Raw genomic sequence first — 70,972 nt, 5'->3', positions numbered from 1 at the left:
TGTTCTCTCAGTCCCCTGAAACTCTTCTTTCAGCTTGTCCCAAGCCTCCTTTGGTGTTTCACAGGCTATGATCCTCATGAAGATCACATATGTCACATAATTTTGTATGTATGACATGGCCTTGTGCCTTTTTGTTCTTTCATCAGCATGTTGCCTTATTTGAGCAACAGTTGGATTTGCTTTGAGAGGTACTGGTTCAACATCTGAGTTAACTACTTCCCATAGGTCGAATGCCTACAAGTAAGTCCTCATCTTAACTGCCCAAATGTTGAAGCCCTCTCCATTGAAGACAGGTGGTGAAGCTGGTGAAAAACCTGATGAAGCCATGGTGCCTCTTGTTGAGTTATAACAGGTCCTCTAAGAATGTAGCTCTGATACCAATTGTTGGAGTGAAAGCAACTAACAATAAGGTTCAACAAGAAACTTGTTAAACAAGGATCGAGACTTACGGTAGAAACAAAAGCAGAAAATCAAAACAAATTTTAGAGTAAAGCTAAAATATAGAGCATGTGGATGAAATCTTGATTGAATTCATTCAAAAAACTTAAAATGGCATAAAGTCAATACATAAACAAGTTTACAACTTGACAAAACAGTAGGTTAACCTAATCTCAACCTACTACACTAAGTAACTTAGTAACTTGAGCTAATTAACTTGTACAAATGAACAAAGCTGATTAATCAGCTCAATCACCATCAATTTTACATCAAAGATAAACCTAACATGGTTAAAATTGAACTAAGTTACATTACATAAACTTAGAATACAAAATGAAACAAAAACATGCTTGCTGGCTTGATGAGCTAGCAGCTTCTGCATTTGATGGCCTCGACTGTCTTGGTTGCTGCATGCTGACCATGCTTCAACATAATCCAACTTTTATTTCTTAGAATCCATAACCAAAGGATGACTTATGTGAAGCTTTTCCATGACCTATATGAATCTTTTCCTTCTCATGTTGTTGGAAAACCTAGCAGGAACCTTTTTGGCATTGCTTATTAATTTATTTGCTGTCGGGATCTTGGCAGGAGAAATTTCGCAAGAGTATCTGATGCGACAAGTTAGAAATCTAACGATCTATAGACATCTAGTAGTCTTATGAGTGATGCACTTCAAAACAATTGTCTCTCTAGGTTTTTCCTAAATGGTGAGATATTGTATTTACTTACTTTTCCACCAATACAGAGTGAAGATGCCCCAGTTGATGATCTAATGGAGCTTACGAAACAAATTGTTGCTTTTCACATGAAAGTTTAGCTATCTTATCATATCAACAAGCAATTGATGTATCGCAGAAGAAAATTTTTTTCCAGTATTTGCCATGCTTTCCAATTTCTAATATATTTGTACGTTTACAAAACAATACTGAATCTGAAGCTGTTGATCTCTTGATGGAGGTATCCATCAACTTTTTTTTCCTTAAGTTTTTTATTTGAGGACCCTCCTACTTTTATAGAGCTTGAAACATATGATTTACATCCAATTGCAGGTTGACTATCTTGACCCTTTAACTGAGCATGTTGATATTACAAATTTCAGGAGAACTTGTCTATACCTCACCAGTGTTGCGAGGTAACTGGAAATTAAAGCTTGTGAATAACTCGTTTATTAGACAATTTATAGGAAGTGTTATTTGTTCTCCTATTGTTTGCTTCTTCTCTTCAAGTGATGGTTCACCTAAAAATTAGCTTTTCAAAAACAAAGAACATGCGAAGATCAGTGTTGTAGCAAGTTTATTGAAATACAAAATTTGCCTCCATATGGGCATGCATAAACTGTTACTCAGTTTCCTGTTAGGAATTCAGTTAAAATAATAAGATTTCTAAATAACAGGGCATGATTCTATTGTGGGATGTCGACTCTAGGCTTGCTCAAATTGACAAGTATTTACATAGCGATGATAACTACGTGATTGCTGGAGCATTATTAGAAGTTGGGCTCGTCAACTGTAGTGTTACTAATGATTGTGATCCTGTGAGTTTCTTTCTACTCTTCATCTCTTGGTTTGTGCAGAGAGTATAATGTCTGCTATATGTGTCCTATTTTATTTTCAGGCTTTGGCACTTCTGAGTGAATATATAAATAAAGAAGATTCTTCAATCCAAATTGGTGCAATTATGGGTTTGGGGATTGCATACGCAGGTGCTCAAGATGAGCAGGTTTCTCTCTTTCTCCTGCTATTTTTTATTAGATGTACATCATTTAACAATTCTATCCATCTTTTGTTTTGTGGATGAGATTGTGGACTGTACATAAGTAATTCTAAAGAAAGCTTACCAATGTTATTGATAGATACTTAACAGCCTGACTGCGATACTTAAACATGAAAATGTCCCACTCGATGTGATTGCCTTTACTGCAATTTCATTGGGTTTGGTTTACTTGGGTTCCTGCAATGAGGAGGTTTTGCAGGCAATTGCAGATGCTTTAACTGGCAAAACTGTGTCAGAACTAGGGTAGCCCCTAAGTTGGCTTCTAGTTCTTACTCTTGGTCTTATATACCTTGGGAAGCAGGTGATTAACTTATTCGAGGCTTCCTGATATATATTTTTTCTCTTGAATGATTACTGTGATATGCTAATTTGAAATGATATATCTGGACTGTTCACCTTACTTAACAGGAAGGTGTGGAGGCCACTTCGGAGGTTTCAAAATCTTTTTCTGAAAATATGAGAAATTACGTTGATATCACACTGCTTTCTTGTGCCCATGCCGAAACTGGGAATGTTCTGACGGTATTCTCTGAAATCCATTAAAATGTTGTTCAATACTAAAATTAGAGCATAATTTTGGCTAAACTATATTATATGCAGGTCCAGAAGCTTCTTGGTCATTGTTAACATCTCGAAAACGCTGAAACCTCCCAAGATTTTGCTGTGCTTGGAATTGCCATGGTAGCAATGGCTAAAGAGGTAGGTCTTGAGATGTCAATTTGTTCACTGAAGCATCTTTTGCAATATGGTGAGCAGAAAATTCGACGGGCAGTTCTTTTGGCTCTTGGTCTTCTGTGTATATCACCCAAAGGTAATTTGATTACTTCTTGCTAAACTACTTATTTCACTATTTGTTGTACCTTCCTCTAAAATCCTAGATTTAAGTTCAAAATGTTGGGAAAGTTGTAGAGAGATTATTGATCTTTTGTTGTTGTCATTTTTGTTATGATACGCCTCCTTCTCACCATTTTATCTGTTGCATATGTATTCTGCAGGTCAATATGATGGACACTTTAAGCAGGCTTAATCATGATACAGATTTAGAAGTTGCAATGGTAATATGGTTGAACTTTATATTTTTTATTGTCTCCAATCAGCTTCCATTTAAGTGTTTATATTGGTGCTACAAGCTACTTGTTGGTGCTGTAACAGAAATAACAGACTAGGCAAGTGTCTTGTGCCTCAAGCCTCGATGCTTGCTGAGCAAACAAGTGAATTCGAGCTTCAGAAAAAGAAGAAAAGCTAAGGAAAATGGAGAGTATTTTTATGAACAAAAAACGATTTTTCATTCATTGAACAAATAATGGCATAATGCCAATACATAAATCAAGCACTAAGCTTGTTAACAATGACAATTAATCACCTAAACATTACCTACCTCCACTAATTACATAGAAACTTGAAACTTAAACTTGTAAGCTTGTACAAAGTCGTGTTTACAACTCACATAACGCCTAATTACATCAATCATAAGCCTAACTTAGTTAGAAATGAACTAAGACACATTTCATTAACTAAATACAACAAAATGAATGTAGTAGCTTGCATCGCAGACCTTGCATCTGTTTCACATGACTTGGTCTTCATGGCACGCTTGTCGTCGAGTGTCTACCGCATCTCGACCAACTTCAACACTCCTCCTTGGTTAGCATGGTGCAAACACCCAATTTACTTCTTAAGCACTCGAATCTTGAGACATTTAGAGGCTTGGTCAGAATGTCAGCAAGTTGATCCTCTGAGTTGCAGTGAATCAATTTCACTTCTGATGCTTGCTCCATTTCTCGAACAACATGTAGTTTAATGCTAAAATGCTTTGTTCTACCATGGAACACTGGATTTTTGGCAATTGCAACAGCAGATTGGTTGTCACAGAAGATCTCTGTTGCTTCTTTCTGTTGAACATTCAAGTCAATCAAGATTTTTCTTAGCCAAATGCCTTGATTGACAGCATTTGCTGCTGCCACATACTCTGCTTCAGCAGCAGATTGAGCCACCAGGCTTTGCTTCTTCGAGCTCCAGCAAAACATGGCTGAACCAAGGTTGAAGGCATACCCTGTGGTGCTTTTCATATCATCTATCGAACCAGCCCAGTCACTATCAGTATAGCCAACCAGCTTCGGATTTCTTTCTTTACTATACCTCAAACCATGGCTTAAAGTGCCTTTGACATATCTGAGCACTCTTTTAGCAGCTTGAAAATGCTTCTCATTGCAGCAATGTAAGAATCTTGAGAGCAATCCTACAGCATACATAATATCTAGTCTAGTGACAGTTAAATATAACAAGCAACCAACTAGACTTCTGTAGGTTGTTTCAAAAACCTTCTCAAAATCACCTTGGCTCAATAGTTTTTCTCCAACAGCAATAGAAGTCTTAGTTGCCTTGCTGTTTTGCATGCAAAACTTAGTCAGAATATTTGTGGCAAAGCTTCTCTGACTTAGAAATATCCCATTCTGAGTTTGTAACACTTCCATTCCAAGAAAATAGGACATCTCCCCTAGATCTGACATTTCAAACACCTCCTGTATCTTGGTCTTGAAATCGACTAGCACTGTTTGATCTTCTCCTGTCACCAGCAGGTCATCAACATACAGGGACACAATGAGCTGTATCTGTGCCCCTTCCTTCTTAACATATAATGTTGGCTCACTCTTGCTTTGATCGAATCCCAAGCCAATCAAGTAGCTATCGATTCTGCTATACTAGGCCTTTGGGGCCTGTTCCAAGCCATATAGGGCCTTCTTCAGTTTGTAGACCATATGCTCTCTGCCAGCTATCTCAAACCCTTGTGGTTGTTCAACATAGATGTCTTCATCTAAGAAGCCATTCAGAAAGGCTAACTTCACATCGAGTTGATGGATCTTCCATTCGAGCTGTGCTGCTAAGACAATCAGCAATCTGATGGTGTCGAGCCTGGCCACTGGTGCAAAGGTCTCCAGGTAGTCCAGGCCATATTTCTGACTGAACCCCTTGACAACTAACATTGCTTTCAGTTTGTTCAAGGTTCCATCAGCATTTTGCTTGGCATTGTACACCCATTTTACTCCAATAACCTTTCTTCTAACTGGCCTTTCAACCAATTCCCAGGTCTGGTTCTTCTCAATCATGCTGATCTCCTCAGCCATTGCCTGCTTCCACCCTTGTTGAGCTTCAGCCTCTTCAAAGTTGCATGGTTCAGCTATGGCTACATGAGCCCTTTCATAAATCTCAGTCAATGGTCTTGTTCCCCTAACTGGTTCATCATCAATGTCCATTTCAGGACCATTTTGGTCTGGCTCAGCTTGATCTGCTGCAAGTTCTTCTGAAACTTCCTCAGGTTCATGTCTTTCCCAGTTCCAACATGACCTTTCATCAAATACTACATCCCTGCTGACTGTCACTTTGTTTGTTGAAGGATTCAAGATCCTATAGCCCTTCTTGACAGTGCTGTAGCCCATCAGAACACCAAGTTGAGCCCTTTCAGACAACTTGTCCCTTTTAACAGCAGGCACATGTGCATAACAGATGCATCCAAAGACCCTCAGATGAGCCAGTGATGGCTTGAATCCAAACCAAGCCTCGAATGGAGTCTTCTGGTTCAAAGCCTTGGTTGGAAGCCTATTTTGAATGTAGGTTGCAGTGTTAACTACTTCTGCCCATAGAGTTTTAGGCAGATTCTTCTGAATCATCAAGCATCTGGCCATATCCATCAAGCTCCTGTTCTTTCTTTCACTTACACCATTTTGCTGAGGTGTATAAGTGTTGGTAAGTTGATGTTTGATGCCTGCCATGTCACAGAAGGCTTGGAACTGAGCTGAGGTGTACCCAGTCCCATTATCAGACCTTATGGTCTTCAGCTTGCAACCTGTTTCAGTCTCAGCAGTAGTTTTAAACTTCCAAAACACAGAGGTCACCTCTGATTTCTGTTTTAATAAGTAAAGCCAACAATATCTCGAGAAATCATCAATAAACAGTATGAAATACCTGTTTCCACTTAATGACTCAGTCTTCATGGGGCCACACACATCAGTGTGCACCAATTGCAGTTTTTCAGAGGCTCCCCAGGCTTGACTCGAGGGAAATGAAAGTCTGGCCTGCTTTCCTAGTTGACATATTTCACATACATCATCATGCCCTACTGAGTTGATGAAGTTCTCAGCCAAGCCCTCTCTGACCATTCGAGCCATCAATCTGAAGTTGGCATGTCCAAGCCTTTGATGCCAAAGCTTGGATTCATCTGATCCACTGTGTAGGCAGTGTCTGACTCCTTTGTCCAGTCAACTACAAAGCTTTTATCAGCCATAGGGACTGCCATCAGCTTGGATCCACTTGGATCACTGATTTGGCACTGGTTATCTTTGAACATCACAGAATAACCTTTCTCCAGCAATTGAGCTATGCTGAGTAGGTTTCTGTCAATTTCAGGCACCAAGAGCACATTTGAGATCACTTTGGTACCTGTGGAAGTGCTTATCAGCACATCACATTTGCCTTCAGCTTGAATAAAATGGCCATTTCCTATTCTGACTTTAGTTCTGCAGCTTCTGTCTAAAGACTTAAAGATTGCAGCATCAGGTGTCATGTGATTGGTGCATCCACTATCTAGGAGCCAACCAGATGGAACTCTTTGTTGAGCAGCTGAGCATGACACAGCAAAGACTTGCTCCTCTTGGTCACTGTCTTCCTTGGCCACTCGAGCTTTTGCCTTCACTTGTTGGGTATGACTCTGCCTTGGCTTACCCTTGCTTTTGCAGACTCTCTCAACATGACATTTCTTCTTGCAGTGTTGACACACAGCATCTGGATTGAACCAGCATTTTTCTTCTGGATGTCCAGGCCTCTTGCAATGCCTGCAAGGTTGATCATTGCTCCTTGCAGCATCAAGCTTATGCCTATTTTTCCAGGTCTTCTTGCCTTTGTAGGCAGTATTGGTCTTTGCTGAAAGGCACCTTCTTGGTGTTCCTCCACCTACTAGCTCTTCTCTGCTCTTGTGCATAGAGAGCATTTATGAGCTCTGTCAAAGGAATGCTGGTCAAATCCCTTGAGTCCTTGAGAGATGAGATTTTTGCCTCATACCTCTAAGGCAGAGTTGCAATAACCTTCTCCACTATCCTAGCTTCATTGAAATGCTCTCCTAGGAGCCTAATGTTGTTAACCACAGCCATAATCCTGGCAGAGTATTGCTTGACAGTTTCTTCTTCCTTCATCTTCAAATTCTCGAAATCTCTCCTCAAATTCAACAACTGTTGCTGCCTTGTCCTTTCTGTCCCTTGAAACTCCTCTTGCAACTTGTCCCAAGCCTGCTTTGGTGTTTCACAAGCCATAATCCTTGTGAAAATCACATCTGAAACTGAGTTTTGGATGCAAGACATGGCCTTGTGCCTCTTGGTCCTCTCATCAGCATGCTGCCTGATCTGAGCCACTGTTGGATTGGCTCTAAGTGGTTCTGGTTCAACATCAGAGTTGACCACCTCCCACAGATCGAAAGCCTGCAGGTAGGTCTTCATTTTTGACCACCCATATGTGATAGCCTTCCCCATTGAAGACTTGTGGTGCAGCTGGTGAAAAGCTTGATGAAGCCATTCTTTGAATACCAGGTCCCTTAAGAAATGGGCTCTAGATACCGATTGTTGGTGCTGTAACAGAAATAACAGACTAGGCAAGTGTCTTGTGCCTCAAGCCTCGATGCTTGCTGAGCAAACAAGTGAATTCGAGCTTCAGAAAAAGAAGAAAAGCTAAGGAAAATGGAGAGTATTTTTTATGAACAAAAAAACTGATTTTTCATTCATTGAACAAATAATGGCATAATGCCAATACATAAATCAAGCACTAAGCTTGTTAACAGCAGCAATTAATCACCTAAACATTACCTACCTCCACTAATTACATAGAAACTTGAAACTTAAACTTGTAAGCTTATACAAAGTTGTGTTTACAGCTCACATACTGCCTAATTACATCAATCATAAGCCTAACTTAGTTAGAAATGAACTAAGACACATTTCATTAACTAAATACAACAAAATGAACAGAAGTAGCTTGCATCAGCAGCCCTTGCATCTGTTTCAGCATGACTTGGTCTTCATGGCCTGCTTGCTGTCGAGTGTTGGCTGCATGCTGACCAACTTCAACACTACTGTTATCTCCTTGGGTTTGATAGGTGCTAGAACTGATAATGCTAGCATAGCTGGCATGCTTCGTAATCTTTCAAGTTTTTACTACAAAGTTCTTGGCCTTTTATTCTGTGTAAGTCTTTTTTGTATTTATCTTTGTAGTTTCATGCACGATACATGTGCATTTGCTATAGAAACTAAGTCTGAATTGTTTTTGCAGGTGCGAATTGCTCAAGATTTAGTACATATGGGGAAGGGTCTGTTGACACTTAATCCCTATCATTCTGATCGCCTTTTGTGTCCACCGTAAGTAGTTCTTCCACATAAACAAACATTCATAAAATTATAGACACTGTTGACTTGGGGGAGAGGCTTTCTTTCCGTAAAATGCTACTGCGTGCTTCATTTTAGTTGGACCTTGTGAAAAGTTTGTTGTCTTTTGTTATCACCAGGACTGCACTTGTTGGTTTGGTTACAATGCTGCATCCATGTCTTGATTTGAAATCTATTATTCTGGGGAAATACCATTTCGTTCTTTACTACCTTGTTTTGGCAATGAAGGTTTGTTTCAGTATACCAGTATGCCACTTGCTTTCCAGTGTTGGTATGTGTTTGTTAATGCAGCAGGTTTTTTTGGTCTCATATAATGTTGTTTTCTTGTACAGCCAAGGATGTTAATGACTTTGGACTTCTGGCTGCCGGTGAGAAAGCAGAGCTGGCTACTGAAAAGTAAGTTAGCTTCTGAGTGACTCGCGAGATGTTGCATGGGTTTAAGATTTCTCTAACACTATTCCATTTTGTACAGGTATGTCCCCCTCTCGCCCATCCTAGAGGGATACGTTATTTTGATAGAAAATACCGAGTACATGGAAGATAATTAGGATAATAGCTGGAATTTTAGAGGCATGGCAGGCTACGTTAGCTTCTAGTTTTTGGTCACTTTATGATTTGTTGTGTTTAGTAAAATTCCCATTTTTTATTTACATTTACCCCCGGTGCTTATAATCGCAAATTGCTATAGCTTTCTTAAGTTCTTTCTAGTGAACAGCTTGTTTCTATACCCTGTAGTAGAATTGTTGAATGGGGGTGGACGGGAATCATTGAACTTCTTAAAACAACCTAATTTTGATTGAAGTAGAATGGTAACCCATACTATTTGTCTTTGGTTGGCTTCAGTTAATGAGGATACTAATTTGGTTGTTATCTTCAGAATGATACAAGTAAAAAAAAAAAAAAATAGACCTGTAACATTAGTTCTTCTAATTCCATTCAAGACCAAAAAAAATATTCCATGTTTAAGTATTAGAAACGAGTTTTTTTTTTTAAAATCCGAGCAATCAAAGAGTACAGAATTGTATAGATAAGTAGTTTTAAGTTTTGACCGAATTAAGGCAAACCTCGATTATTATTATTTTTTTAATGTTTTACAAGTAGCTAGAGAAAAACTAAAAATTATATATGTATAAAATCATAAAAGCTTGAACTTTTTCACATGAGATTGTTGCATGCAGCTGTAATTTCAGATAGAGAGAATAGAAAAGCAAGCATGCCTCACGCACATTCTCCTAGTTTATGTAATATGACTTGAGCACCATAACGAGGTTGAAGTGTGACAGCAGCATGTGGGGCGTGAGTATAAGTTGGAGATAGTTGGAATGAAAAGTTCTGCAAGATTTTGGCGATGGCCAATTTGGATTCAAGCATCGCAAAGTTTTGTCCAACGCATATTCTAGGGCCCCATCCGAAAGGGAAGTAGGATACCTTATCCTTCGTTGCCTTAAACATCCCTTCTGAAAATCTCTCTGGCTTGAACTCCATCACGTCTTCTCCCCATTGTTCTTTATCTCTATGCACAATGTGCAATGGCATGAACAGTTGCACCCCTGCTGGAAGACTCATATCTCCCAGCTTCGTCTCTTTCTTCGTGCATCGAATCAGGGACGTTGACGGATATAGTCTCATTACTTCTAGCAGTATCATGTTTACCTAGCAACGTTTAAACAAATATCAATCTTAAATCATCAAAATTAAGCAAGAAAGACTATACATGCTCAAAGAATAGATATATATTAATCAAACTTACTATCTTCAAGCGATTCAAGTCATCATAATCGGGTTTATTGTTCCCAAAAACTTGAAGCACCTCTTCCCTGGCTCTCTCCTGCCACTCATTATGCATGCTCAACACAATCATGGTCCAAGTCAACAAATTGGTTGTAGTTTCCTGACCAGCGAAGTAAAACAACTTGCACTCTTCAATCACATCTGCCATGCTCATCCCTCCATCCGAATTCTTGTTTACTTCCACTTCATTGAGATTAGACTTGAGGAGCAAGCCCAGCAAATCGTCCTTGTGATCTCCTGCTCTTATAAATTTCTCTCTTTTTTCTATTATTCTTGTCAATAAGGATCCCACTTCTCTGTTTATGTGCTTCATTCTCTTGTTTACTTTGGTTGGAAGAAACCTGACGGAGAAGCAATGAAAATTGATACCCATTTTAACGATGTTTAAAAATAATGAATGAGTTAGCAAATTGCATATGTGGGGTAAAAGGTGCACCTTAACAATGGGAAATTGATGTTCATCTGGGACTGTAAAAACAGCCGCCCTTGTTCTTTTTGCAGAAGGAATATCAACCTCCCTTCTTCAAAATTGCTGCCAAAAGCTGCTCTGGATATAACATCCCCGGTTAAGTTTTGAAATTCAACCGACATATCCACTTCGCTTGACCCCATGAAGTTCACCAACTTTCTCCATTTGGAAATCATTTCGTCCGTACAGACAACAAATGCAGGCAACATATGCTAGGCACCCAAATAGCCTCAAATAAGTCTCCAATATATATTACTGGAATTAAAACATGCTAAACAAAGAAAGCAAGTATAAAATAATATAAAGCTATAAAAGCAAATAATAACCTTCAACTTCTCTACATGGAAGGCAGGATTAACGATTTTCCTATGTTTGGCCCATTTATCTCCATTATAGCTGGCAAGTCCAGTCACGAACAGCTGAGTGAATGAATTTATTTCTGGCTTTGGGAAATCACCAGTTTTGTTGTTCAGAACCTCTTTTATCAAATTTGGCTCCATGATTGCCACTCGAGGAGTTGTTCCATACCAAACAACGAACGATTTCTCTGCATGCATGGTTAAAACATTTAAAGTAATATGATGTGAAGTTTTTACTTTTAAGGGATTCCAACGTCAGACCCGCATGCAATGCATTTAAAATGTTCTAAGAAATATTGAACGCTGATGCAAGCACACAGTGGACTGGACAGTCTCAACTGAGATCATAGAATTTGTGTTGTGTTCGTCTTAAAGTACAAGCAAGAGCCCAATACCCTTACTTGGTGGTTAACTCCACATGTTTTATTTTTATTTGTTTAACAAATCCAGAACGTTAGATACCTAAACGTCAAACCAGAATATTAAACAAAGGGTGATGTAATGAACTTGTCTTTTAGTATGAGAAGAACTTCATTTCTATGCTGATTCAGCCTAGAATATATCGATATGAAACTGCTATTATCTCTGTTTGTCACTTTCGGCTGTCCACATACGACTGAATATCCCATATAATATATATGGCAAAAGTCACAACCATGATAGATTTCTAGGTTTTTCTGGATTCGATTGCAATGATCTATATGATTTTTTTTTTCAAAGTGGTTGTCAACATAAAAAAGAAAAAAACGACTGATATCAGTAAACGACATGACATACTGTGAGTAGTGGCGAGATCATGAAGCAAAGGATTGATACGAGGTACGATGTCGTGCGGCTGCTCCACGGGTTCCGACCCTTTTTCCTTAGCTAACTCCATCATCTCCGTGGTGTTCCCGTAAATCAACTTGTAGGGGTAGCCATGGATGCCCTGTTTCCTTAGCTTCTTCTCTATCGCTTTAGGTTTCCACCAAATGGCATACAATAGTTTGAGAGTCCAGGCGATTGCCACACCATAAACCACTGACATCAAAACCGCCATCTTCAACTACGATACGGAGGATTTCTCAAAGCTTTGTTTGGGGAAAATAGCAAGGAATATGGAGGATTTTAAAAGCTTTTGATGAAGCAAGGTGGATAATAAAATATTTCTTTTTTGTGTCCCACAACTTCGTGAAAGCTACGTTCATCATTTTACAATAGCAAGAAGTTCTCGTCTTGTCGGTTTATTAATCAATCATTGCATTAAACTTCCAAATTTGAAGTAAATGAAATGACAATATTCTCTTCTTTAACTTAATTCAAGATTCTTACATTACACGTTATGGAGTTTTACTCAAACATCATTTCCTTAGGGTTCTTCTTCCTTAATTTTTAGCATCCTATTCCAAAATAAAGAATACTTTTATGTTTGTCTAATCTTTTTAAACCTGTCTAAATACCATATTTTTTAAAGAATGGGGTAATTTTATATTTGGCCCTCTTAAATTTTACTCATATATATTAACACGATCTACTTTCCTTAACCATGCATAATCTTTTGTTTTCTTTTGTAACATTAAATAATTTTAGGTGTATTTTAGTTATTTTAATTAGAATTTTTTGGACGTGGAGACTATAAGTCTTTACATTTGCAACAACAATAATAATATTTAAAAGTTAGGAAAATTTTTAAAGGTGTTTATGCATTAGAGTGTGAAGTTCATATAGTAAAAGAAATTTATCCAAACTTGTTTAACCTTTAAGATTTTTTTTATATCAAATTTGATTTCATATATGAAATAAATTAAATAAAATATATTCGAAAAGCTTGAATCAAACTCATGAAGTTATACGAATATCTCAATTAATAAATTGACCTATTTCATAATAATTTTCTTTTAATATCTCAGCCCCTTCTCAATTATATTCCTCGCTTTGACCTGCTTATATTGCCGATGACGCCACAATTGGAGTCGCAAAATTCTTGTTCATTGGCATTAAAACCTAGGTTCTAGTATGCGTTACAATTCGCACACAATAGGCACCATAATTGTAAAATCAGCATAATTAGTTAGAATTTAGAATTTAAGGCCTATGAAATAAATTGTAAGATTAGTAAAATTAGTGGGGTTAATGTGTGAAAACCAAGAACTATGATCAGATGGATGTGAGATCCTTAGGTTGTAAATATCTTAAGCCAATAATACCATATTTATCTATTTTGAAATTTGGTTTGTTGGGAAGGGTTTTTCCCACGCATTTGCACGGTTGCACTTTTTCAAGACTTCATATTGGTAATCTAATTTTTCATTAGCTTATTTTATAAAAACAAGATTTCTTAATCAAGAATCTCAACATTTTTTCTCTTGATCTTCCTACCTAACGTTAGTTTTGAAAAGAAGTGAGGGTTTCTTTTGGGTTTCTTGATGGTTCTTTGTTTTTTTTAGCAAGGTACATAATTTATGATTTCTAAACCTTGAAATCTGATTTTTTTTTTCTTGCATTTTCTTTCATTATTGAGTGTTTTTCAAGATAGAGGATTTCTTGATATTTTCAAGCTAGATTCATAGATTTAAGTTTAGAATCATATGGAAAGGTTAGATTTCAAGTTAGATTGGAGTTTGGAGCTTGTGCTTGAGAGGTGCCATTGTTGAGTTTAAAGAGTTCTAGAGAAAGTGTAAGAGCTTGAATTACTAGTGATTTTTAAGTGTTTAGGAGTTCTTAAACTTATTTGTGAGGTTAAATTTTGATTTTTAATGGATTATATTAGAGTTCTCTTGAGTTGCCAAGAAAGTGAAATAATTTTGCTATATTGAATTGCATCTCACTAAAACTGAATTTGAGATTTGATAATATTGTTCTTACTTTTTTGTTATTGATTTGTAACAAAGTTTGTGTTATCTTAAATTCAATTTTATAAATATAGATTCATTTAAGTAATCTAGCTTAGAACTTATTAATGATGATATGTTGATAATTTGTCGGTTAATGTGCTTGGATTATGATATATTGAATGTATGAGTTATGTATGTACTTGAGATAAATTATGTGGATGCATGAGAACATTTTGAATTGGTATTGGTACAATGGCAATGGCTTAATAATTGAAGTTAATTATATATGTTAACAACCTATAATGCTTGGTATTTCTATGGTATGTTTTAATAATAAACGCCTTATTAAACAATGTTGGAAATGATTTAAGTATAGTTAGCATATTATAAGGTTTGTGTGTGATAGAGGAAGATTGGCACTTGTGTACATTCTATTGGCGCTTGTGGCATTTATATTTGGCACTTGTGTGCATCATGGAGTGTTAGGGAAAGTCGTTTTCTTACATGCATTGGTGCATTTATGCTCATTTGACACTTGTGCGCATCTCTGTGAAGTTTTAGGAGATTAATCCGTGTATTCATCCTTAATTCATAATTGGTTAATAGGGGCATATTTTAACCAAGATGGATATGGAAATGATGAAAATGAAATGAAATTGTTGTAATTCATAGTATATGAAAATGAGATATGAAATGTTGAAACAATGCAAAATATGATTTGAATATGCTAAGTGATTTGAATTATGCTATTGGGATTGTGTAAAAGAGACTAGTTGATGTGATGACTATATGAATCGTGTTTAACTGATGACTATCGATATGTTAGCATGCTTTACTGCTTAATTTTATGTCATGCATTTAGCTTTTGTTAGCACCATTCACTACAGCAAAATAAGTTTTTAGCAACCGCTAAAATAATTTGCGGCGCTAACTTCTTTGCCGTCTGAAGTGGGATATCCGCCACTATCCAGCTGTTTCTTTGCTTTTATTGTTCTTTCATGTTTCACATTTGATGTTCCTCATAATTTGTAGTTCCAGTGACTTTTATTCATCGTTTACCTTAAATCTTTTGTTCGTATAGTAATATCAACTATAGCGCTCCCCATGAAATTAGTTTTATTTATAAGAATTATAAATAATGTGTTGAAATTCAATTTATTACGACAGTTTAAATAAAATTCTGTTGAAAAATTTTCTACCAATCAAAAACAGCAAACAGTAAATACCAACTTTCTTCCTTCCACTGAAAAATGATGCTCAAAATTTTTACACTGAACTGCAAAATACAAATCTTATATATCACCGGGAACTTAAGGATTTTTCAATAATTAATCAACAACGAAAATAAGCATTCTACTCTAACAGGTTCATCGTTGCTACAATGGAAATTTGATACCTTATTCGGTTTCCCTTCAACATCTGCTTTAGTAGCCGTATCCTGACATAATCAACCAACCCGACATATTAGCATGCAAAATATAAAGAACAAGTGTTCCATTACTACTCATGTTAGATTCAGAAGTGCAAACCTGAATTATCCATGGGGTTCCCAGCAGGCATGGGCTCGGGTTCCTTTATTTCCACAACCACACAATCGGACATCAAGAATGTCTTGGCCACTGATGCTGCATGCTCCAAGCAACATCTGACCACCTATATCAAGAAAAATATAATCATCAAAAACTGGGATTTGAATACAAATCCTTTCCCTGAATTCCCCCTAGGCTTCCTTTCTACCGAATATTCTTGCAATTCATGGATATACAAATTTTATTTGAGTCCCACTAACTTTAAAAACACTTGGGGTTAAAATTGTAAACATGATTTAGTACTAAATCTAAATTAGATGGAGCTTACATCAATTCCATTAAACAAATTTGCCAGTTTAAACCAAACTCTGAGAATGAATCTTAAGAATTAAAACTATAGTGATAAATTCCATGCATTCTTGATAGATAGACATGTGCATAACGCTCAAACAACAAAAACAACACCATGATGCCCAAATAGACGGCAATGCTACAAGATTAGAGCCTAACAATTTAGAAAATAAAACTGAAATTTGATCTAGAAAAATAATTTAAAACTATTGCTGACTGTTTCACAAGCAAGTATGAACCGCTCAGCTCTACCAACATCATTTTTTTTCAATTCAAATATTGATCACATAGACTTTACTGATTCCAGTACTTACCATAAATCAAGGAATTGATCAACAACTTCAAGAGAACTGTCCTTGAAGAGCTCCACTGTTATAGAGCCTTTCGCAGTATCTAAAATCTAGTCATAAGAAGGGGTAAAACAGAGTTAATTCAGTGGATAAAACTCATTCTGAATAAGATTTCGATATAAAAGCCTAAAAGTAAAACAAAGTAATAAATGAACAACTCAGCTAAATTTCATTCATCACAAAAAGCCAACCTGTCAAGATTGTAGGATACAATTGAAAAACCTCAAAGGAATACCAAAAAAAGATGCTTTATTGAGAGACATGCTAATGAAATGTTTTCTTAATAGGTGATGCTACCGAGAACATGATAAAAGAATTTCTTTTGTAATGTCTTTAGATGAATTCATGTACTCACAAGACACGTGCCTGCAAGATGAAGGAAAAATTTACTTGCAGAAAGCTGGTTAAATAGATAAAAGAAATGCCTTATTGAGAGACATACTAAGGAAATATATGTTTCCTTAATAGGTGATGCAACCAAGAACATGATAAAAGAATTTCTTCTGTAATGTCTTTTGATGAATTCAAGTGCTCACAAGACACATGTGCAAGCTGAAAAAAATATCAGTCGCAGAAAGCTCCTTAAATAGATAAATATATATATATATATATATATATATATGCATTGGATAAAAAAACACATTGTAAGTTAATCACGTAGGTCAATATTGTTTCTCAGAACTAGGCACAGGACGTTGCAGGCCAGTATTACAAGAAAGTAGACATTATTCACACAGGCACCAAATATTAATTAGGAAAGAGCTTAGCAAGTAAGGATCCTACAGCATATCCTGGAAGATCAGATTTCTTTGAATCCATGAAAGAGTTGTCACCCTACCAAATACAGGCCACAATCATTAGAGAGGATATAAAGTTAGACACAAAAATAACAAACAGGCAAAATGCCTCATCATAGAAAGCCTCATAAACTAGGATACATTCACAAAAGAACAGAGAAAAATTGCCTTCAAAAATCCTGAAAGGATGATACGTTGATACAGGGCACTGAGTAAAGAGTTCTACTGTAATTGATGAAACAAAGACTTAAAACAAATATGAGACCATGAGGATCAAGAAAACCATTTAGAATAAATAAGGTTCTTAAAGAGTGTACCTCAATAACTGATTCCCTGTTTTCAATATGAATTCTTGACCTAAAGACAAGAAAATTGAGTCAAATTCCACTGACTACTAAATATAAACCATAATTTATTCTCCACAAGCAGTTTTATTTTTAAATGCACTGCTCTGCAATTTGCAAGTCATACAGTAAATTACATGAATAAACAAAGCATGCACATAATCAAGTTTAAAAGCATTGCAGCACTAAATCCCATGGCCAACAGCCGAATTGCAACAAACCTTTGAGTCCAGTGTCTGTAGGTGGCATACACAAAAAACAGAATCAAAACGACAATCAAAATCAACATTGTAATTGTTGTAAGACTTATTCGAGCTGTCCCTTTCTTCCTTTTGCTCTGTTGTAGCAGAGCTTGTGGTTTGATCCTCGCCATCACCTTAAAACTTCAGTTGCAACAATAAAATCCTGAAGTTAGAGACAAAAATTCGTGTCAAATCCTGGAGGTAATAAATACATTACTAGCTATGAAGCAGTAAATAAACCACGAACTCTTTTAGTTCAAATATGTACCGGAAAAAAAGGATTTATTGAGCGTAGGAAAAATAAACTCATAATTGGCCAGTGTGCCATATAATTCGTAGATAAGTGCAGGTCATGATCTTCCAAATATATAAAAAGGCTTAGGAAAATTATAGTATTCTCGTGAAACTCATCATCCAGTCCGTGTAACATAGATTAAAACTAAATTTTTCAAAGCTACAATAATTTTTCAAAGTTTACAGTATCAAGAATCAAGGGTGAAGTTGAACATCCTAAGATCTAAGAGTTGAAAATTGAAATATATGGAAACTTAGGAAAGGAAAAAATATAAAATAATAACTCCTGACTTGAATTTTCCATCCAGTTGGAAATAAAAACCCTAGAAAAGAGAATCTTCTGAGACGAAAAAGCAGAAATTGGAGGAAAAATAAGACATCAAAGTTCAAATCGGTCAACTTCAAATCAATGGAGAGAGAGAAAGTACCTGTAATTTAGCGTTAGTCCCGTCGAAATGAAAAAGGAAAAGAGTGAGAGCATTTGTTACTTTTTTCTGGTGTCTGGAGTTGTTGATCCCTTCGTATAGGCACCGCAACGAGAAGATCCAGCCAAAGCGTTTTGCCATTTTTCTAATATTTTCATTTTCTAAAACTCAAAAATAATAATTAAAATATAAAGCTAAAATATAACCATAAAAAATTTAAACAATTAGAGATTTTTTTTTTTAAGAAAACTAGTTTCGGAAACATAGGAATAAATACTTTGCTCAAGTTCGAAGCAAACTTCTGAAAAAAGAAAGTAAATTAGTACCGAAAACGAATAAAAGATAAACAAAGATAAAATAAAACGAGAGAGAGTCATGTGAAGGGAGTAAAAAGCAGCAAAGACGGAAGAACGAGCAACGAAGATGACGGAAGGAAGAGGGAAAGAGAGAAGTAAACAAAATGTAGAACAGAGAACGACGTTAAAGTGGAGGTAGATAGTGGCCGGGGGTACGGACGAGCCAACGTAAGTGAGTGAGGTTTTGCAATGACGAGCAAGGGGAGGCGGTAGGAGGTTTACAGATGAAGGAGCGGACCACCGTGAGGATGGAAAGCTTGCGGCGGCTGATGGGAAAGAAAGGATAAAGGAAACAGAGCACTTTACCTCTTAGGTTTTTGTGGAGGTTTGCTGATACCGGTTCTGAGAAAAAAGAACCAAAGTTGAATGCTATCAAAACGGCGCGTAAAAGAAAAAATTTGCGGCGTTATGAAAAAACGTCGCTATTGCTTTACTTTTTGCGGCGTTTATGAGAAATTGCCGCTATTGCTTTATCTTTTGTGGCATTTATGCAAAAATACCGCTAATACTTTACCTTTTGCGGCGTTTTTAATCCAAACGCCGCTAAAAACTTGTTTTGTTGTAGTGATTAAACTTTAATAGCTCAACATGCAGATTGTTTGCTCCATGCACAAATTTTAGAAGCATGTTCGAGTAGTGATTCAATCATTTATTGCATTGAAGCTCTTGAGTTATAGCTACACTTGCTATCTCTTGTAATTCATTTCTTTTGAACATTGTATTGGGCATGTACCGAATGTACGTAGGTCTCTAGGTGAACTCTTACATCTTGAGTATGTTTTTGCATGGATTTGGTATATTAAGCATATTTGGGATATTCTAATATATTTTGGTACTATTGGTTATCTTTAATTTGGATTTTTTGGATGCAAATTTACTTGTTAAATGTACGGTTTATGGCTTACATTATACTTGACTAATGAATCTTTGATATATTGTGTTATTAAAAATTATGTCATTGTATATTTAAGACTTGTTTTAGTACATAAAATATGTTTGAATTAGTTTGGTTGCATGTTGAACATATTTAGGTGCTTTTAGAAACGCATTTTCATGACTTGCATTGCTTAATCTCTCCATTTTTGGGCATGTGTGTCGAGACATCAAGAACATGTTTCGAGACTTCAAGAACAAATTTAAGTGATTCATGCATTTATGGGTCAAAGTCTTAAGACATAGCATGCCTGTTTCAAGATCCGAGCCACTAAGTCTCGAGACGTCATGATATTTTCTCTAGACATAAAACATCGAATCTAAAATCAATCAAATTCGATCCAAGGTCTTGAGACACGATTCGTTGTATTGAGACAAGGATCAAGGTCTTGAGACACGATTCGTTGTATTTAGACAAGGATCAAGGTCTCCAGACATAGTTTCATTGTCTCAAGACTTCAAATTTCAACTCTAAAATTAGAAAACATGGAAGGATGTCTCAAGACATGTTATTAAAAACTGTGTGAGTATATGTTATTAAATTTTTATTTAAATTGTACATATATAAATGGTAAGATTGAATGATTTTATGTTTTGGAAAATGAATTAAAAGTTTAAAGATATTAGTGAAAAAAAAACTGTGTGAATAAATGCTATTAAAATTTTATTTAAATTGTACATACATATGGTAAGATTGAATTCAGTTGAGTACTTACTGTGTTTGCTATTCACGTAGCTTAATGTGTTTGCTTTAAATGCATAGGTGATAGATAAGTCTTGAAAAGACTTGAGGATTGTTACTTCAGTTCGGATCACATCACTCCTCAAGCTTCAAGTTCAAGCCTTTGGTATATATATATATATATATACACACACACATTAGATTTTAGTTTGGCATGTACTTAAAAAAATTGTGAATTATGTGTAAATGATAATGTTTTGTACTATAAATTACCTTGATTATAATGAAACAAGAATATGTTTAAGTGATGAATTTAGTGTTTAAATGTAGCATCTCTTACTCGGATCGAGTGAGGGGTATTACAAAATAGATGGACAAGCTCAAAAGAAAGCTTGTTTTGTGCAAAACAATCGTGGGTAATTGTGTGCTAGCTGTGACATATAAGTATAAGATTGATTCCTCTAAGCCGAAAGAGTTGTAGGAGACCAAGTCTACCAAAGATGTAGACAACTTTTTCGTAGAATGGAGCAATACTTTTATGTTGTGGGCATCGAGGATGATACTGCTAAGGTAAAAATTGTCCCTATGTATTTTATCGATGCTGCTCTTTTATGGTGGTGTCGTAGGCGCATAGATGAGAAACATGGAGACACTAGCATTGGGACTTAGGTGGAGTTCCAAAATAAATTCAAGTTGTAGTTTTACCTCAACTATGCTGAAGATGAGGCTCGCATCAAGTTGCGACAACTTAGGCAACAACCTTAAATTGTGCTCCATTGACTCATCTTCTGTTTGCTAATTATTCTTATATTTTTTAAGCGCTTTAGTCAGATCGAGTAGTTGTCTCGAGGGGGTAAGTTAAAACTAATTAAATCTATGCTATCAATTATTTTCATATTTATCTTTTCCTATGTAAAAGCCCTAAATTGATAACATGACAAATTGATAAAATACTTCACCAATCCTAGTTTAGACGTGAGAGTGAAAATAATAAACTACATATGTATAGTTGGAATCGATATGTATGCCTAAAGAAGTAGGTGGAGTTGGAATTAAAATAACATAATACATGAATGATGCTATTCTTCACAAACAAGCATTGAGGGTACTGACAGAACCACAATCAATGGCACAAGTTATGCTTCTAGCTAAGTATTTTACGAATTAAAACTTTTTTATTGTCCAAGTAAGGAATTTGGACTCATGGATATAGAAAAGCATCCCGAAGGGATGTGACATATGCATGCAAGGGATTGGCATTCAAATATAGGATGGCAAGCGTGTGTCTATTTTTTATTCTTGTTACTAGCAACATCAATCTCAAAATATGTTTAGCAATTTAGTTAGGGAGTTTTAGGTTTTGAACGCTCAGAGGTGGAAGGTAGACACAATGAGAGATCAAGTTGGTACAACTTGGATGTAAGATTTAAATTTTAAGAGTTTTTCAATGTTAAAAAAGAAGGAAAAGTATATCTAGAAGCACAAGTTATGGAGTCAATTCTTAATTCGGGAAGCATGTAAAGTTATTACTACAAGAGATGAAAAAATTGGAGGCTACACTTACTACAGATTTAATTGGGGTGCACTTTTAAAGATTCAACTTTCTTTTAAAATAATAGTCTTTTTGTAAAAGGTGTGTTATAATATCCTACACATCTGATCAAAGTAAGAGCAATATAAACATAAACCCTCATTATGTGCTTTGTTCAAGGGAGAATGAAACAATTGATCATCCTTTTCACACCTGATATTTTGCAAGGGTGGTAGTTTGGAAATAATAGTGAAGTTCGGATTGATAATCTTTTGGTCACTGATATTATTAAAAAGTGGATCAACTAATTGCATTATGATATTAAGGCAGCTTTGGAAACCTAAGAATGTAGCCTATTTTTTTGGAGTGACACCTAGCCCTACGCAGTCATAAGACCAAATAATAAGTCTAATGTTGAATGTTGAACGCATTCAACTTCGAATAGATAATGAGGCAGTAATACAACACTTTCGAGCCTAACCAGAGACTAAAAGAGGGTTTGTAGTGGTCTACATACAATAATTTCATTTTGTGATCTCATTTGTACTCAAGACAAAACCACTTGCATCGGAGCACCTAAGAAATTTTTTTTTAGTTATATGTATAATACATTTAAATAATTATAATTAATATTATAAGTATGATTAGAGTGGTAATCAAAATATATCTAGATATAAATCAAAATAAATTTAAATATGACATACATATAATAGGGCTTAAGTCAGAATAAATTTGTATTTAGAACTCACGTGACTCAACCTCAATTTACTTTAAGTCAGCGCCTCGTTGTAAGTTTCTAAGAACTAAAATTTAATTTTAATAAAATTTAAATCTCAAAATTACATATGAATTTTGGTTTGAGGTAAAATATGATATATGAAATCGATATTGAAAATTTATAATTATGAAATTTTCATTTAATCAAATTGTTATAAACTAATAATATCATTATTGAGTAATACCATTTTAGCTTTATATATTACATATAAAAACACTTATATTTATTTAACATGAAATTAAATGAATATATTTATTTTAAAATGTTCAAAACTAGATAAAAGTAAAAAAATAATTTATTTAATTGAACTAAAATTAAGGGTGGATGAAATAAAACTTCATATACTATTTTTGAAAACTACCCACAATAAAAAGTATAGGTAGATATAGATTTTTTTATAAATAATAGGTATAGATTATAATTTGATAGATAATTAAGTTACCATCATTATATTTTTATAAAAATAAAAATATTATTTTCAATTATGTGTTTATTCATATTATTTAAGCATAAAATTACTATATAGTTAAATAGTAAATACTATAAGGATTTATATATATGTAAGTCAAAATATTAGGCCCAGTAGAGCGGTAGATCAAAGGTTGATTTCTTCCTTTCCTTTTTAAAAACAACTGAAAGCGGTGATTGCGATCTCAGTTAAATCACGTTAAATTTCAACTTGGATCAAGATTTCGTGTAAGACGGTGACACATGTAGTACAAAATGACCCAAAAGGGAAGTTTACAATTATCGAACGGATAATAGTGGATCCACAGAAGTCAAACAGTGGAACCGCGTACACGCAACAACTGCCCTTTTTTTTTTTGTACCTTTCAAGCAAAAATGAGAACAAAGACCGAGCCCGGGGAAGGAGATGAAGGAAGGAGGAGCGGAAGAACGAAAAAACATCGATAGTAATAGAAAAAGAGGTACGATCTCTCATATTTTCCTTTAAAATTTCAAAATAATCTTGGATGCCAAACAATTATTTTCTGCAAAAAGGTGATACACTTACGATTTCAATCAATATTTCTTTGAAATTGTGTAGTCGCAATTTAATCACGTTTTAAATCAATCTATCTAACGGTTCCATTCATCGGATTAATTGAAGCTTTTATCTAGAATTTTATATATCATGATCTTGTCTCATATTTTCTTTTCTTTTAAATGATAAATTTTAACTTGAAAAATCTTAGTTTGAACTAATTGAATGGAGATTCTACGATGTGATATGTAATTAATTGAGCTGGTTCTCTTATTTTGTTTGTTTTCTCCGTTACATTTCCTGTAAAATTTTTGAAAGGGACAATCTATCGTGAATTGCTTCTAATGTTAATTTGTGTACTTCTCTATTTCAGGTTAAGTGACAGGCTCCTTACCGCTGTTGAACTCTGTAATGAGCTTGGGGGGAAACTGTAGAGTTGCCATTGATTGCTTTTGAGGCAAAAATGAAGCGATATGTTTACATTAATGACAATGAATCATCACATGAACTTTACTGTGACAATCGAATTTCTAACAGAAAATATACTGTATTGAACTTTCTCCCAAAAAATTTATGGGAGCAGTTCAGGTATATCTTAAGAAGTTTTCTTTTCAATTGGATATTAGTTTCCGAGTTTGGTTAATATTATGCTTTCCTTTGCTTCACAAGCTAAATAAACAAAGCTTGTCATTGTAATGTTATCAACTGTTTGCTATGCTCATTTATTTTGTGCATATACATACATATGATTTTGCTTGTACCGTGATTAATTTATACCTTCTGCCTGACTAATCATTGAGGTTTGATTTTATTTTATGAAGAATTGCCTCATGAGATGACTGAAAGGTCCTGTTTAGAGACTCTTACATGGCTTTTGATGCATTTGATGATTCATTTATCAATTGTGCATGATAATGTATTTAGGCTGGAGATCATTCTTCTTTTTCTGCTTGAAAGTTGTCTATTTTGCATTTCTTATGCAGCCACTATTTCTAATATGTTATTGCTTCTTATTTCAGCCGGTTCATGAACCAGTATTTCTTATTGATTGCTTGCCTTCAGTTATGGTCACTGATTACTCCAGTAAATCCTGCCAGTACTTGGGGTCCACTAATTTTCATTTTTGCTGTCTCTGCATCAAAAGAAGCATGGGATGATTACAATAGATATTTATCAGACAAGAAAGCAAATGAGAAACTAGTCTGGGTTGTTAGGCAGGGTATCAGGAAACATGTAAGGGAGTTTTCTGATATTCTTTGTCATTTGGTTATTTGATTTTAATTGCATATCCTCTGGTTCTCTTTTTCCTTTAAAGTTGAATGACCTCTTGCTTTAGGATTACTTGCTATCGTGTACCTTTTAAACTTTGTAAAACTAACTCTTTGCTTTCTCTTTTTATGTCATTTGTGGTTGTGGCCATCATTTGCAGATCCAAGCACAGGATATTCATGTTGGTAATATAGTGTGGCTTCGTGAGAATGATGAAGTGCCATGTGATCTTGTTTTAATTGGGACCTCTGATCCGCAAGGCCTTTGCTATGTTGAGGTGAATATGCACCTTGTTAAAAGTTGTAAATTCTGAAATGTTAGTTTTTGGTTGAACTATCAGTGTGGACAGAGATGGACTCCAAAATTTTAGATAACAACAGAATTATGTGAACTTGAGAAATAGAGCTTCTGTTGGAAAACTCTATTTTATCGAGTGAATAGATTTGGCTACCTTTTGTACTCTGAATTGTTAGCATTTCAGAGAGAAGAGAATTTAAATCAGCACATGATTTTGTTAAAAGCCTAAGTGGAATGAATTCATTCGGGAAGATTATTGGATTAAAATGTAATTTAAACTTTCACCTAATTGAGACTTGGAGGAGGTCAAGCTCTTAATGTCAAAAACAGAAGAGCCATAGCATACAAAATTCTTTAAAATTGACCGAGCACAAATTGTCTTGCAGACTGCTGCCCTTGATGGTGAAACTGATTTGAAGACCAGGGTAATACCCTCTGCTTGCATGGGAATAGATTTTGAATTGCTGCATAAAATCAAGGCAAGATTTAAGTACCACACACACACGCACGCACGCACGCACACACATATATATTAATATTAGACGCAGACACATTTGTGTATTTTTTATCCTTACATGGTCTATCTTCTTTTTCAGGGTGTTATTGAGTGTCCAAATCCAGATAAGGATATTACAAGATTTGATGCCAATCTGCGTTTGTTCCCTCCATTTATTGATAATGATGTGTGTCCGTTGACCATAAAAAACACAATTCTTCAGTCATGCTACTTGAGGAACACAGAATGGGCTTGTGGAGTTGCTGTCTACACAGGCAAGCTCCTATATATGAAATTTCAAGGCCACTGATATATCTTATCATTAATTTATCATTGTTATCTATTATTTACCCCTTTTCCCCTTAATATCTAAGTGCTACTGAGCTAAGCTAAAAGATGATGAGAAAGAGCTGAGATATAGAGGACTATGTCATAAAAATAATGTGAACATGGTTACATAAAAAAATAGAAAGCAAAATGTGTTTGTTTAATGGGCGATTCATGTTAACATTAATTTTGAGGAAAGTTTATACATTGTATCGAGACTCATGTCATTTTAGTTGTCCGAAACTGCTTAGCATATTTGACCACCTAAAGTAAAGGTGGTAATATTTTAATATTTTTGGCTATTGCCAGAAGAGATTGGGTTCTGAAACATATCATGATATTTTAGTCATTTTTCTGTAGCCTCTGAAGGGCACTGATAAATAAGCTTCATCTAGTATTCAATCTTGAAGAATTTGTAACTTGACATTGTTAGCATAAACATCCTGGGATGCAGTACAATTTTACTTTGTGTTCTCTCCCTTTATGGGTTTGTATTTTTGTTATATGTTCTCATCTTGCTTCAGAAATAATTATTTGCAGCCTAGTAGTCTATTTTAACTTGACTTTAACACCACATAGATGGCCTGGTTGAGTTATTGATGCTTTGATAATGTGATAGCTTTTCTTTTATTTTATTTTCTCTAAATGCTATCTGAACATGTATGGTATATTATTTTGTGAATATTTATGCTTTTCTTTTTCTTCCCTCGACTGGCTTCCTGAGTTTTCTACTCTGTTTGTTTTTTTTATCCTTAGTCCATTTGAGGGTTTCATTTTTCATTCTGATGGTATTAACATCTGTACTGCAGTTTTTGAATTATTTATTCCATCTTTCAGGAAACGAAACTAAGTTGGGTATGAGTAGGGGCATACCAGAGCCAAAGCTAACAGCCATGGATGCCATGATTGACAAGTTAACTGGTGCTATATTTGTTTTCCAGATAGTGGTTGTTATGGTTCTTGGTATAGCTGGGAATGTGTGGAAGGATACAGAAGCAAGAAAGGTTGTCAGAAATTGCACTTGCTAGCTTCAGTTTCTCATCTATTTATTATCATCAATTATCATATTATATAATCTTTAGGCTTGGTTGATGACACATTTTGTTTCCTTTAATTCCAAACTCAATGCAAATTTGCATGGAGTCTATACTTTTCAACTGAACAGGAATCTATATTAGCCTTTTCTTTTAGTTGTAGGGAACCTTTCTTTGTACAAAACTGATCATTTGGCTTAGTTTTACATCTGTATTTATCTACTGCAATACTGTCTTAAGTTTTGACATCTTGAGAGGACCCCTTTTTACTGCTATCCTTGAAGTTGAATTTTAGTTCTTATTAAGAGAATATCCTAAAATCTGTATTATGGCATAAGATCAGTAGATCACATAGTTCAGGGGTGAAAATTGTGGATTTTGCTACAAACAAATTTTGCATATGCACCAGGCAAGGTTGTACTCTTTTTCCTCTGCAGTGTGATTTTATCTGAGCCTTTATTTTGGAGTGTGTAACTTCGAGGGGTGTCCAGATGTTTAAAGCCAAGATCAAGCTTCCCCACCTGCCCATTTACATAGTAATTTATAATTAAAATATTAGCTGGACTTGGCTGGGGCCTAAATACCTAAGACCAAGCCTCTGACCTTAACCTGACTGGATCTTTGGACATGGGCAGGTTTCTAGCCCCAGGACACCTGTGAAATTCTTCCACCTTTATTTCTTTCACATTTGCTTGCTGCTCAGTTGTCTTTACTCCATGTATGCCTGTGGTTTTCCATATCATTTTCTTGCTTGTTCTTGGCTCTTAATTTTGTGATGAAGCTTTGCCCCCCCCCCCCTCTTAAATTTTATGTGTCACAATGTTTTAACTTTGTAGAAATGCCCACTTTCTTGTTGCAGCAATGGTATGTGCAATATCCAATTGAAGGTCCATGGTATGAGCTATTGGTCATTCCTCTTCGTTTTGAGCTTCTGTGTTCCATCATGATACCCATATCTATTAAGGTAATTTATCTAAAAATGCTAATGCTTTTGGATTGTTGCCCTTAACTTTTTAGTGGTGTGAACCTGGATTTTACTGAACAGGGCAGCTTGCTGCTAATAGCCACAGAAGGTTCTTAGCTAGAATTCTCGTCCTCTAGAATAGAAGAGATTGTTAAGCAAGATCAAAATAATGGTGCAACAGTGATGTGAGTTTTGGGTTTAAATTATTAATAGTCCATGGCATAATTATAATATGAGTAGAGGTGCATCACTTAACCAACTTGTAGACTTTAATTTATACAGTTTATGCTTGCTGGTTGAATTAAAACCCTACCAAGGTAGAAATGTTTGAGTTCATGGATATTGCACATAAATGCAAAATCTAGTAGGACGGTTGTAGATATGTTTTTGTTCAATCATGTTATTGTTAATAGAAATCCAAGTGGGTGACAGAAACCAGTTGTAGTTTAAATTATTATAGACATGTCATTGTACTGATGGTCCTAGTTAATAGCTCTTGGATTAATGGTTTATTTCCTATTACTACTGGGCTGGGTGGTCGGGAGATGGACAGTTTCTTTACTTGTAGCTTAAGGTTCCAAATAGTTAGGAATGAAGTTTCATCTTAAACATCCTTATCGTTGTTACTGCTAATCTTGAATTATCTGCTTCAGTTTTGATTCATTTCCATATATGAGTTTTTTCTCAGGTATCTAACCTTGTTAACCATCGAGCCTTTTCTTTTGCAGGTCTCTCTAGATCTTGTGAAAAGTTTATATGCAAAGTTCATTGATTGGGACACTGAGATGATAGATTATGAAACTGGTATTCCTTCCCATGCAACAAAGTAAGTATTTTTTTCCCCAAGAAATCCATCAGCTGGAGTGTCCTTTCCAGTGTATGAGGCTGCTAGCTAAGTTGATATCACTCAAACTAAATATTATCTATTCAAATGTTTAAGTGATGTTGGAGTCTTATATGACTTGGCCGCACTTTTCTTTCTTTTGTTCTTTCTTTCTGTTCCTCTTTCGCTGTTTTGGTTTTACTTTTTTTAAAACTCTTTATCTCTTCCTTTTTCTTCTTACTATATTATTAAGTTATTTTTACAGTAAGAAACATTTTGAAAAGAAATTTATGCAATTATTTAGCTATGTAGTTGGATTCTGCCATAGATTTTTAGTGAACATATATATTTAATAAGATCATTTTTTTTCATGCGGCAGCACAGCAATAAGTGAGGACCTTGGACAAGTTGAGTACATAATGACTGATAAAACTGGAACACTAACAGAAAATAGAATGATCTTTAGAAGATGTTGCATTAGTGGTGTTTTCTATGGAAATGAGAGTGGTGATGCACTGAAAGGTTTGCTATCTACTTTTCTCCTCCTTGCTTGTTGCCTCATCTTTTCTCATTACTTATTTTATTCCTCCAATCCATTTTTAGTTTTCAATTCTGTTGAATGAATATTTCCTTTATGTCATCGGTATATCTTTCTACCATAAGGCAGCTGTCTACATTTGTAGCCAAGAGCAACTTATCAAACTAAGTTAATCAATTACCTTTTCTCTTCTCCCTGAAAACCTTGCTGAAAATGATGAAAAGTATCTTCTTTAAATATGTTTTCTTGCTTCTTGATTGAAATAAAGGAAAATTTGTCTTTTATAATTGAGGTGGTCCAAAAATGGGAATGAAATTTAATATTGCTTAAGTTTTATAAAACGGGAATGGAGCTTCCACGCTTGTTCTAGTAAGTGTACTCTTGGCGTCTTGTTATTTTGTACATTTTCTGATACTTCATTGTGCTCTGGCACAATGCTTCTGGCTGCTGATGTGATGTATTTTTTCTGGCTTTCAGCAATTCTGCACATCTATTTTGCCCAGCCCATAAGTTATGGAAGGAAAAATGTTTCACCATTTTAAGCAGTGTGTGACACTTTATTAATTATATCAGTAAAATATGTTCACTGAATATTATTTTACCCTCTTTATAATATAAAAATCTCATTTATCTTTCAAAATGTGGCTTTAGTAAGTTATTCTTTATGGTTGTGGTATTTATACTTGGAAATAACATGATTGACTTGAAGCAATTTGCATGCTTTTGGATAAATGAGTTCAATACTTTTGATATCTTATGCTTCTTATTGTGCTTGAAATAGTTTGAAATTCATGTGGAGGATCTTTAAATCAATTAGTGTTACTTTTGGTTTTCAAATATTGAGGACAATTTTCATGTAAGAATTGTTAACTTTGATTATGACTAATTTTGCCACTGGTGCACAGATACGAAACTGCTTAATGCTGTTGCTGGTAGCTCTCCTGATGTTGTTCAGTTTCTCACAGTTATGGCTATATGTAATACTGTTGTTCCTATAAAGAGGTGATTCTATCTTCTATCTTGGTAGAGTTTTAGCTGCAATTTAGAGATAGATCCACATAACAGTATCATAACTTGTTCTCGGTTTTGAAATTCTAATACATATCATCCCAACCTTGTTTAATCATCTGTAGCAAAACCGGAGCCATCTCATACAAGGCACAATCTCAGGATGAAGATGCTCTTGTTAATGCTGCTGCTCAATTGCATATGGTTTATGCCAATAAAACTGCAAATATTCTTGGTAAAAAAACTCCTTTTCTTTTTGGTGTACAGAAGTTGATTGCTGGTATGATTATTTATGGTTTTCCCTATTAAATACTATAGAGATCAGGTTCAACGGTTCTGTGATTAAGTATGAAGTGTTGGAGATTTTGGAGTTCACATCTGATCGGAAAAGAATGTCGGTGGTTGTTAAAGATTGCCAGAATGGAAAAATTGTACTTTTGTCAAAGGGTGCAGATGAAGCAATTCTTCCTTATGCTTATGTTGGTAATGTTTTTATTCTATCTTTTGCTCATCTTAGGACTTTCAGAGAACGTTTTAAATGCATCAACTAGGTTATTCTTTCTAATTCAATCAATTTATTTGATGGTCATTGGCAGTGTAGCTGCATGATTTTCTTTTAATTATTTGATGATTGTTGCCTCGATCTGCAAGGACATCCTTTTCCTCTTTGATGAATATCTTTGGTTCACTAGTATAAATAATCATCGCTATCCTGCATGGCACAATGATCATGTCATCAGTTTGAGGATGGGGTGTTGGAGGCTTAGATCTTGTAATAAGTCCATGTTGCCTGATATATTTGTTTCAACTTCAAGTCTCATCCTTTTCATTTCATTGCCATGAACATATATTTTATAAAAGAAATTGGAATTTATTATCTTTAATCTATGTTCAGAGTTTGCCATCCTCATATTAGTATTTCTTGTAGTTCTTTAACATCCTTGTTGGGACTTCATTGTAATCATAGAAAAGGGCTTACTAAATTTGTAGGAACTAGAATTCAAAAAGTTGCATGTGGTGGCTTCTTTTTTGTTACAGGCTGTTTTCATTATAGGTTATGCATATAACTTCAGGATCATGCATCAATAATCATATACGTGATTTACCCCCTCATCTTACTGGCTTACTAATATATTTGATTTGTTTTAATGGCGGGAAGATTTTTGTGGCTTGTAATGTACCTTTGTGACTTACTAATAGAATATCTTGATTATGGCATGTTAGAAAATATAATCATTCATTAAAAGGAAACAGATACTTGATACTGCATCAGTTGGCTTTCTATATGGTAAAATCATTTCTTTTTCAGGGCAACAAACAAGAACATTTATTGAAGCTGTAGAACAGTATGCTCAATTGGGGCTTCGTACTTTATGCTTAGCTTGCCGTGAATTGAGAGAGGATGAGTATCAAGAGTGGTCTTTGTTGTTCAAAGAGGCTAGTAGCACATTAGTTGATAGGGAGGTGAAGTACAATCCAATGATCTTTTTGTGTTCTGTTTGTTTCTTTATTTTTATTTTTTTCTGCAAGCTTTTGGTCAAGTTTGGTGATAAGTGACTTAGTTCCTCTAGTGTCCGCATTCTGCAGTGGAGGATTGCTGAGGTTTGCCAAAGATTAGAACATGATTTTGAGGTTCTAGGTGTTACTGCAATAGAGGATCGTCTACAGGTGAAATTGAGCTATTAAATCCAACTTTCATGTTTAAAACTTTTTTCATCTATTTTTAAGTCAAATATACATCATTTCCATGGAATACTTTTGATGTTAACATGTCGCCCTTTTAATCTTTTTAATCATTTTAGGATGGTGTACCTGAAACAATTGAGACACTCAGGAAAGCTGGAATTAATTTTTGGATGCTGACCGGAGACAAGCAGAATACTGCCATACAGATTGCTCTTTCTTGCAATTTTATTTCCCCAGGTGGATTAAATCATTTACATAAATCCCAACTCTTTGTGTTAATCACATGTCCTGCTGTTTATGTTATTGTTTCAAATATCTTGGTCAATGAGGACTTTTCATGGTTCCTAAACGTTTGGAACTAAGCTACTTGTATGATTTGTTGCTTGGATTGAACAACTACATTTCTTTCAAGTTTTCATCCTTGCATCTCTCCACATACCTAAAAATGCTTCATGCATTCTTTTTTTTTCTAATAAAGATAATAAAAAAAAAGTGTTAGATTCAAATATAAATAAACATAAAAAATTAGAGTTTAGCTTTATCTTCAAAATTTTAGTACCTGAAATTTTATACTGTATGCCTTTCCTTTTATGTTATTAAAGATCCTTAAATGTCTTGTCATATTTTATTATCATTTTTGGTGTTTGATGCCAGATTAATGATTAAGCTGAATGTAATTGGCGGGGGCAATAATTGAGGTTTTGGTTGTTAGAAGGGTCATTATGCATTTTTAGGTGATTGTCTGGTGGAGTTGGCCTTTTGCTGTCAGTTTTGATTCTATTGGTGCCACAAGAAATTCAGTTGCTTTAATCAATGAATAGAATGTCACAGTTTGAATTCTCATCAGTTGTTCGTTTCACGTTAATGATGTTTCCTCCTTCCTTCCAAATTACCAGAGCCAAAAGGTCAGCTTCTTCTAATTGATGGAAAAACTGAAGATGAAGTTTGTAGAAGTTTAGAGAGAGTTTTGCTTACAATGAGGATAACATCTTCGGAACCTAAGGTAAACCTCAATGCTTGATCCTTGGAAATTTATGTGAGGGGTTCTCGTGTTATTTTTCTTTCTGGCCACTATTCTTGTGTGTTTGCGATCTCCTAATTGCAGTTAATTGTAGAATTTTTTTTTTTTTAAAGTAAATTATCGACTTGATTAAGGGCAAATTTTCTGGCTCTAAACTGAATTGTGATTCTGAAAAAAAGATTTTAGAGAGCCACCTCACAAGCACAGACAAATGTTGTTAGGTTTCTAACAGTATGTAACTAAGAACAAAAAAATACCAGTCGTTAGAAAACCTAAGGTCCTTGTTAACTTAATCAGATTATCAAAGTAAGAAGCTCAGCACTTCAGCTATGCACTCTAAATTGTCGAAGTGGGTGCATAAGCAATTGTCACTAGAAGTGGACAATGTGTGTGAGGCCCACAAGGCTTATTCACTCACATACGTGTAATCCAAAAATAAATATATACTTTCTATGAAAAAAAGAAAAGAAACAGTAAATGGTTGACTTATGTCTAGTGATTCTAAGCTGATGATAATGATTTTTATTTCATCTCCTCACATTCTTGGTTGAGTATTTAATTGAAATTCATGCTACCTTAGAATAATTGTAAGAAATGGTACCTAAACAATCTTGTAAAGAACCTTTCTTTTGCTTCTATAGGGTTTAGTTTATTTTTACTTTACTCATAGGAAGAATTGCTTGGTAAGTTTTTATCTGTCTAATTTTTAACTCACAAGGTTTTATTCACTATTGCATTTATTTCCCTATTTTTTACTTCTCCAATTCCGTGCAGGATGTGGCATTTGTTGTTGATGGATGGGCTCTTGAAATTGCACTTAAGCATTATAGGAAAGCCTTTACAGAATTAGCTATTTTGTCAAGGACGGCTATATGTTGTCGTGTTACACCGTCCCAAAAAGCACAGGTTTTGATTTTGTTATTAATTTTAAAGTATTAAATATATTTTGGATTGTTATATACTTATATTGAGCTTGTGTTACAACTACAGAACTTTCTTAGTATCTTCTCCCTCATAATCATATTCATCATGCTCACTTATTAATGTTATTATTTATTTTCTATAAATTTTTCCTTAAAGCTCATGGTAACCTCCACTGCTGTGCTAAGGATATTCTGAAGTAAAAGATAATCTTAAACTTTCTAAAATAATCGGTGGTCCATAATACAAAAGTCTTGCCACTTTTGTAAAGGGAATTTTCCTAGTAGAAATATATAAAATAGAATTCCTAAAATTCTCTAACCAAAATACATAATGTAATTAAGATTTGAAGAGGATGTATAGCTCTCACCCATAATAGTCATGAATATGATCGTTATCTACAGATTTCTCTCATCAAGCAACACTCTTGGCTTAAAACTGATATACAAGCTAATTAATGAAGAAAAAAGGGGATACATCCAGACTGCTGGCATTTGCGGCATGTTCTACTGATAAGACATCCAAGAGCATTAGTGGGGGCAGAATAAATGTCATGCATGTTAATCTTTACAATCGATATACCTTTTTTCCAATCTTTTATGTATGGACAGCACCTTTCTTCTCAAAATGGAGAGGAGAATAGGAAAGAACTGTTGGATCTCTCTGTATGCAGACTATAGAGTATTGGTACTACTATGAAGCAGCAAGGGGAAACTATACCTTTTGATTTTCCTGCTTCTAAGAAGAAATGTTGAGTGAACACTGGCATAACTTGGCCCAATGCATACTGGGAGTTCTAAGTACTAACATAAATGTAAATCTTATAATAAATAAATAAATAAAAAGGAAAAAGTAATTTGAGAGTTTAAGACATCGTTTTGGTAGTGTTTTTGGAAGTGCTATCACCTCTCATTATGAAGTGTGAATTATTATTGCCCTAATATATTTTAGCTAGACCAGCTTCTAATGTCAATGCTGTGACCTTAGGATTTTTAGAAGTACATATATTGCGTGCTCTAGTTTTCTAATTCTCTTATTGTCTTTATCTCATTGAATCTTTTACATTATTAGGCTGTATTTTGCTTTGTTCTTAAGGAGTTAATCTTATCCCTTCTAATTTAAATTGCTGAATATTTTATTTGTAAGTTCATTACCAGTATTTATAAAAGATTATATTCATTAGTTATAGCCTTCTTTTATACGGAAATGATGACTTTTACACCTAAACGGAACTATACTTTTGGCAGCTTGTTGAACTCTTGAAATCATGTGATTATAGAACATTGGCTATTGGGGATGGTGGAAATGATGTGAGAATGATACAACAAGCTGATATTGGTGTTGGCATTAGTGGAAGAGAAGGGCTGCAGGCTGCAAGAGCAGCTGATTATAGTATTGGAAGTAAGTATCTTTAAATATTTTGAAAGCCTTCAGGACTGGTTGCCTATTATTTATTTTCTTTTTATCGGTTATTGAACTTATGGCGTAAATTGTTGTAATTTTGAAAGTTCTCAACATATATGCTATTCAGGCAATAAGTTGTCGTTATGATAATGAACCTAAAGGAAGATTTGTTGTTATGACCCCTCAGGAAAATATAACATTTATGAGCATAAGATGGATTTTTAGAACTATTTCATGATGATAATATACTATTTAATGGTTTTGAAGTGTTCTAGTTTGGATAAATGTGCTTATGACTGGCATTGACAGGAGAGTTTAGAATTGTGCCAAGAATGCTACCTAGTTTGGATAATCATGGGCATTTGAGATGTTCTTTTTTTTTTTCATCTTCATTGTGGAGTGGTTACTTTTTATATGTTTTCTTTACCTAAATACCTCTCCTGGTTGCAGAGTTCAGGTTTCTCAAAAGATTAATACTTGTTCATGGCCGTTATTCCTACAATCGTACAGCATTTCTTTCCCAGTATTCCTTCTACAAGTCACTAGTTATATGTTTCATCCAAATTTTGTGAGTTCCTAAATATGATGTTCCTCTCTTTGTTGCTTTTATTGTACTTGATTCTCACTTGAACTTGCTTATCATTACTTTTCTGCTGACACCAGAATACATCAGTTTCTCTTTTATTTCAGGTGTCTCTGGAACTAGTCTTTTCAATTCTGTTAGCTTGATGGCCTATAATGTTTTCTACACTAGTGTTCCTGTTCTAGTCAGTGTCCTTGACAAAGATCTTAGTGAAGGAACAGTTATGCAGCATCCACAAATTTTATTTTACTGCCAAGCGGGAAGGTTTACTGTTTCTCTGCCTTTTTTGGCCTTTTTCCCCCTTCTATATAACAGGGTTAGGAAATGGGACTGGAGAATTGGTTGTATCCTTTTAGCATACAACCGTGTAGACTGCTGGTTATGGTCATCTAACTGATACATAATTGTTTCTCTAACAGGCTTCTGAATCCGAGTACATTTGCTGGATGGTTTGGTCGATCTTTGTTCCATGTGAGTGCTATTCTTTATCAAAGCATCTTGACTGATACTGGTTGTAAAGTAATTAAAACAAATCTGAAAACATTTAGTGATCCATGACTGTAGTTAAATCTTAAATCGATGATTGAAACTCATAATCAAAACATCTTTACTTGATATTGCTTGTTGATTTATAACATTTTGCTTTATTGTCTCATCAATTAATTTTGTGGGGATTTGCAGGCAATTGTTGTGTTTGTGATCACCATACATGCTTATGCCTACGAGAAAAGTGAAATGGAAGAACTTTCTATGGTGGCACTCTCTGGATGTATATGGCTGCAGGCTTTTGTAGTGGCTTTGGAGACAAAGTATGCTTCCATTTAAATGTAGACTGCAGTTATTTGTTGCATTTCTGTTTTCTTTTCCTTTTGTCCCCTTCACATAAGGTCTTTTACTCCAGCTTATAGAGGGTTAGAAAAATGGCATATCATATAGTTTGTCCTTGCTTGAGAAGCAATGTAAAATAGTGTTGCTCCATAAGTGCTGTTAAGGGGGAGTTATACTTTGTAGTTCATCAAAATGCCATGGCTTGCACCCCCCACAGGCTTGGAATGTGCATCTTGACCCATGATAAATAGCTCGTAACCAGAATTTTTAAAATGGCTTCATGATACCACTTTTAATATATTTAAATATCCTGACTTGCTGAACTTTAATTGGTGCTTGCAGTTCCTTCACGATATTGCAACATCTTGCCATATGGGGGAATTTAGTTGCTTTCTATGTAATTAATTGGATTTTCAGCGCAATTCCTGCATCAGGGATGTACACTATTATGTTCCGGTTATGTAGGCAACTTTCTTATTGGATAACTATGTCCGTAAGTTTCACACTCTCTGTCTTTTAGTTGCTTTCCTTTTGATGTTACAGGGAGGAATCCATCGCCATTGTTCTGTTAAATACTGGAATTTAATTTCTCCACTTGTCGGCTTATTAGTGCTATGGCTTCAGTTTGAATACTGGTCTGTTGTTTTGTCTTTGTTTCTCTTGAACAGCTCATAGTTGCAGCAGGGATGGGACCGGTTCTAGCTTTGAAGTACTTCCGGTATACGTACAGACCAAGTAAAATCAATACACTTCAGCAGGCTGAACGAATGGGTGGGCCGATTCTGACTTTAGGCAATATCGAGCCGCACCCAAGACCGATGGAGAAAGAAGTAGTTTCTCCCTTGCAAATTAGTCAACCAAAGAACAGAAACCCAGTTTATGAACCTCTTCTATCGGATTCACCGAACTCTTCAAGAAGGTCGCTGGGATCAGGAACTCCTTTTGATTTCTTTCAGTCGCAATCTAGATTGTCTTCAAGCTATTCAAGGAACTGCAAGGACAATTGAGGTATACAAATATTGTATAGCTAAATACATGATTTACATTCTGAGATACGGCAGCATTCATGTCAACAAATTGACGTTCTCATTTCATGTAAACTTAGCAAGTAAATTATTAGTTTTGTGACGCTTGATACTGAGATTAGGAAGAGCTCTTTAATCCGAATGTTGTACATTCTTTCTGTTTCAAAATTTTCATGAAATATAATAAATAATGGAAACTAAAGTTTCATACGAATTTCAAGATGGATTGCCTGAATGAACGAGGAGGTTTTTGTTTTTGTTTTTTTTTAAAGTATGTCCGCTGTATATAAAGAATTTTTTAAAATTGTGTTAAAAAGTACTGTGATTTCTTATCTTTAATAGTTTCAACAAGAGTAAAAATATGCAAAATAAAAATGAAGATTTGTGTCGCACTTATTGTAATCGTAGAGGTGTAATCAATTATGATAAATAATTGTAATTCCAAACATAATAAAACCAAGTGACAGAAAATAACAATCCTGATTGTAAACCCGTGCACTTCGATCGACTCTCGATCGTAAAGCTTTGCAGCTGATTGAGCATCTTCTTTTCCTTTCTTTTTTTATAGATAGTGTCCAAGACATTGGATAAAGGAAGAAACATTGAATTCCCATTAAACTAAAGCATACAAAATGCAAAGCAGGTGTGATTTCCCTGAATAGGGAAAGTAAGAATTGGAAAGCAAAATATGTTGCCATAACCATATCCCGTCACTGGCTGCTTTATCCAATATTTCAGCATGCATCCCGTAGATTGTTAAATCTAATCTAGGAAACCAAACTCCTCGAGTGTCATGCTGTTGCCTCACCCACCACTGTAATTTATTGCATATCCACCTTTCACTTTGACCGTCTCCCTCCATTTCAATCCACTATCATCATCATCTAGGAAACAGTACCATTCCTACTATAGCATGGCAAGATTACATTGATCCATAATCCTTCCTTTTATACTGATCGTATTGTTTCTTTTTTACTCCTCTGTAATATTAGGATTGAACCTTGGTAGCAACAAATAATTATTTGATTTTCGATGAAGTAGATCCTTGAGTTCAGTTGAGTGTATGTCCTATACATACCCTTTTCAAGAGATCAAATTTCATTATAATATATATATATCAAAATTCCACTGAAAGTAATTTGTTATAAAAAGAAAAAATTTCTTAGATTATTACCAAACAAACACACCAATAAAAAAAAAGATGATATATATGTTATACATCTTTCCATTTTTTTCTAATTTACCATCTAATGCCAAAGTGTTGAGTTATAGCAACCTCGAAAACCTCGACTCAATGTCCTAAATTTTACATCACCTAGAACGCAACTCAAACAATGGTTTCATCAAACGACCAGACCCCTCCAGAATCCGTGTATTTACATACAAACTCAAATGTAAATTACCAGAGTCAACTGCCAACAACCTGTGTGTCTTGTAGAACCCGCACTTTCAACATTGCTGCAATTTTGCTAGCAACTTTGCCTCTGCCTATATGCCAGAATCTGAAACCAAAATGCTATTCAGATTTAATTCTATAGACAAAAAGGTTTATAATACGATTGTGAACCCTTAAATCCAAGAATACTACAAATTGATATAACCTCAAATAGAGACATCAAATGTACTCACCAAATGATTTATTCCAGAACTGCACTTCCCCTTAAGCCCCGCCAAAGTTTCTTGACCTTCCAAGATTTGCAGTGTATCCTCCGAGGGGTTGGTGCATTTTTCATCAGTATGGTATTGTCCTTTTACCATTAATATTTCTACTTCTTCAGCCCGTAATGGTGTCTGGAGAGCGATGTACTGTGCAACAATCAATCACTACAATTTTAGACAATCATCCTGAATGGTTTGTCTTAAAGGCAAAAACATGGAAAAGAAAAATGAGATCCAATTTCATAGAGTGAGAAATGAAGTGGGGGGAGGGATGCTGGAACAGCAGTACCACATGAAGGATTCATCCTGCATAGGATTTAAGTTAGAAAATCAATTTCACACATCAGACCTTTAGGTCAACCCCAAAACTTAATCATATGGGCACACCAACCAAACACTGTATTAAAGTGACTCGCAGCTGGAATTGGGTCAACTGAAATCACAGATTTAATGCATTATGCCCATTCAAACAAATGTCGAGGTTCATCAAAATTGTCATTTTTCTAGAATCTAACTTCAGATTTTGGAAGAGAGAAATTCTATGTTTAAGCTGGTGGGAAAGAACTCACTTCACATAGCTGCTTAACTGACAGACTGGGCCGACAACAAAGGTAAGGTTGCTGCAAACTTGATGTACTGTGTTCATCCACTGAAATAAGCTTGAGATGAACATCCAACTGCATCCAAAGAATTAAGCTTTAGTTATTATATAAAAGGAGGACCTGCATACAAAATGGGGAATAAAAGGGAAAAGACAAGAAAAAGGGGGCTGGGTGGGCAGAGAGCAAGGAGAGAAGAATCCTATGGTATTACTCGAATAGAACCCATAAAAAAGATAAGAACCGCTAGAAAGTTATGCTAACAATGGGAGCTTAATATCAGTGATAAACCGAAACCATATATATTATGGAGAGTCTAATAGTATGATCCCAACATACCTCATCATCGTTTTCCTCCAAGCTCCTAAGATACTCTACCAATCTGTTCAAGCGAGCACGTGAACTCTTGCTGCTGCCACTGCTTGAATTTCCATGTCGAGTGTGACTCCGAGCACCACCTCTCCCCCAAGCAAGCATGTCTGGATTCCAGACAAGCCCAGGAGAAATCCCTCTGCTGTCTCTAGACACTTCAGTATCATTTTCAACATATCCACCATCTGAGTTTACCACTGATGAAGAAGGCAGGGACAACCGAATTCCAGGCCGTCTTTTGCGCCTTCTCTGCCTCACTTCTGTACAGCGCTCATCTGTGGAAGAAGAATCTTTGCCTCCATTATCATCGTTTTCATCCTCATTGTCTTCAGATCCTTGATGCTCAACTCCTCGAGAGTTCCGTCGCCTACGAGGATGAGCACTACGATGATGCCGCTGTGATCTAGCGCTAAAGGTGCTGCTCTCTTTGCCAAGACTACGTCGTTTAACTAGTGCTTCTGATTGTCTCTGAAAAATTTGGGCAATCGATGCTTGAATCTGTACAAGATATTGAAACAACCGTTGCGAAGATAAAGAATGTGTCAAAATCTTGAACTTGCAACATGGTCTAATGGTATTCTTTGAACACATAATTGGATAGTCAAAAAAGGTACTGAGAAAACATGTACTGTATAGCCAGGTCAATGTCTAGGACAAGTTTTGTCATCTCATATCTATGAAATGAGAAATACAGTTCTTCCATTCGGTTATTTGTCCCACCACAAAGCATTAATGATAGGGATAATGTCATAAATGGTCCTGTAGCATATATTTTTTTTCGTTGTGGTACTTATACTTTAAAATTGTTTGGAATGGTACTTGTACTACTACTACTATCATAGCTGTGTCAGTGAGGTGATAACATGGCAAAGGACCCACGTTTTTTACCACGTCACCATGCCATATCATATTAAAAATACACAGAGGGTATTCATTCAAAAATTATAAAAAATTTCTCGGATAACTTTTAAAAGATGATATTTGAAAAGCTTTTAAAAGAACAAAAAAAAAAAAAGGACAAGGACATAGAGACGGAGCCATTTCATGTTTCTTTTTCCTACTTCTTTTCCTCTTTTTTAATTTCTTATTTTCCTTTTTAAAATATTTCCAGATTTTAATACATAATTAACGTTTTAAAATTTTAAATTTCCAAATTTTAATTAATAAAATAAATAAAACAATTTCTTTGAATTAAAAATTTTAAAATTACAGATTTTAATTTTTAAAGTTAAATTTGCTATTTATATATCTTATAAAATTCCAGATTCTAATTTTTGAAAAACTTAGATTTTCTTTTTTTATCTAATCTCCAATTTTAGTCTATACAGAAAACAAAACTAAATTTAAAAATAAAAATATGGCATACAAATGCCACAAGTCGAATTCTTACATCAGACTCATTGAAAGGTGTTAAGATCCTGTATGAAATTGACACACGAAATAGTACATATACTAGATTGGACATTGGACATTTTCAAAATACAGGGACTTACATGAGCCATTCACGGCATTAGGCCAAAACCAAAATGCGAAAATGACACTTGAATAAGCACCTAATACAATTGTATGAATGCAGCTGATACAAGTAACTACCAAGAATATCAGGTTGCATGTTTTAAGGTAGACGAATGAAGACAAATCACCACAAACATCTGCAAATCTAGAAAATAGGATGCCGACCTTAACAATAAGCAAAGAGCAGCGGGAAATAAATGCATGTAGTAAAAAACCTACATATGTAAATATAAATATATATCTGACCTGCTTATTGCGAGTCCTTTCCTCTTCATGGAACGCCAATTCCTGAGAGACCAGATGCACAAGACCAGAATTGATGGGCAAGATCATGGTGTAAGAAATTTTATAATAGCACCCTGAAAGTAAAAAAGAAAAGAAAGGATAAGACTTATACCTCCTCTTCATACTTGTCGATATCTGGATATAAAGCTGCAATTAAGGCATCATAGTTTGGGTCGTCTCTTAGAGAACGTCGACTAGCACAATGCGTACGGCAAGCAGGACACTCATTGTTCCTACAATCAGAATCAAATAAGAATTTCTAGATATTCACAAAATTACCCAAACAAAGGCAAGATAGTAGCAATCCATTTATAACATACCCCAGTCGCATTGATTTGTCAATGCATTCTCTGCAGAAACGGTGTAGGCATTCCATTACAGTTCTTGTTTTCTTTATGATTCCTGTACACACAGAAAACAATAAATTACAAATCTTCTACCACATCAATGTCCAACCACTGATAATAGGCAAATTGTGCGAGTTAACCTGATCAAATCCTATTGCTAGATGACAAAATGCACCATAAAAAGAACTCAAGCAATAACCCAATACTGCTGACCACAGACCAGGAAGGCAGAAATATTAAAGGTAAGACTAACAAGCATACCATTACCCTGATGCAATCAGATATAGCAAATGTTATTTTGTTATCCAGGTTGTCTCCATAAACTAAGCAGCAATGAAACATGTAAATACAAATACTATAATATTACTCTTTTGTGATTTTTCCTTCAGAGAAAACATGCTTATATATTTATATAAATTTAACTAAATTCTGTTTTATGGACATGTTACATCTAAAATACGACTACCCAACTTCTCAGCTAGAATTTACATATTGCATAGAGTCCTCTGATTAAGTGTTTTACTAACACCTGACATGATCCAACTTATCTGTATTTTTTAAATGATACCTTCCTCCCAATTCACCAAAAACAGTTAAAAACTTTAGATTTACATAACATCAAAACCCCTTTCTCCGAATCCATTGAAAACGACCTGAAAATTCAGATACAACAAAATCAACAATCTTAAATCATCTTTTTTCCTATCTTCTCAACTTTAGATCTTTCAAGGAGCATCCAGATATACAACTATCTCCTTGGTTTTCCGTATTATTTATGGGTTCCCATGCACTCATGGGTGAAGAAACATTCTATTAAATTTATGAATCTACACTGAACTTCTAACACCATTAAGCACAATGGTGAAAAAAAACTTCCCAACTCCAGCAAATGTCAGGAAAAAACAACGTGAACATTATGCCCAATATAGGATCCAGCAAAGATAATTTTAAGATATGGGACAGGTAGGATCTACCATTTTGGAAATCAAACTAAGAGAATTATGCTTAGAAAGTCAACTATGTAAAATTAGACTTTATATTAATAGTTGCTTTGTTCTGACAATCCATTTCTGTTAGACAAACCTCATCTTAACTTCCGCGCAAGCTAGAGAGAGGGAAAGAGCATTTGATTTGCACAAAACCAACTAAAGAAGATATCACCTTCAGACAATATACTAAAACTGCAATTGGAAAATTTTCTACATGTATCTTAAAACATTTAAGGAAGGAACCTCAATATTCTACTTAAATGTCAGGTAAAAATAAGACACTATCAATAAATAGTACAATATGTGCAATAAACAGTAAACACACGACACTTGATTTTCCTCTTGTAACGGTTTACATGATTTTCCAAAGACAAAAGTTAATCAACAATATATAGTCATAAAAAAGATTTATGCAAATGGGACTCAAACTTGATATCTATCTGTCTATCTATTTATCTATCTATATAGATAGATAAAGAGATAAAAGGTGATGGATTCAAGAGCATGTAACCAAATAGGATTTGTTTATAGAAATATAATACAACCACTGGTTCATATATCTCAACTCCTAATCACGGACATTCATTAGAAACTGTAGGAGAGAGTATAAAATGATAGCAAATTGAAGCATTACCTAAACAAATTGGACATTGAACATCTTTACGAATTTCCGGAAGCTCTACTAAGACAAATCTGGAATTCGAACATAAAAATGTTAATAGAACTTTCTATCACGTTATTTATAGATTAAAGTTACATTATACACCATATGCACAAATATCCCAGTAAGCATGTCAGTGAAGAGATACTTTGATTGCTGTCATCAATGTAAATATATGACTTTGCATGGGAACAGGATGGGGTCAAAGAGATGACTATACCTACTTTAAAAGGTAATCTAAATATTTTCAAGCAATCATACAAGTAGATATTCCATGACAGGCCAGGAAATCACAACACAGTGTCAACTAACACTTTACTATCATATACTAACAACAACCATGGGGAAAGAAAAGAAATTATTTTTAAGTAAATCTAGACAAAATAGGAAGAAGAAATAGAATCAAGCCCAAACCAACTCAGTATGAGAATCCTCACGTTACTATATTAAAAGAATAACCCAAAAGTTCTAGTTTATTAATGAGACAACACTGTTTTCCACTATAACAGACTCCACGATAGTTAGCTCCCAACAATTGATTCCTCCCAATGACTAGAATAGACAATGAAAAGCTGCCTTTCAAACCTCACTAGCTTGTCTGCTCTTACTTCCATTCTTGCTCACAAGGCCAGCAACACCAAATTGACATGATTGATTGTATCGTCTTACTATTTGAAGAAAGAGAAGTTAAAAAGTCTAGGCAGAGGTACCTCCCTGGTCTCAATACATGACTCTTTGACGGACTGCTCAGCAAAGTTAGCCTAGTGATGCTGAGTCATCAAGGTTTATTAGATTCGCTCAAGCTGAACACAGATGCATAATAAGATTCGAAAAAACGCAAGGTGGGGAAGAAAAAAGAAGTCTGAATCAAAATGAAATGCATTTATGTAAGGCAAATAATGCACATTTTGAACAGTGGAAGAATATAGTAGGACGTGTTTTCAAGCTAGTACTTCACAAGTTGGTAACGAGTGTTTTACTTGACAAACAAGGATCCCGAACGGATAAAGAATACAACAAGAACAAATTTCAGAATTTTCCAGCTTTATGTGGTTACGAGCATATACAGGACATAGATCGTTGACATGCAAAATGCAAATCGATTAAACGATGAGGAAATATATCACAAAACACAATGTCATATAGCAAATAGCATAAAACCCAACAACTAATTTCAAATCCCTTTCTCGTCAACAGCTAAAGCATCCAAAAGAAATAAAGAATGCTGTTGTAAAGAAAAAAAAAAAAAAAGAAAATCGCAGCAAACCCAACTTATAAAAGCAGAGCCAAAGCTAATTATGAAGCTAAAATGGATTAAAAAAAACTATAAACGAAAAGAAAAGATTGAAAGTGAAAGAGAGGGAAAAGAGTACTCGGGTTTCTCTTGAGAAGTAGAAGATTGGCTTCCATCAGAATCTGAGAACAAAAAAAAAGAGTCCAAGAATCTAAATCAACTTCAAACATGGGTCGACACCTATGCATCGAACTATATGTGAAACATATAAGTGTGAAAAAAGAGAAAGGGACGTCACCATCTTCATCATCTCCATCTTCATCGTCATCTTCATCTTCGTCGTCGCCTTGGAGTTGAGCTTGGTGGTTTTGGTCATCGGGGTCTTGTTTCAGGTGTTGTTGGTCTTGGTCCGGCTCGGGCTGTTCTTGTTCCAGTTGGGTTGTTTCGTCTTCAGGTTTGTGTTGGCCATCTTCGTTTCGAGATTGCTTGGTGTGGCTTTGGTGATGAAGGCTGGACTCTTCATCGTCGAGATTCTCCGGCAATGACCGCTTCTGGGCTGGCATTGATGCCTTTGCTTTGCCGATTCTCTGCCTCCTTTGTTATTGGTACCACAGACACCCAGCCGAAGAGGGAGGACGACGACCCTGAGATTGCTCACTTCTTTTTTTTTCCTTTTGTTCTGTATGGGTCGATAAAAAGAAGAAACAAAAATAAATAGATGGGAAGAGATTTCTTTTCTTTTTTTTTTCTTTTTCTCTTTTCCTATATTTTTTCTCTAATACTGTTTATATTTTAATTAATTATTAATTAATTAAGAAGAGATCTGTTAAATGAGCACATGTTGGCTCGGTGGGCGGCCTTCTGTGTCTCTCATCTATTTTTCTTTTTACTTCTCAAATGGGTATTTTAGTCTTTTTCTTATTTGAATTTGAATAACTATCCAAGTTATTCAAAATTAGGGTTAAATCGGTGAGATTTTTTCGATTACCAACTCAATTTACCATTAAATACTTTGTATTAATGCAATCACTTCCTAATCAACAATCTTATTATAAAAACTACCCATAACCATTTCTCAACTCATAAATAAAAAAAATTATGTTTCAGTGCACTTCAATCCACGTCTTCCTACATCAATCAAGTTAAGATTCAACCGACATCCCTTTCTAACTTTTATATCTTCATAAAAACAATAATTTTATCATCTCCTTATATTTATTTAGATTTATTCCGTATGTAATTATTTATATTTTTTATTACTTGTTTATACTATAAATGCTATATATAATGCTTTTAATTGAGTTTGATATCATTTAATTCGCGATATTAACTCAACTAAGCAATTACTTAAAATCTAAATTATAAATTAAGTATAATATTTATAAGAGAAGGATTCAGTTTCACTGAAAAATTAGTATTATATTATTTCATAATTTTTATATGATTGATATTTTAATAATTCAACCGCTAAATTTATCAATAGATTTCTACTTAGCGTGCATATGAAATTTTGAATCAATCTAATATATCTATCGTGTCGATCTAAAATATTATTTATATTAATATATATTTAATGGTTAAAATTTTTACATAAAATAAATAGTTAAAAATATATATTATGTCAAATTTGATAAGCATTATTTATATAAAATAAGTATGAAATATGGGAATTAAATTATTAAAATATTAATATTATAAAATTTATGAAATGATGTAAAAATATTTTAATCATTTAAAATTAACTTCTTTATTAACTCACTTTTACTTTTTACTCTTTAACCTTTAAAATTGTTAATTAGACTAAAAAAGGTTAATACAACTATTTATTTCAATTAAAATATACAATAAAACATTTTATTTTTCTTATTTTTACCGATGTAGGGGTTGTACAATATTTAGAACCATATTTAATTCGATTGAAAAATATAATAATTTTAAAATATAATAATAATAAATATTACTATGAAGCCATTTTATCTTTTTTATATATATTTTTGTATAACTTTAAAATGCAATTTAAACCCATAATAAATTTAGGGTAACTCAACATGATGAGATATTAATCCAAACATCAACATCTCTAAAACATGGACAATGCCATTTCAACCAAAACTTAACAGCGTTTTTATATAAATTATGTTTATAAATGACTAAAAGGCTATTCTTTTTACTAAATATCTTTTACATATTGTTTTCACCCCAATCATGAGTCTCATAAAACTCCTAGTTGAGTTAAATTCACCCTCATCCGGGTCACCAACTCGGTTAAAAAATTACGAGAATACTCTTTCGTAATTAATATAATTAATATTATTTGAAGATATTTTAGTTTTTTCACTTTAAAAAAAAAACAAAAAAAATATGCATACAGTAGGATTTGAACCCACACCAATTGCATTAATAAAACTTTTAATTTTTCACTCAACTAAAATTTTATTTTAATATTTTTATACATTTTAACTTTATTATGCACACTTTTTTATCTCCATGAGTTGTATATATATACTATTAATAAAACCATTGACTAAGTTGGCGTCACCCTCAACCGGGTCACCAACTTAGTTAGGAAGTTACGAGAATGTCCTTTTGTAATTGAAATAAGTAATATTATTCGAGGGTATTTTAACATTTTCACTTTAAAAAATCAATAAAAATATACACATGATGATATTTGAACCCACACCAATTGCATTTTTAGAACATTTAATTTACCACTAATCTAAAGTTTTACTTTAATATTTTTATACATTTTAATTTTATTATGCACACTCCATGAACTTTATTGGTTGTGTATTTGTATATATATATACACACTATTAATAAAACTCCTAATTGAGTTGGTGTCATCCTCAACTGGGTCACCAACTCAGTTAGGAACTTATGAGAATGTCCTTCTGTAATTAAAATAAGTAATATTATTTGAGGATATTTTAGTTTTTCACTTTAAAAAAGTTGATTAAAACATGCATATATTGGTATTTAAACCTACATCAATTGCATTAATAAAATTTTTAATTTACCATTCAACTAAAATTTTATTTTGATATTTTTATATATTTTAATTTTATTATGCACGCCTTATTATCTCTAATCGAGTTTATGTAACCCTCAACAGGGTCACCAACTCAGTTAGGAAGTTACGAGAATGCCCTTTCGTAATTAAAATAAGTAATGTTATTCAAGAGTATTTTAGTCTTTTCACTTTAAAACAAATCCAATAAAAATATACATATATTGGGATTTGAACCCACGTCAACTACATTAGTAAAACATTTAATTTACCACTTTATTAAAGTTTTATTTTATATTTTTATACATTTTAACTGAGTTGGTGTCACGGGTTAACCAAACATCAACTAGTTGTAACAAGTCTAAAAGACCCTTTTTTAAATAACAACAAATATTATTGCAATGGTATTTATGTCTTTTAATATTTATATTAGATCTTTAAAAAACGCACAATAAAAAATTTTGCCCCCCAATATTTCCTCTTTTGTCACTTTGGTTCTCTCTTTTTTATCACTTTAACCCTTAACCTTCAAATTTTAGCCAAATTGTTTTTCTTTGGGCGAAAAAATTGACCAAACTATTAACATGTAGAGTAAACTATATAATTAGTCACTCAACTGTTAGTGTGTTTTTGGTTTGGTCACCAAACTACAAAAAATTTCAATTTCATCACTAATGTTATCATTTGTTTCTAGTTTGGTCACCTTTTCTTAAATTGATAATAGAAAGGATGATGTGGTATTTTTTATTAGTATAATAACATATTTAGTCCTCAATACATTACATTCTATCAGTTTGGTCCTAATCTAAATAATTCAACAAATTTAATGTAACGTCCCAAAAACCTCCATAGTCGTAAAAAGTATGTGATAGATTCTTAGTGAGATAAGGTGTAAGTTTCATGGTATACCAAAGGAAGTTGAATCAAGAAGTAAGACATGACGTATTAATTTAAGATATGGACTAAATTGTAAAAATCTAAAAGTATTGTGGCCTTAGTGTAAATATTCAAATTTTATGGGGTCAAATTATAAATATGGAAAATTTGAAAGACCAAAAGTGAAAATATCCCAAGAAAGGAAAGGGCTAAAGGGTAAAATAAATTGATAAATGGGGACCATATTGAAAAAGTGGAAAATAAGAGAGACTAAATTGCAATTTTATCTAAAGTGAGTAATGACACAAAAGAGAATATTAAGAGATTTTAAAAATGGTCATTTCTCAATCAAGATAATTATCATGAATTATCATGATGATAATTGATAAATATTAGATGTTGAAATATAATTGGTGGAATATTTTATTATCTTATTATTTTATTATAAGATATTTTAATTAATTAAATTAAAGGAGATATTTGTACAGGAGTATGAAGAAATTTCTTCATTCTCTCCGTGCTCTAATGTTGCCACCATTATAAAAAGAAAGAAGTTCTCATATTCTTGCAATTTGGTCCTTTGTCATGTAATCTTATTATTTCTCCCAAATTTTCATAGGCGTCAAAGAGTAAAAATGAAGTAGAGACTTTAGAGATCGTATGCTCATCAATTTAAAAGCAATAAATTAGTAGATGGAAGTGAAGAAAATTAGAAGAAAAGAGAAGGATAATAATGAGGTTGAGGAAGAAAAGGGAAGAGAAGCAAAGGAGAAAAAATTCTTGATAAAAGAGGTAAGTTTTCATATTAAATTTATTTGTATTTCAAATAATTAAGTTAGATATATCATAATTGGAATGTATGATATGATAATTTAATCAAAATAGCATAGATAGAAAGTATGATATATAAAGACATTAGGTTTTTATGAGAAAAGAGAGATGTCATTTGTATCATGAGAAATGTTAAGGTAAAGAAATGAAAATGTTACTAACATATGGATTTATATGACTAAATTGAATAATAATCAAAAGTATAATGGTTATATACATCCAATTGAAAGTTAATGTTACTAAACAGCTTTTGGATAGCAATAGTAGCTCAAATTTAAAAATTAACCAAAAATTGTAGAAATTGAGTTAGAGGTTGAACCAAATATGAAATTAAACCCTATTAAATCTAGTTTTGTATAGAATAAACGGTTTAAGATATGGAATTATATATCACGAGATAAATAAATTTAAGTGAGATAGTGTCAAATTGATTTTGGGTTCCTGTTTTGACTTTGAAAAGTCATTAACAATTGCACAAAAATATTTAGGAAATAAAATTTATATATCTAAAAGCTTATTAATGAGTCTATTTTCAAGATAAACAAACAACAACATTATATGAATCCTATACTTGAAAGATAACTAAATTTTAGTAGGGAAGGGTTAGAGCTGCCTAGTAGCAGAACATGGGAAGAAATGAAGAAACAAAACTGTATTAATTAGTTTATGTGAAAATTCTGAAATTTTTTTGGTAAAAAAATTATTGAGCCTAATTTCAAAAACAATAAGCAGATCTTAATTTCAATTCTATAGGCCAATATATAAATAATTTAGTGATTGCTACTCAAGTAGACAACCTTGTTGAGAGTATATGTGTAATTAGTGAATGAATAATTAATATTGCATATAGGCATGCTACATTAAAAGCCAAATATTCTTATATACATACATGTATATATAGGATGTGGAATGGAGAGTAAGAGGAGGGGGAAATAATGGAAGAGTTGTAATGTTAAGAAGTTGATATAAGTGATGGAATTGCTAATATGTAAGTGAAGTTTAAATGAAGTTGTTGGGACATTAAGTGAGCATTTATTATATGATGAAATTGAAGCATTATATGAGTCTAAATTGATTGATACATGTATTGGATTATATGGTATTGATCTTAACACGAAAATAAATAAGTTTTGACTTATTTTGCAAAAGAGGACTCAAGGTCGTGACATTAGCCCTATTTTCCTCTACCTTGTTCTTTTTTATTTGAAAGAGCCCCGAACAAACCACGAATGCAATCAAACTTTAAGAAAAAAAAATAGAAATAGTCTATAAAACATTATATAATTTTGAGGAGAACTTGAGCAATAAAATTAAATCTTGAATAAAATATTTATCCTAAAATGTAGGATTTCTTACTAGAATTTAGGTACAAGGTTACCTTTTACCCTCTCCATTTTTAGTAATTCTGTCAATTAGTTCTCAAACTCTTTCACCAATCAAAATTTATTTTGTTTTAAGTGGGTGTTTTTAACAATTTACTTTTAATAGGAGAAGAGCCTCCTAAGCCGCTGTTTACGAAGGAGTTGAAGAGGAGGGGGATGACGCCGACTTCACTGCTGGAGGATGCCAAAAGAAACAATTATGAAATGAGAATAGGGAAAGAAATGGGGAGTCCCTCTACAAGGAATGCTGTCACAACTGAATACCATGCAATTGAATAGTGAAAACCTTGAGGTTGGCGGGAATTGTATTAATGGGTTTGCTTTGTCTGCACTGATAACTTTCTTGCATTTTTGTTGCCTTACAAGACCTTCATAAGAATGTTGTAGAATTGTTTTCTTTCATGTAGCTTGATTTTGAGTGTATTCTACACTTGTTTCAATGATTGGATTTTGAAGGAAAAACGAGAATTGATTTTACTACATTTTCAATGTTTTTATTTGGTTAAAAGAAGGGATTGCGGGTGCTGAAGGTTGAACTTAGATATGTTGGATGCTAGCTTTCACGGGTGACTTCATGAACTAAACTAAGCTAAGCTAAGCCTCAGGTTCTTCACATTGCTTATTTAAAATTTAGAAATACAGACACAATTTTTTCTTTCTTCCTTTGGGATTGCTGTAGAACAAAAAAGCAACTTTATTTATTCATGTTCTGTTTAGTTGAGCAATTTTTCTGTTGACCCAACTTTATTTTAATTTCTTTGTATAACCTGACTGTTCTGGGATCATCAAAAGCTTTCCTTTTTATTTTTATTTTGTTCCTTCCTAGCCATACACTTTTTTATGTGTGTATTTATTTGAGATAATCTCATTTTAATATTTATTTTAGAATTAAACTAAATTACTTATTTATAGTTAAAATGTATTTTAGTATTTATTAATTTAATTTGATTGATTTGTGAGGAAGATGTATTTGAGGATCAAATTGATAGAATTTATAAATATGAAAGGTTAAATTCTTGAATCTGTTTAGAATTAGGACCAAATTGATAAAATGTACAAGTGATTCTATTATACCAATTAAAAAGGTCATGTCATTATTTCGTTAACAATTTAACAAAGGGTGACCAAAACATAAATGATTAAAAATGTTAGTGACACGCTAATAATTGAGTGACTCTCGATATAGTTTACCCTAAAATATGGTAGCCCATATTATAGTTTGTGTGTACTTCATGAAATTAAAAAAAAAGCATAATTGGGTGTTTAATGGTATAGTTTTCCTAAAATTGAAAGTACATGTGGTATCACATAAACTGTCATATTAATACCACAAAATTTTAATAGTTGAATTAGTTTTTCATCTCAAAAATAATTTGACAAAATTTTAAAATTTGAAAGTCAAAATGATAATGAAATGAGATCAAAATAATAAAAACAAATGAACTAAATTTATCATTACACCTAAAAACACAACTTAAAAACACAATACTAATAATTTAACTTTACACGTTAAGGTAAAAGAGAAAATATTAACCACTCTGGGAAGGATGTTATAGTTATAAAAATAAAATTATAAATATTATTTTTCATTTTCATTTTCTTTCACCTCACGTAATTCAAGATGTATCGAAACAATTAGATTATCAATTTTCAATCTTTCTTTTTCTGAATATCCTTATAATCTGTTAGAACAAGAAAACACTATCATTACATTTTGGACCTCAAACATCAACTTTAATCTTAGGTACCATTTATATCTTTTATATAAAGAGAGAAAGGGATTGTTGTTATCATTAGAAGTTCTAATATTAGCATATTTCATATTTGTAAGAGTTGGATTTAACTCAAACTATAATCTTCAAGTTTTATTTCAATCTACACATATTTTAGTTAATTAATTTAAGTTCACCCATATATATTTTTTAATTTTTCTTATAAAAATATGCTATTTACATCTTAATATATTTTTTTGTTCTTTTAGAAAATATTTGGAAAGACTATGAGGGTTAGTTTATCATTGATGTTGAGAAGTGTTTATGAAAATTGATGTGATAAAGTGCTTTTGATAAATTTGATAGTATTTACCATTATTGGTCATAAGCGCTTTTGGAAAGATAAAGTATCTATTTTAGACATAATGTTGTAAAGTAGAAGATTTAATGAGGGGTAAAAGGTACTTTTCTTGAAAACACCTTTCAAAAGCCAAAAGCTAAAAATTTTAGCTTTTAACTTGATTTAAATTCTAGTTTGATATCAAGATTTAGTTTGAAAACGGTTTATTTATTAATTTTTTATTTGAAATCATGGTTTGGGTTGAAAAGTGTTTTTCAACCTCAATGATAAACACACCCTTAATAATTGGATTTAGATATAATTGCTTATAATTTACACATATGTGATATGTTTGAGTAACTATTGTAATTAGTGGGTCTCTTTGAATAGAGTGTAATTGGACGCCTCGATTATCCTCTCCAATTCTTAATGGGTGTAAGAATTAGAGTAATTATGCAAATAATTACAGTGATCACATTCAAATCCAATTATCTTATAACTTTTCAAACATCTAAATAATTGAAGTTTAAGAAGTTATTTTGTATAATAATAATATTTTAATTTTTAAACATGTTTTATTTTTCAAAATATAATTCTACATTATTTTACTAATCTAAGTGAAACCATTTTAAAATTTTATTAATGAGGAATAATTTTTCATACATTTTGGCCTGTTAGATATTTAATTGATTTATATAGTATTTATTATAAATTGTACATTAATTTTAATTAAATTATATGATATCTTATTAATTATTTATACTTGGTAAATGGTCAAACAATGCGACAAAGATTATATATTTAGTGCTAGAGTGAGAATAGCTCAAAAATCATTTGTCTTGTTAGCTTTATTAGTAATTGTATTGTCATATACCCTTTTGGACTACCATATTATACACGATAAATTGATTTTAAGTTTTATTACCTGTTTAGAGATTTTTATCTCAAGTATTATGAATAATTTTATAATAATTAACATAGTTACAATTCATATTGCTAAACATAATATAGAGAATTCCAATGTAATTACACTCCGTTAGTCAAATATGTTTAATTACAAGAGGGTGTAATTACTATGTTTAATTTCAAACCTAAACAATTTAAAATGTTTACACTATGTTATTATATATTATATAAATTTAATTTTTATGTGATATAATATAATATAATTATTAAGTAGAAAATGAGTCTAAGCACAAGAATTGAATATTAGGGAGCGTTTGGTTCGCTGTATTGGATTAGAGGTGTATTGGATTAGAGGTTTATTGGATTAGAGGTGTATTGAATTAGAGCTGTAATAGCAAATCAACTGTTTGGTTGAATGTAATGGAATAGAGGCGTAATAGTAATCTTGTGTTTGGTTGAATGGAATAGAGGTGTAATAGCATAATGGAAAAAACTAAAATGACTAGAATACCCTTAGCATAAATTTGTTTTGGTAAATGATTATTGTTATTGTTATTTAAATTTTAATAAGATTATTATTATCAATAATAAATATTTTAATCATATTTAAACATAATTATTATTAAATATATTTTAATTAAAATATATAATTTAATAAAATTCTTAATAATTAGCATAAATTTGTTTTGGTAAATTATTATCGTTATTGTTATTTAAATTTTAATAAGATTATTAATATCAATAATAAATAATTTAATCATATTTAAACATTATTATTAAATATATTATAATTAAAATATATAATTTAATAAAATTCTTAATAATTAATATTCTTATATGAATTTACTCAAATCATAATATATGATATCTGTAAAATATAAATTAACATAATTATTATTAAATATATTATAATTAAAATATATAATTTAATAAAATTCTTAATAATTAATATTCTTATATGAATTTACTCAAATCATAATATATGATACTATAAATGAAAATTTGAAATAATTAATATTAAATATATTTTAATTAAAATATATGATTTAATAAAATTTAAAATAATTATAACTAATAAATTATATTTTATGAATTTGTATAATTTAAAATAATAATTATTACATATAATTTAATAATTAATATTAAATTTCATAAAATTCTTGATAATAAATTTTCTTATATGAATTTATACAATTTAAAATAATTAATATTAAATATAATTTAATAGTGATATATAATTTCATAAAATTCTTAATAATAAAATGTTCTTATATTAATTTACTAAAATCAATATATAACTTGAGAATTATATTCTGCATAAACATAATTAACTTATATTAAGAAAAGGTTAGATGAAAATGAAATTGTACATCATAATCCATATGTTATATAGTTTTACAACATCAAAAAGTTTGAACATTGATATTTAATGGTGAGAAAGAAATCTTCTGACCCATTCCAATCGGGCAACAGAAGGTAAACTAAAGAAAACGATCATTTGAGTTGGATGATCGGGAATTTTACTCAAAGCATCATACCGCTGATCGTCGGTTAAACCTTCAATTGACCATAAGGCTGAATATAAATTTGAAGCTTTCTCTTCCATCTTTTGATGTTCTTGACGACTTCACGAACTACCACCTCTGAGGCAATACTCCTCTCGATTTGATCGCCAACGGCTGGATTTTTCCCCAACAAAGTGGCGCCTCATCAAATGAAGAATACACATTATCACGAGCATCGATTTCTTCTTTCTCTTGTTTGAAGATGAGGAAACCCTTGGTCTCTATCTCCTCGCGGATCTGCATGCGAAACATCCATGTCGTCTAAAGAGACTTTAGCTTCAGATCATAGAATGTGTTTCTCTCTTCATTCATATCTGTAATACGTTCATCCTCAAGATGTATTTCTTCAAGAACATCAAGAATTGCTTGAGTGTCTTTCCCAATCCTGATCTCTTGCGATATGGCAAGAAGTGGTTGTAGTAAGGGAAAGAACGATGTCCGAATCGAGAGGCTTTTTGTGACTCTAAAAAATGAGGAAATCATATTAGTTATAAGTTTTGTAAAAACAAATAAATATTTGAAATACATTTTACCTTTACATAAAATTCTAAATCGCATCTTCAAGAACAACGAGTGCTTATGCTCGTCCCAACCAAAACCGTTGTTGTTTTGGCCATTAAGCATGTCGTGACGATCGACCATTCCCTTTTAGGCGCTAATCCGAGATTCAATATTTGGCTTCGCCTTCAACATTGCTCTTGGTAAAGCCTTTTCTAGCATTTTTCTAGCTCGTTCAAATAACCGCCTTGAACCCTATCGACATTAAATGTTCCTACATTGTGCAAATCCACCATGCAAAAACCAAGGTGCATCTTCTTCGAAATCCATTTTCTTTTGCTTCCTCGAGAAGCTTTAGAAGAAGCATGTGATTGTGGAACACCGACATAATTATCTTAAGAAAAAAACAAATTAACATTATTTACTGCTTTTAATATCATGAATCAAAAGGTGAACAGTTTATAATATTATATCGTTAGTTCAATATCATGAATCAAAAGCTCAATACTAAATTTAATGAAATAACACATGCTGAATGAAAAGATAAGTAAATTATAATTCAACAAAGTTTAGTACAATACAGAATTTTAATCAAACACCACCAAAGTTTCATAAACTAGATACATAAAATAACATCAACAAATTAATTGTAACTCAATTTGTCCCTAAACCTAACTAATTTCTAGATGCTTGCCATTCATCGAACATTTGGTTGGCTAGATCCATCCTCCAAGTAGCCCAACCATCCGATGGATGAATATTTGTGATATTCGGTTCATCGTCATCCACCACATTAGTAGGTAATCCTTCTCCCACCTCCGCTTCAATGGGATCAATACTCATATGGGTTCGAATAAAATTATGGAGCAAACAACATGCAATAATAATTCTATTGTGCACCCTTACAGGATAAAACGATGGACTCCTAAGTATTCCCCATCTAAGTTTTAATAAGCCAAAGCATCTTTCAATGACATTACGTGCTGAGGCATGTTTCATATTAAAAAACTCTTGCGGAGAACTTGGCTGATAACCCTGACGCCACTCGTTCAGATGATATCGCTGTCCTCTAAATGGTGCAACAAATCTCTCACAATTTGTGTATCCAGCATCAACTAGATAATAACAACCTATAAAATAAATTTTTTAATAAATGATTAATTCAGCACACAAAGTTTGATCTTAATGAATAATTCAAATTCCTCTAACTATACACTTTACCATGAGGAACTTTTAGTCCATGTGTTCTACTAATGGCATCTCGAAGCACCCGTCCATCGGCAACTGAACCTTCCCAACCAGGAAGAACATAAACAAATTGCATCTCAGGTGTACAAACACCTAGCATATTTGTTGCTATGTCACCTTTTCGGGTTCGATATCTAGGTTTATCAACTGTTGGCACCCTAATCTTGATGTGGGTTCCATCAAGAGCACTTAAACAATTCTATATCACATGATATAAAACCTTGAGTTAGAATACTAATTTAAATCTAAGTCAACTAAATGTTGTACAAGCTATATATAAAACTCAGTCTAATACCTTAAACCATTTCCACCTTGTGTCAGAAGAATCGGCTGTAATTGGCTCCGGCTTTTTAAATAAGACATCTTGTAAGCGTATGACATCATTTAAAACACTATGAAATGCTCTGCTAACAGTTTCCCCGGACCTTCTAAAGTGATGCTTGATAACTCGATTTTTCAGGTGATGGGAGATGATATGTAAAAACATTGCTACTTGCTCATCAACAAGCATGAACCTTGACGACTTCAATCCCCCTATTGATTCTAACATCTCACATAGTTAAAAAAAGGCAGTTCTATTCATCCTAACTTGTTCAATACAAGTCTCGTCACTAGCATATACAAACCTCTTCACATAATCCCGTTTTGCATAAAAATCTAAGGTATAGGACCTAATCCTTGGTTTATAAGTCTGTAGGCTAAGGCTGGCACCCATTCTAAATAAGAACCAAATCGCAATTCTACAAATTTCCAACCATATTGTCAATGCAAGACCAATTCTTTTACGCCTCACACTTTGTGCAATTAAAGGCAGACGAGCCATTACTGCAACATATTAAAATTAGAACACACTATCAATGAATTGAAGTTGCAATTACACATTATCAAATAAAAATAAACAATACAAATTTAGAACACACGAAGCAAAAAATTTTCCTTATAATTAAGGTATCAAAACTTGTTTATTTTGTAAAGCAACAAATTTATATATAATTTTCCTTATTTTAATTATTAGAAAAGGGTTCAATAAATATGAATTTGGAGACCCAAGTTTAATTAGATTTTCTTCACATGGTAGGTTCAAATGTGAAAATATTTTCTAAGCAACATTATTTATTTTTATAAGAATGAGGATTTGCTTTAATAATCTTCATTCTCTTGTTTTAAAACTTTTATAACATTCCAAATTTAAATTTCTTTATTAAAATATTAAATTTCTTGATTTTTAATAAAATATTAAAGTCCTTATTTTAAATATTGATTAGTCCTTATTTTAATAAAATATTAAAGTCCTTATTTTAATTATTGATTAGTCCTTATTTTAATGAAATATTAAAGTTCTTATTTTAATTATTGATTAGTCCTTATTTTAATAAAATATTAAAGTCCTTATTTTAATTATTGATTAGTCCTTATTTTAATAAAATATTAAAGTCCTTATTTTAAATATTGATTAGTCCTTATTTTAATAAAATATTAAAGTCCTTATTTTAATTATTGATTAGTCCTTATTTTAATAAAATATTAAAGTCCTTATTTTAATTATTGATTAGTCCTTATTTTAATGAAATATTAAAGTCCTTATTTTAATTATTGATGTTATTATTTAAAATCAAATGAATCAACTAAAATTTACTAATAATCGAGTGCTTATTTATATAATTTAGCAAAAATATTATAGAATAAAACTTATTTTAAAATATATATTTTATCAAGGAATGTTTAATTTTTTTTCGAATTTGATTTTCCGAGTTACAAGATCCCATTAGCTATAAATAATGTATCATTTTATCGATTATATTAGAATTTTAACTTCCACTCTCAAAATAACTTTGATTATTATTATTTATGATTAATAAAATATAAACTTATATATTAAAGATAATGTGACATTAGGAAAACCAAAGAGACAAATTTGTACAATATGGAATCCATTATAAACATAAAAGGCCCTATCTATTTTGTTGATTTTCATTCACTGCCATTCAATATTCATAGTTGAATTATATCAATCACATCTTATTTATATAGAATTAAATGCAGGATTGTGGTTCCATTTAATTTCAAATTTATAATATTCTTTCGATTATTTGAAAATCTTAAACAAAATATCCGACATTAACGCATTTAATAAATTACAACTTTACTAGTATATGTTAATGGACTTCAAATATTTTATTTTCATATGGAAATATAGGTCTTCTTTTGTACTTTTCAAAAACTGTTCAAAGAAATTTACAAAACAACCAATTTACTCATATTTCATATTAGAAAGGACCTTTATAATACTTTTAGTAAAACTTCAACATTCTCAAGATAAATGTAATATACTTGAGTTGAATTCAAATAGTAATAAGTTTAAATCAAATTAACTCCTCGATGTTCGACACAAGCGCTTTATAATCGGTTTATAAATTTTAGCAATCAAATTAATCGGTTTTAATTGGTGTAAATGAAAACATATCATCAATCACATGTTTTGATTTAATCTCCATTTTAGTAAATCAGAAAATCCAATTTTATTTTAAGATCTAAATTTATTATTATCTTAATTCACTTATATAAATTTACTATCAATTATTATTAATAGTGAATTATCAACCAAACGGTTTAATCACGTGTATCTCATGTATCTAAGAACACAAATAATGAACATGTCCTGCAAGTAACTCGTTTTCGTCACTAGCATATCCATTTTCATATTCTACTGACTAACAAATCAAGAACAAATCAAGTAAATTGTTTTCATATTCTACTAACTAACATAAACAAATTCAATTTCCAGCAGACAATCAAAACAATTTCCAGCAGACAATCAAAACAATTTCAGAACAAATCAAGAACAATATCAATACAAATGCAACAAAATCGAAATCGCCTATAAATTCTTCAAATATGAAGCAAGCAATCTCATATTTCCAGTCAAACAGGCTGACTTTGAATAGAAAACCATGGTCACACACATTATTTGGGGTCCACTATCATCTTTTGTTATGGCAAGAGACAACCTATTGTGCCACGATCAAGCACAAAGGCCGAATACAGGGCAATAGCAACGGAAGCGCGAGATGTACATATGGTTAGTACAACTCTTGAAATGTCTAAAGCAGCATGTTACTATGCAGTTAAGTTGTATTGCAACAACCAATTGGTAATACAACTAGCAAAGAATCTAGCTTTTGATGCATTGATGCACGAATGTAGAATGTAAAGATGCACTATCACTATACTCATGAGAAAATACTTAACGATGAAATTAAGATAAAACACATTTGATTAAAAAATCAAGTCGCCATTTTATTTATCAAAAAAATCAATGGATACAAACTTGAAGAATTTCGTAAGCAACTTAAAATGACCTCAAAATACAATTGTAGTACAAGAGCAAAGGGATTGAAGGGGAGTGTTGCTATCATCACTGACTCTCTCTCTCTCTCTTTCCAAATTTTATCATCACATAGTCTATTCATCCATAATTAAAATCATGATTCAATAAATCGTATGCTTTCTTATCGTTTCTTTGGTAACATTAATCTTTTGACATCCATCTAAATTTTGTTTTTTTCAATTTAATACCTCTCTATTTATTGTTTAAGTAATTACATATATTTGCTCCTCCTTTTCGATTTTCTTTTAAGAGAATGGTTTTATAATGTGACATTCTTTTAAGGAAAATAGTTTTATAATAGTGAAATTATTAGATCATACCAAAATGATAAAGTTTGAGTAAGATTTAATGGGATAGATTAAAGGTAGTATAGAATAATAATGCTTTATAATGTTTCTTTCATACAAAGACTGTCAAGATCATCCTTAATCAAGATTTAATCGGACATAAGCAAAAATCGATGAAATTAATCCCAAGATCTGTATCTTCCTGCTAAATGATGAAGAACATAATAAACGGAATCAATGATAACAGAGACCGAGATAACAAATCTATATTTCAATCCAATACATGCACAATGATGAAGATAAACATCTCTTTTACTTCAATGATATATGATGACTCAAAGGAAATAAACAAAGAATAGAAAATAAACAAAGAATAGAAACATGCAATCGGGAAACTAACTCAGATCGACTTGATCGGGAGGAGATATATGAAGAACAACCTGTAATTGGAAAAGGGGAAACCGCTTAGGTTAACAGTGCAATAATCGATGAAGAAGTCACTGCACTAACAAGGAAGTGATTCGAATCTGCTAACATGCAGAAAAAAGCTAAAGACACTACAAGGCAGCCATTGAAACTAATTACAGAGAGAAAAAGAGAGTTAGAAAAGAAAAGAAAAAAAAAAGAGTTGAAACTCATTACAGTGATTCCATTCCTTTACCTTTCAGTTGCAGTAACTTGGAGACCCACCAACTGAGAGCAATCGAAAGAGTGACAGAGAGAACAAGAAAAGAAAAAGGTCGACTGGTTGAGAAGGCAATCGAAAGAGTGGCAGAGAGAAAAAGAAAAGAAAAGAAACGGAGGGAGCAAATCGACAGAAAAGAGGCGTAATGGACTGGGAGCAAATTGGCAGAAAAGAAAAGCAAAGAAACAAGGAAGGAAATCGGATGAAGGAACAGAAGAGAAACAAAGGGGATCGGGGGAGGGTAAATTAGGGAGGTGATGCTGAATCGGTAGCTAATCTGGGCAAAAGAGGGGGAATAGAAATCGGTGGTTTTCACCGATTAGGAAGGTAATGGATTAGGTGCGTATTACCAATACATCAAACCAAACGACGTAATACACCCGGATTAGGTGGGGCCCACCGATTAGGGGTGTATTGGCTATGCCAATACACCAAACCAAACATGTTCTTAGAGTAGAAGCTTAACCTATATATATATATAACTTCACTGCTTTTGTGTGTATATATATCCTACTAAATTATCCCTTCCCGTATATGTAACTTCATTGCTTTTGTATTTGACTTCATATGCATACAATTAAAAACTTGATTAACGAATGATCAAAGTTCCGAAAGAATATTTTAAAAGCCGCTAATAATAAAACTAAAATTATTAAATTTTAAATAGTTATTGAATTATTCGAAACTTTTCATTTAAGTTATTGAACTGTTAAAATCGTTGTCGTATGATTTTCTCTGTTCGCAGTCGCACTGTCTGCATCAATCAAAAGCTCTCATTTCTCTTCTCTTTTACAATTCAATTTTTTCATAAAACAAATTTGAACGTAATGAATTTACGAATCAAAATTCAAACAGTTTTCTTTTCTGATTTTTGACACTGACAGTCAAATCGGCTTGGACCTAAGGTATGCTCTTCTACCCGTCAATTGGTATTGATCCACCGTGGTGATTATCACATCACCACTTAGAACTCTCTAGCTGGACTTTTAAAAGAAAATTAATAATCAAGTGACTTAAATAAAAGCTTTCGAATAATTCAATAACTAATTTATAACTTTTTTTAATTAAATGATCAAAATATAAATTTACTAATAATTTATTCACATTAGTATAGTTTATCCAATAAAAAATAAAATTATGAAAATCAAAATTGACACAGAATCCTTCACTTTTAACTTGTTATACCACTCTATATAAGTTCTTATACCACTTTAATTGTTACCATAGATTTTAGAATAATTGGTTGAATTGAAAACAGTATATCCGACAATATAATAAATACCATATAACAAAAAAAATTTAATCTTATAGCATATTTTATATTTAAAGCTTATTTAATTCATTTGTAAATATATTTTATGCACATATATTAAATATTTCTTTAAAATAACGATAAATTAAAAATATTAACATGAAATAGATTGATATTATTATGCACTAGTACTAATAAAAAAATGATACATCCATCAATATGGTAACGACTAGAGGTGCTCATGGGCCGGGCGGCCCGGCCCGGCCAGACGGCCCGCCCGAAATATGGGAGGGTTTGGGTAAAAATATAGGCCCGAAATATGGGCTTGGGCAAAAAAACGAGGCCCGATTAAAAAATAGGCCGAGCCTCGGGCACAACTTTTTTGGCCCGGGCCCGGCCCGAATATAATAAATATTTTTATTATTTTTTATTTTTTTAATTTTAAAATACTTTTAAAATACTTTTATTAAATTTTTTTAATTTTAAAATTCTTTTAAAATACTTTTTAAATTTTTTTTAATTTTAAAATATTTTTAAAATACTTTTTTTAATTTTAATTTTAATTTTTAAAATAAATTTTTGGTATTTATTTAAAAAACGGGCCGGGCCGGGCCGGGCCCGGGCAAAATTCTAGGCCCATATTTTGGGCCGGGCCAGGCCCGGGCCTAGGACCCGGGTCAAAATTTTTTTCTGGGCCCGGCCCATGAGCACCTCTAGTAACGACTATCTTGAACCGAAGCTCAGTACACGTCTTAAGGGAGCCTTAGTCAGATTTTAGAAGTGTTCATGGACCGAGTCAGGCTTAAGCATGATATTGACACACTTTATGCTTACTAAAGTTCGGCCTTGCTCGAAATATGATTCTAAAATTTTGCCCAAGCCTGCCCATATTTACAAATGGCTAACTTAAGCCCATTTTAGGCCCGTTGATATTAATTTTAAAATTTTTAAATATATATTTATATTTAATAATTATTTATAATTTTATATATAACCATATTAAATTTTGCTAATGTTTATATTATAGTAGTATTATATATTATTAAATATTTAATTTTTATGCGTTTTAAATTACATAATATATGAAAATAATATAGTATAGAGCATTACAAACTTGAAAAATGTATGGGGCCGAGATAGACTCGAGCCTTGAATGTTTATCTCTGAGTTGACCCACATTTTAAACGGGCCTAATATTTTTTACCCAAATTTATTTTTCGAACCTAATATTTCAAACCGTTTCAAATTTCGACGAATTTTTAGACATGAGTGGATAACCTAATTCATGAACAACTTTACCCTTTGCAGTGGCACAAAGCGAGGACAAATCCGTCATTATAGAGAAGAAAAACCCTAAACCTAAATGCGGACATATAAATACGCTCATCTCTTACATTTCTCCTTGCAGTTTGGAAGGAGTAGTTGTAGTCAAACAGCTTCCTAGGCGACCTCTCAGGTTATTCTGTCTCCTCAATTTTCTTCTCTGTTGTTTGGTTGCTTAGAAATTCACTGAAAATCTCAATCCAAATTCACTCTTGAGCTTGATTTATTATCTGATTTGTTTGTTGTTTTTGATAAGTTTGTTTATTACTTCTTGTTGTCTTATTCTTTTTATCAGTAGCTGACATACAGCTGAATGTTACTATGAATCGATAATAGTTTTAATTAATGGTGATTAGATTGTTAGTTTTTAGTTGTTGTAACACGTAGATCTGTTATCTTTTACCAAGTTCTGTTTGCTATGTGGAAATATGTTGGATGATTTTGAATTATGTGGATTTCTTTTAAATTTTTGCTTAGAACTGCTTTATCTATTTCACCAAAGCTAAATTAGGATGTTTCATTATTGATATAGTTTAGGCTTTTCCCTTCTTTTCAGTCCATTAGTTTCAAAATTTGCTTGCCTGCAATTCCTTTTAAGACTTCAGTGTGTGTGTCTATATTAAAACAAATGCCTATATTGGCCTTATTTTTAATTTTTGTCAATGTTTTAAAACTCTTTTTCTCTAATTCTGTTAACTTACAGGTCACTGTTTTAAGTTGTAAGCATGGCAGATGGATCAAAGCGTCCATCAGTGTTCCATAAAATGCATGGCCAGTCCTATTTCATTTCCAGGCTTACGCCTAGCTTGCCTGCTCAGAATTATAACATGACTGGTGCCTATACCAATGGAGGAATTCATGTTGCTTTACAGCCATCACGTCATTCCACTGGGTTGGCATATATGCCCACTGTTTCTCCCATATTTGTACAAGCTCCATCAGAGAAAGGTTTTACTGGTTTTATGGTGGATTTCCTCATGGGAGGAGTGTCTGCAGCTGTTTCCAAGACAGCTGCTGCTCCGATTGAGCGGGTAAAACTTTTGATCCAAAATCAGGATGAAATGATCAAAGCTGGGCGGTTGTCTGAACCATACAAGGGAATTACTGACTGCTTTGCCAGGACTATTAAGGATGAAGGTGTCATTGCTCTTTGGAGAGGCAACACTGCCAATGTTCTCAGATACTTCCCCACACAGGTTGATTTTGTCTTGTTTTTATTTCGTTTAGTATTTTCTTTTACTTTTCTGGAATCCCTTTTAAAGTGTTTTATTAGTTTTGCTTTTACTGAGTTTTCTGTTATATCCCTTGGCTATCTGCTATCTCAGTGCACCTCTTGTTGGGAGAGCAGGAAACGAACCCAAAAAATTGAGGCTTTTGAGGCACATGTAACTATATTGTTGTTGAGGTGTGCACCTAGTGCCTAAGCATTGGATCTTAGCACCAGACAACAAAGTGTTCTAGATAATTTTTAAGCAAGGTGCACTTGGTCATGCCTTTTTTTCTAAGGCAATATGCATAATTAAGTTTCCTTTTAAGTTTTTGTTTATCCTTAGCTGTATTTTTACTAGTGAGAAAAGGGATGATATTGAACTTTCTGCTTTTGAATTTTTGAGGATTCAACAAGCATGGGGTTATAAGGAAAACATGCATATTGATCAACAAAGGAAGCAAAATTTTTGCAATGTTTTGTAAGATAATTTGGACCACTTTTTAGATACATAAAAATACACGCACATATACCTGTCATGTCTTACATCACTCAGGTTATTGATCTTATGTCATGCGTTCAAGTAATTTAGGGGTTCTAATGCATGGATGCACTTTGTGCTCTTGACAACATTGCTATATGTGTGATTTAGTATTTACTATGTCAGTTTGGTCAAAGGACTTATCTTTTTGTTCTCTTTCCCCTTGTTTTATTTTTTCCTCTTAAAGCTTAACTTGTATTTGTGCCAGGCTTTGAACTTTGCCTTCAAGGATTATTTCAAGAGGATGTTCAACTTCAAGAAGGACAGAGATGGCTACTGGAAATGGTTTGCAGGGAACTTGGCATCTGGTGGTGCTGCTGGTGCTTCATCACTTCTTTTTGTTTACTCTCTGGATTATGCTCGTACACGTTTGGCTAATGATAACAAGGCTGCTAAAAAGGGTGGTCAGAGGCAGTTTAATGGTTTAGTTGATGTCTACAGGAAGACCATCCAATCTGATGGCATTGCTGGTCTTTACCGAGGGTTCAATATCTCATGTGTTGGAATTATTGTTTACCGTGGACTTTACTTTGGAATGTATGATTCTTTGAAGCCTGTTGTTTTGGTTGGTGGATTGCAGGTAAGCATCTGTTTACTTGCCCTCACAACCATGTGGAGTTTTAATTGTTGAAACATAGAACCTGAATCTGTGCGTGTATTTGGCATTTACAGGATAGTTTCTTGGCAAGTTTCTTGTTGGGTTGGGGTATCACAATAGGTGCTGGACTGGCATCTTATCCAATTGATACGGTACGTAGAAGAATGATGATGACTTCTGGAGAAGCAGTGAAATACAAGAGCTCGATGGCAGCATTTTCTCAAATCATCAAGAATGAAGGTGCCAAATCGCTGTTCAAGGGTGCTGGTGCAAACATTCTTCGTGCAGTTGCAGGGGCTGGTGTGCTTGCTGGCTATGACAAGCTGCAAGTCCTTTTCCTTGGGAAGAAATATGGATCTGGTGGCGGCTAATGTGGAAGGTGATTCTGCTGCTTTAAAGAATGATCTAGCGTCCCAAGTTTGAATAATTTTGGAAGGACAAAGTGCTTATGATGGTCCCCGTTCCCAGTAATTAGGAATTTAATATGAAAAAGTTGGTGACGAAAAATTTACTTGAGCTTTTGAGTGTTACATTACATGTGTTTAGTTACAAGACCATGTGGTTTTTCTTTTGGTTTTTGGTTGACAATAATTACAACACTGCTTTCATCTGTAGTATATGAATCGGTTTTCTTTTGATTTGTTTTGCTTTCAACTGTTGGGTATCGGCTCTAGGGTTACTCCACAAACTTAACTCAGAAAAGCTCTGTTTTCATGGTTTTACTTTTACCTGCTGCAGGCGCAAGTTCTGACCTAATGAATTAAAGGTTAGAATATGCTCAGAAGTCCCTATTCTCTTGGAAAATTTGAAGTTTAATTGTGCATATTAAAGTATTGAAATAAAGCTTTAGTTTGAGTAGTAAATTAATATATAGTATAGATAAATATATACAATTGACGCGGATAATAAAGTATGCATAATAAAAATTAAAATAAAATTTTAATTGAGTCGTAAATTAAAAGTTTTACTTTTCAATTGGTTTAAATTTAAATTACATCATATATATATTTTATTGGTTTTTAAATAAAAAGACTAAATTATTCTCAAATAATATAATTTATCTTAATTATAGAAAGTATTTTGTAATTTTTCTAATTGAGTTAGTAACCTCATTGAGGATGATGCCAACTCAGTAAAACACTTAATAAACAATATAGATACACAAATTTAGTAAAAGAAAACATTTTATGTTAAAAATATTTCTTTGTTTACTTAAGAATGACTATTGATGTAATTAAACATGGGTTCAATCTTTAGACATGTTATTTTTAATTTTTTATTTAAAAACTATATAAAAATATGAAAAGATAAAAGATAATTAAAATAATAATAATCATTTAATAAAAAGTATATTAGTCATTTAATAAAAAACTATAACAATAATAATAATAAAAGCAGCATGTGATGGAAAAATTGCAGGTGAAGTAAATACATTATTCAACATAATATACATCTACATTCTTGTTGGCCACGCCAGTTGTACAACTAGCCCTGCCGTTTCTAAACCTATTCTTTAATGCACAACGAAGACAACAGATATTGGGATTTGAGTCCCAAACTTAGTAGATATCACCAATTAAAGGGTGGCTATATGAACTAATTAGATTAAACCTGGGTTCATATTCTAAAAACTTCGGATGTACTATACACAGATCGGGTTAGACCTATCACTTAAAAAAGGGTTAAAAGAAATCCAGAGTTTGGACAATCTGTTTCTTTACAAGTTCGTGATTGGGCTTACCAACACTCAGTTCAATCATTTCATGCCTCCTTTTTTCTTCTTTTGTAGTTCCGAAGCAAACTCTCCCTATCTGAAGGAGTTGCAGAGAGTACCCACTTACTAAACTCAACCACTCCCATGCCCTTCAACTGCGCCAGCCGACCATACTGAATCTTTTTCCTGTCTCTGGTTGAGACAACATTTTCCTCCCCATCTGTTTTCCTCTTCCATGAAGCATTTGTGTCTATTCTCGGGTTATTATCGCCAGTAAGGACTATTATTTTCTGTTGTATCCCAGGTCTACTGTTGACAATATCTTCATTACGATGGGCATACAAGATACCTGAAGATAAAGAGAATGAGATCTTCTAGAGTCAGTTGATTTAAGAGCTCTCTCTCCCCATCAATTTGAACAAACATATGCTACAGCACATTTTATCAGTTGGCTTGTTAAAACAACACAGAACTGAAAGTCAAATTGCATGTCAACTCAAAAATATATATAACCAGTTCAGCTTTTGTCTCTTTGCCACGTGAAAAGAATGATATAAAAAAAATACAAATGGAACACTAGGCCATTGACTAAATGTAAACACGAAAAAGGAGAGGAAAACATTCATAGCAAAATGAACATACCTAAGTCCTCAAGAACTGGTTTATCAGTAGCAGCAATCTCTATGTCACTAGGATGCAAATTCTTGGACACTGAAGAAAATGTTTCACTTCCTTCTGCCGGAGTTGGAAGGGAGCCTAGACTGGTTAGCTCCTGCTTATCACTATGGTGTTCTGTGTGCTGTTGCCCTTGCTTTTCATGTAATTCAAGAATTTCACTTGTGAAAAGCTTATCTGAAAGATCGCGAAACAGATTGCAGATTCCAAAAAGCTCGCCTTGAAATTCCTTGCAGTCCTGAAAACAAGAAGGATGTTACATGGAATGTAGAGAGCTCTGAACTCAGAAAGGATGACTGAGACCATTTCACATCTGAAATCCAGCCACAAGTTCAATATATGCTTCACTTAGTCTATCAAATGGATTTTGTTGATGAGGTAAATTGCAACAGCATACAGGTAGACCTAAAACATACTCAGATAACTAAGAGAGTAGTTTAGCCATGACTAAAAAATTCCCACATCTATACCTGAACGCCTTCAAAGTATCTTTTTTCCATTTTCCCAGATACAGCAATGTTCGACAGCTGCTGTTTATACACCTGACGTGAATATACAAGTTCTTCAAGGGAACCAGCTGCAAGAAGGCGGAAAACCACAACATGCCGCCTCTGTCCAAAACGAAATGATCTGTCCTGGGCCTGTAAATCTTGGGCAGGGTTCCAATTTGGATCAAATATAACAACACGATTAGCACTTACAAGATTCAATCCAAGTCCACCAGCTCGGGTTGATATAAGGAACACCTGAAACCAAACAAGAATCAAAATGATATGGAAATTCAAATTAGAAGCCACTATGGTTCAAATTAATTCGAAAAATACTTGTTTGCTTGGACTTGAGTTAAACTCGTCAACAAGAGATTGGCGCATATTAGTAGGAGTAGATCCATCAAGTCTTGAAAAGCAAAAGCCTTTCCGTATAAGAAACTTCTCCAATATATCAAGCATCCTGAAAATTGTTCAATGCAATAAACAAAAAGGAGAAGATTGGTGCAAGTGACAAAATAGCTGCACAATACATCATTCACACTTCAATCTTCAAGAACCTAACTCTGACCTATATGAGAACATTTTTGCTATGAAGTAGCAAACTTGTAACACCAAAAATTGAAAGAAAAAAGTCCATTTCATATACTTGATTAAAATGATAACAAGCTTAGCTTATTATACAAGCTATTCTTTGACCTCCTCATTGAATTATTAAATTACTTTTAACTAAAGTTTAGATTCAGTCCCAATTTTGGAGATGAAATACTAAAATCCGATGAGAGTTTCCAGTCTCTGCAACTTTTTACAACATCATAGATGGAACAGTTTTGACAGGTGATCTGGACTCAATTCAATTGAAAAAAAGAGAAAGAAGAAGCAGGGAGTACAGA

General features: G+C 33.1%; 6 protein-coding genes and 1 pseudogene across 11 annotated transcripts in view; 3 read left to right on the top strand and 4 right to left on the bottom strand.

Annotated features, from left to right (window-relative positions):
* Positions 1–9,208, top strand: part of LOC105764218 (26S proteasome non-ATPase regulatory subunit 2 homolog A-like) — a 14,620-nt pseudogene extending 5,412 nt beyond the window's left edge.
* Positions 9,209–9,692: 484 nt separating this feature from the next.
* On the bottom strand, positions 9,693–12,414 carry LOC105764217 (cytochrome P450 CYP72A219). The gene is made up of 5 exons (XM_012582725.2): positions 12,036–12,414; positions 11,226–11,446; positions 10,867–11,111; positions 10,390–10,771; positions 9,693–10,292 (listed from the first exon to the last, which is right to left on the bottom strand). The coding sequence occupies exons 1-5, from the start codon at positions 12,295–12,297 to the stop codon at positions 9,858–9,860; spliced, it is 1,545 nt and encodes a 514-aa protein (XP_012438179.1). The 5' UTR covers positions 12,298–12,414; the 3' UTR covers positions 9,693–9,857.
* A 2,876-nt stretch (positions 12,415–15,290) lies between these two features.
* LOC105764219 (peptidyl-prolyl cis-trans isomerase CYP21-3, mitochondrial) lies at positions 15,291–19,128 on the bottom strand. Of its 3 annotated transcripts, none has more exons than XM_052625570.1 (7): positions 18,407–19,128; positions 17,664–17,825; positions 17,416–17,455; positions 17,085–17,135; positions 16,266–16,351; positions 15,601–15,724; positions 15,291–15,509 (listed from the first exon to the last, which is right to left on the bottom strand). In XM_052625570.1, the coding sequence occupies exons 1-6, from the start codon at positions 18,457–18,459 to the stop codon at positions 15,673–15,675; spliced, it is 444 nt and encodes a 147-aa protein (XP_052481530.1). In that variant the 5' UTR covers positions 18,460–19,128; the 3' UTR covers positions 15,291–15,509; positions 15,601–15,672. The 3 variants fall into 3 exon arrangements, with proteins under 3 accessions (XP_052481530.1, XP_012438180.1, XP_052481531.1); XM_012582726.2 differs by having other exon boundaries at positions 17,664–17,847; positions 18,407–19,120; XM_052625571.1 differs by lacking the exon at positions 17,085–17,135.
* A 4,324-nt stretch (positions 19,129–23,452) lies between these two features.
* On the top strand, positions 23,453–38,106 carry LOC105764216 (phospholipid-transporting ATPase 2). Of its 3 annotated transcripts, none has more exons than XM_012582723.2 (25): positions 23,453–23,612; positions 24,042–24,256; positions 24,688–24,901; positions 25,098–25,214; positions 25,621–25,713; positions 25,831–26,005; positions 26,895–27,061; positions 27,951–28,055; positions 28,784–28,881; positions 29,258–29,400; positions 30,322–30,418; positions 30,550–30,659; positions 30,743–30,907; positions 31,734–31,888; positions 32,012–32,092; positions 32,227–32,347; positions 33,007–33,113; positions 33,906–34,037; positions 35,300–35,453; positions 35,907–36,024; positions 36,130–36,303; positions 36,459–36,510; positions 36,721–36,848; positions 37,210–37,360; positions 37,536–38,106. In XM_012582723.2, the coding sequence occupies exons 2-25, from the start codon at positions 24,132–24,134 to the stop codon at positions 37,872–37,874; spliced, it is 3,321 nt and encodes a 1,106-aa protein (XP_012438177.1). In that variant the 5' UTR covers positions 23,453–23,612; positions 24,042–24,131; the 3' UTR covers positions 37,875–38,106. The 3 variants fall into 3 exon arrangements, 2 of the variants coding, with proteins under 2 accessions (XP_012438177.1, XP_052481502.1); XM_052625542.1 differs by having other exon boundaries at positions 25,831–26,010; positions 26,900–27,061; XR_001124564.2 differs by lacking the exon at positions 37,536–38,106 and having other exon boundaries at positions 36,130–36,355; positions 37,210–37,359.
* Positions 38,107–39,030: 924 nt separating this feature from the next.
* On the bottom strand, positions 39,031–46,250 carry LOC105764215 (putative E3 ubiquitin-protein ligase RING1a). Of its 2 annotated transcripts, XM_012582721.2 has the most exons (10): positions 45,852–46,250; positions 45,693–45,735; positions 44,293–44,351; positions 42,643–42,724; positions 42,435–42,555; positions 42,284–42,325; positions 40,490–41,020; positions 40,121–40,228; positions 39,522–39,698; positions 39,031–39,394 (listed from the first exon to the last, which is right to left on the bottom strand). In XM_012582721.2, the coding sequence occupies exons 1-10, from the start codon at positions 46,114–46,116 to the stop codon at positions 39,362–39,364; spliced, it is 1,461 nt and encodes a 486-aa protein (XP_012438175.1). In that variant the 5' UTR covers positions 46,117–46,250; the 3' UTR covers positions 39,031–39,361. The 2 variants fall into 2 exon arrangements, with proteins under 2 accessions (XP_012438175.1, XP_012438176.1); XM_012582722.2 differs by lacking the exon at positions 44,293–44,351 and having other exon boundaries at positions 45,852–46,080.
* Positions 46,251–64,845: 18,595 nt separating this feature from the next.
* Positions 64,846–67,856, top strand: LOC105764214 (ADP,ATP carrier protein 3, mitochondrial). The gene is made up of 4 exons (XM_012582720.2): positions 64,846–64,989; positions 65,560–66,052; positions 66,813–67,184; positions 67,277–67,856. Exons 2-4 carry the CDS (start codon positions 65,582–65,584, stop codon positions 67,571–67,573), a joined length of 1,140 nt encoding a protein of 379 aa, XP_012438174.1. The 5' UTR covers positions 64,846–64,989; positions 65,560–65,581; the 3' UTR covers positions 67,574–67,856.
* A 732-nt stretch (positions 67,857–68,588) lies between these two features.
* LOC105764213 (switch 2) overlaps positions 68,589–70,972 on the bottom strand; it is a 5,754-nt gene continuing 3,370 nt past the window's right edge. The window contains exons 5-8 of the mRNA XM_012582718.2: positions 70,416–70,542; positions 70,062–70,337; positions 69,559–69,829; positions 68,589–69,265 (exon numbers count right to left, since the gene is read on the bottom strand). Of these exons, the coding sequence (XP_012438172.1) occupies positions 68,964–69,265; positions 69,559–69,829; positions 70,062–70,337; positions 70,416–70,542 (976 nt within the window). The 3' untranslated portion in view covers positions 68,589–68,963. The remainder of the gene's footprint in view (positions 69,266–69,558; positions 69,830–70,061; positions 70,338–70,415; positions 70,543–70,972) is intronic.

This window comes from Gossypium raimondii, chromosome 12 (assembly GCF_025698545.1).
Source record: "Gossypium raimondii isolate GPD5lz chromosome 12, ASM2569854v1, whole genome shotgun sequence".
In the NCBI taxonomy this organism is placed as follows: Eukaryota; Viridiplantae; Streptophyta; class Magnoliopsida; order Malvales; family Malvaceae; genus Gossypium; species Gossypium raimondii.
Note: the sequence above shows the minus strand (reverse complement) of the source record. Positions and strands in the feature narration are given on the sequence as shown.

Bases quoted from the DNA above. Each gene is read 5' to 3' on its own strand.
- LOC105764217 (XM_012582725.2), bottom strand. From the start codon at position 12,297: ATGGCGGTTTTGATGTCAGTGGTTTATGGTGTGGCAATCGCCTGGACT. The intron at 11,447-12,035 runs GTATGTCATGTC...CCATGCATGCAG, and splicing joins TGATCTCGCCACTACTCACA to AGAAATCGTTCGTTGTTTGG. The intron at 11,112-11,225 runs GTTATTATTTGC...TTGGGTGCCTAG, and splicing joins TCCATGTAGAGAAGTTGAAG to CATATGTTGCCTGCATTTGT.
- LOC105764219 (XM_052625570.1), bottom strand. From the start codon at position 18,459: ATGCTCTCACTCTTTTCCTTTTTCATTTCGACGGGACTAACGCTAAAT. The intron at 17,456-17,663 runs GTTTGTTGCAAT...TCTTGTCTTTAG, and splicing joins TACAGACACTGGACTCAAAG to GTCAAGAATTCATATTGAAA. The intron at 15,725-16,265 runs GTAAGTACTGGA...TTCTTGATATAG, and splicing joins GATCAATTCCTTGATTTATG to GTGGTCAGATGTTGCTTGGA.
- LOC105764216 (XM_012582723.2), top strand. From the start codon at position 24,132: ATGAAGCGATATGTTTACATTAATGACAATGAATCATCACATGAACTT. The intron at 28,056-28,783 runs GTAATTTATCTA...TTTCTTTTGCAG, and splicing joins TGATACCCATATCTATTAAG to GTCTCTCTAGATCTTGTGAA. The intron at 35,454-35,906 runs GTAAGTATCTTT...TCCTGGTTGCAG, and splicing joins AGCTGATTATAGTATTGGAA to AGTTCAGGTTTCTCAAAAGA.
- LOC105764215 (XM_012582721.2), bottom strand. From the start codon at position 46,116: ATGCCAGCCCAGAAGCGGTCATTGCCGGAGAATCTCGACGATGAAGAG. The intron at 45,736-45,851 runs GTGACGTCCCTT...TTTTGTTCTCAG, and splicing joins AGATGGAGATGATGAAGATG to ATTCTGATGGAAGCCAATCT. The intron at 42,326-42,434 runs GTATAAGTCTTA...CTGGTCTCTCAG, and splicing joins TCGACAAGTATGAAGAGGAG to GAATTGGCGTTCCATGAAGA.
- LOC105764214 (XM_012582720.2), top strand. From the start codon at position 65,582: ATGGCAGATGGATCAAAGCGTCCATCAGTGTTCCATAAAATGCATGGC. The intron at 66,053-66,812 runs GTTGATTTTGTC...TATTTGTGCCAG, and splicing joins TCAGATACTTCCCCACACAG to GCTTTGAACTTTGCCTTCAA. The intron at 67,185-67,276 runs GTAAGCATCTGT...TGGCATTTACAG, and splicing joins TTTTGGTTGGTGGATTGCAG to GATAGTTTCTTGGCAAGTTT.